Raw genomic sequence first — 72,089 nt, forward strand, 5'->3', positions numbered from 1 at the left:
AATTAACAGTTTAAAAACTCTTTATTATACTATAGCATAGATTATAAAGAAAAGCTTTTGATTATTGAACAATTGTTACATTAATCTGAAAAATAAACATATACAATCAGTCGTAAATCGACAGTAAAGCAACTTTGTATAGGCAAACAATAAAATTCCTTATTCCAGAACGGATGACACAAAGGGTTTTATCGCCAGCGTAAATTTTCAGATGCAGTATTAAGCATTAACCTTCAAACAACAGAATGTTTATAGTAAACAACATTATAATATTACGAAAAAAAGCTCTCGACAAAATATGGAAATTCCCATTATCGGACGCAAATTTAAACTGTTTTAGTTTAAGGAATGAAATGTTACATACATCCGTAAGATGCATCATACTTTTTGTAAGTTAATATTTTTTTTCTTTAATATTAGTTGCTATGAGTATTTTCTTTAGTTACTTCTGAATATATAACATGCTTATTTTGTAAGAATAGAATTATACTCTTTATAACTCAACTGTATATAGGCAAACAATAAAATTCCTTATTCCAGAATGGATGACACAAAGGGTTTTTATCGCCAGCGTAAATGTTCAGCTGCAGTAGCAAGCATTAACATTCAAACAACAGAATGTTTATAATAAACAACATTATAATACTACGAAAAAAGCTCTCGACAAAATATGGAAATTCCCATTATCAGACACAAATTTAAACTGTTTTAGTTTAAGGAATGAAATGTTATATACATCCGTAAGATAAATCACACTTTTTGTAAGTTAACATTTTTCTTCTTTAAACATTAGTTTCTATGAGTATTTTCTTTAATTACTTCTGAATATATAATATGCTTATGTTGTAAGAATAGAATTATACTCTTTATAACTCAACTGTATATAGGCAAACAATAAAATTCCTTATTCCAGAACGGATGACACAAAGGGTTTTATCGCCAGCGTAAGTGTTCAGCGGCAGTAGCAAGCATTAACATTCAAACAACAGGGTTATACATTTCTATGTCTACAACTAATAATACATCTCTATCATCTCTCTCATGGATTACTAGCTACGAGAAAAATTTATTTTTAAGTATCCAAAGTATATTATAAATGCTTTTAGAACTGCAAGCTGTTTAGTAACGTTCTAGAGGTGACTTTTTTGTTACTTTTAGAATTATTTGCGCTTGATGTTTGCTAAGAGCGTTTCCCACTTGATGAATTAACAACCATTTGTCGATAGGGAAAGCTTTTAGCCTGATGTGATCAGGAGTGGTGCAGACAACAGCAGGGCTTTTCCTTTAATTTGTTAGACGCGAAAAGTCTATTTGGTGGATGAATGTTAGGGCTATTGAGAGGGCTGAAATAAACCTTTTACCACTATATTATCTCGTGTCTACTTAATACAGTAACTTCTAGCAAACAAATGTTATAAAATTCCAAATATTTTATTCCAAATCTTAGTAAATGGAACATTTATTATCATTTGAGCTGTGTTATAAATTCCGTCTATCACTTTACTTCCTTCAAATTACCTGTATGTTATGGATTCTTCCAAAACAACTTTACTTCAAAAGGCATATTATTTTCAAAAAACTAAAATAAATAATTAAAAAATTGCCACGTAAAATCATTTAAAAAAGACTTGAAATTTTGTATGAAGCTTTATTCCTATACACGCAAATTGAGTTTGACGATAGTGCCTTACTCTCTATGGGATTTAACAAAGCATTAGCGAACATTTTTACATTTTATGCGATGGGAAAATCGTTGAAAAAAATAATAATTATTTTATTAAATGTCACACATGTAACAAGGCGACTTTGTTCGATTTGTAGATAATGCGTTCCTTATGTTTTGTGAGGCCCTACAGCACTCAACTGTGTTGGTTTATTTTTTATAAATAAAATAGAGTTAGACGATGATTCATGTTCCTTCGTGGATATGCGATATTGCATTGAGATCAAGTTGGATTTAGAGAAGTCATAGGAATGAAAAACACCGTTAAATTAAATACTGAATATTAAATTTTTTTTGCTATTGCGTTAAAGAGTTTAAAAAGAATTAATTTACACAATTTGCAGGTATGACTTTTACGGGACGAGAAACTTTTCAGTTAACCCCAATGGCAATAAGAAGTTAACATTGCTGTTGCGTGCCAAATTTCAACTAAACTATGCATGCTATTATGAATCGTTTTAGGATCAATTACGGTTGAACCAGCTTTGTATATAAATTTATTTATTTAGAATCAAAATCAAAAATCAAAATCAAAATCATTTATTTCTCATTAACATTAACATGTATCGAGAATTGTCAATATGTATAAAATAACTAAATACTAAAAATATTGCTATATCTGGTAAAACTACAAATTAAAAATATATTGAAAAACAGTACTAATGATAGTTTTACTTGTAAGGTTGGGTGGGGCACAAAAGAAGTTTTAGAAGTTTTATTGTTGCCATTAGGGTCACCAATCAGACGAATACAAACTTTTTAGCTTACGCTCAGCCAAATTCTATCGAATTACACGAAATATCGTCAAACTCAACGCTGCTTAGATAGAAGTAAGAGCATATTTTAGGTCAATAGACTAGGTCGTTCTCAAAATTTCATGAGGGACAGATGACAGACACGCAGGAATGAAATTTCCTAGCCCTTCGAGAGGATTTTTGCCAGCTTCGCTAACGCGCGAACCACACAATAAGACAGTTTATAACACTTTGCAGTATTTCTTTACTAAGACGTTTGGTAACACTTTTTATCGTTGCAAAATGGTTACTTTTAAACTAAATTTTAACATTTCAAGAATTTCTGTCTATTATTACTGTAAAGTATGAATGTTTGTGGGATAAAATTTCGTGTCAAATGATTATTGAGATCGTAAACTGATACTTACATTTATATATTTACAGAACTAGCTCATATCAGAAATGTATATCGAAAATTAAACAGGATTGTAATGCGAACTATAACAGGCAAAATGTATTAGTAGAGTGAAGGAATAACAATACTGGGGTTACTATAATTTAGGACAGTGAATCTAACTTTCATAAATACTGGTATATATCATGGTAATATACTACCGACATTCTTATAGAAGAGGTCAAGTCTGCCCCAGTTTTTATGTCGCCGCAAACGACCCGCTATTACTTGCAGATGTGGAGGTTACAAGAAGAGCCACAATGAGTTATAACACGTATGATTTCTATGTGAGTTCACAGGTAACTATTGAGCGTGGCGCGTTTCGATCGATTACGGCATTGTCCTTGATCACTGCAGTTTATAAGGAATTTAGCAGAACGCTGGCATAATTGATTACTATCGTGAATTTCATCCGAGGGATCGAGTACATTACTTATTCGTTAGGTTCTTTAGCTGTTATCTATGAAGGGGACAGGAAAACAATGATACATATTGCCATATAAACAAATCCATTTTCAAAATACAAGTTGGGGTAGTAATACAAATTAAAAGTGTCAAATTTAACGCTACTAGGTGCCTACTGAAACATCCCTTTCTTCCATTTTTCTTCGTTCGCTACTTGGGATGCAGTTTTTGTCATCAGGATGAGGGTTAAGGGACACTCAAATCAATTTCGGGTTTGATTGTGTAAAATATGCATCTTATGATTTCAAATTCGCCTGATTGCCTGATTCCTTACTTTTAGAGAGGCAAAGTATATGAAAAGTTTTGACAAAGATGACCACAGTGCTTCAATTTCTTTGTCAGGACAACAAAAGACAAACTACAAACACTCAAGTTAGACTTGGAGCGAGATGGTAGTAGGATACTGTCTGGTCTGTGCTGAATAGTATACACCAAACTGCACTGCTCCGTAAACTCTGCGGCGTATATTCAAGCTCATATCTATAGAATATTTTGTAACGTACACGACCACTTCAATCGTCTGATATTCAAGGAGATGCACACATACTTCTTCTGTATTGTATATAATATATTTCATCGGACAATAAATATTTTTTACTGTAAGTGCAGTTTCTACATTATTGTGGTTATATTTTAATAACAGTCCGTTATATGGAACTACTTTGTAAGATAAACCATTTATATAACCATTGTATTAAAATTTATAACATGTATGGAATTTTAATAATGGTTTATTTCTTACAGTACTTAGCAATCGTCTAAAGTACTTGCAATTAGTATAATAAAACCATGTTTATAACTAGAGTGCCCTATAACTCCAAAATAATAGACGGTTTATTTATTGTTCGTGATAGTTTATTCTATATTTTAGTGTTAATCTTTTAAATATTTTTTTTATAGCCTATTTAAGATTTTGGAAACAATTAACACAAATTAGTGTTATGCAACGTAATTACTAAAGGTACTTACATAAAAGTTATACGCGGAATTGGAACCATATAGACCCATATGAACCTGTTCGTGTGAAGAATAAAAACTTTGAATGTCATTTACTTTTAAAAGAAATATTTTAAACAGTTTTTTAACGACAATCTGTCATTCGTATAGGATTCCCACGCTAGTAATCTTGGGAGTAATCATTATTCATTTTATCATTGGTATTGTATATGACGGATTTGCCCTTAACTCCTAATCCTCCACAAACCAAAACCACTTATTCATCACTCACTTTTCATGGATAATTTGGGTAAAAGTTAATATATAATCCTTAGAATAACATTTTATAATATCCATGAGGCCACTTTTACAAATCAAGTGCTCGCTCTTCAGAAGGATTATAAAAGCCTAATATTAATTTTAAATAGTTACGATCATCTTTAGTCAATAGTGCACTCCTTATATTCCTTTTTCCTGCATTATAATAAAAATATAATGAATAAATTATTATTATATTTCTGTAATTCCAATGAATGAAATATAAGGAAAAAGACTTCAACATAGAACATTACTTTCAATTATCAAAGAAGAAATTATTTCATTTTCTATAAGGACAAAGGACAAAATTAAACATTTAAAAAATGTAAAATATTTTCTTTGCAGAAATACCTAATTACATTTCTTATTTTGTTGTTGCACAATTTTGAACGTTATTGATGAAACTTATTAATATATAACTCTTAAATTGTTACTTACATTATGTTAATATATTCATACTGTGCTTTATTAATTCATTGTAAACCGATAGGCTTACAGCAAGTCACAATTAAGGTTTAACTTAGGCTTAGTATCAATGACTCCCACAATCTCCAGACAAGGAGATTATGAAACACCTTTGTTTGTGCCATATAATAGCAGCAGACTCAAAGTACATTTATGTATTAATCCCTAGCCCTGATAGGCTTACAAGTCTCAGTGAAGATTTAACGTAAGCTCAGGATCAATGACTTCTACAATCTCAGACAATTAGATTATGTAACACCTTTGTATGTTCGAAATAATGGCAGCAGACTCAAAGTACATTTATGTCTTATTCTCTTGCCCTGATATGATTACAAGTCTCAGTGAAGATTTTACGTAAGCTCAGTATCAATGTCTCCCACAATCTCAGACAATTAGATTATGTAACACCTTTGTATGTGCCATATAATGGCAGCAGACTCAAAGTACATTTATCTATTAATCCCTAGCTCTGATAGGCTTACAAGTCTCAGTGAAGATTTAACGTAAGCTCAGTATCAATGACTTCCACAATCTCAGACAATTAGATTATGTAACACCTCTGTATGTTCGACATAATGGCAGCAGGCTGGAAGGAATTATGTATACACTTTTAAAGGGGGTTCTCTGAAAATATTTTTAATATTACATGAATTTTAAAGACAAAATTGTGGACTCACATAAGTTTACCTAAATAATATATTTACTTGAATCAGATAAAAAGTTATTCATTACCTCAGATCGTATGAAAATTAATCTATACTTTAATATTAACATCTACAGAAGTTGTGAGTTTTGGGGCCTAACACCGCACAGTTAATCAGACGCATAGTTTGTCCAGGCTTGCTCGTGTAATACAATGTGTACAATTTCTAAATATGCAATATCGTTTATTCTTAAAAAAAGGTACTGTAATTCTAAAATTTTTTTTCTCTCACATTTAATAACTTTCTAGTGAAATATGGCATGTTAAAATAAAAATTCTTTAATACAGAAAATAGGCTACATTATCTGATAAATAGAGAACATATACAGTGTCAAGCAGTTTTAACATTCCTGGAATTATTTCTTGGCCAAAGAAAAACAAAAATATTATATTTACACTTTCCAAAACTCATAAACTGTCTAAAGAGCATAAATTTGTTTTTATTTACCGTAACTTAACTATATTTAATTTGAAAACAGCTTATTGTATAAGGTGTAATTTGGTATATCCGATTATAAATAAAACGCATAGCCAAAGGAAAATTATGTTTTTTACTGGTTGTGGTACAAAAATGGCGGTTTCTGACAATTTAAACCAAACCGTGTACTAAACAATATCAACTGTCAGCACAGTTGTAAGCTACAATATTTTGCTGTTTTCAATTTTACCTGCCCTAATAAGCTTAATATTACTTTCAATTTTTTAACTGCGGTCATTAATACCTTACCTATTACAGGTTACCTATTATAGGTTTCTTTTGATTACAACATAAGAAAATAAAAATAATCTAATTCACAAAAAACGTAAATTGCATTTATATATTAGATTTTATATAAGGTACTATAACGGAGTACAAAATATGTTTTGTTAATAGCGCAAATTAAATAATATGAATTAATTTTATTCTTTAATTTTTCTGTCGTTATTCCTTACTCAAATATAATGGTGATCTATTATTACGTATTTAACTATTTATATGACAAACTCGAAGCTTCCTTACAGTAATGATAATTTTTTAACTGAGGCTCCTAACATATGATAAACAAACAGCAAAAATAGAATGTTTTATTGACAAACTCTCAAAATTATTACGAACATATTAAGGCAAGAAGTTGTCACTAACATAAAGTATTGGCGATATTAGACAAGTTTCTCTAGTTTACAATTACATTTTCTAAGTTCGTGCGTGCGTGCGTGTGTGTGTGTGTGTGTGTGTGTGTGTGTGTGTGTGTGTGTGTGTGTGTTTTCGTACAATATATTATTTCGTTACTTAATGCAGTAAAACGATTCATGAGTATTAAAAAACCAAATACTTAACAATTAAACTAAGAGCTTTCCCTCAGCAACCATTCCCATCTATTAGCACGGTACAGAGCCATTTGCCCACGGGGCCTTTAAAGAGCTTTTATAATAATTCTTTATTGAAATCCCACCGGGAGAATGTTTTAAGCAAGCCGGTTAACCTGCACTAACCCAATTAGTTTTTTTGTAATTCTAGGTGTTAAATGTGTCTAATAAATGTTTTTTGGATCACCCGCTGGACCTTTTTTCAAAACATCTACGCAGTTGTATAACTAACGGTTTAAAAAAACATTACAAAATAACGAATTTTGTACAGATTTTTAATAATAGATTTACGATTATAATGAACCTACTAAACAAGGTAGTAGCGCTACACCACGTGTAGTGTAACAGGCTTCACTGAGGTTGCATGTAAAATTGCTAATTTTTAGCTTATTCCATTTTCGAAATGTGCTGCCGACACTGACAGAAAAGACCTTTCTACACCCCGTGGCATACAAAAAAATAATAGTGTAACAAGACTAATTCTTAGGGTACAACTACGTTGAGCCAAATTTGATGCACCATTATAGGACTCATTCTTGTCTATGAAATGAAGCTCATATAAATTTTAATACTGCAGATGATCTTAAGCGAGATAACTTACAACATGAGACATCCACTTTTTTGTTCATCAAGTTAGTTTTCATAAGAGAGTGATTGAGTACTAAAAGTCCTGGTGGGCTGTATTACACAGTGTATTACACACTCAAGAGTGTGGGAAACTCAAATCTTGTCAACAAATTTTTACATTGAATTTTCATTCTATTATTTATTCCTTAACTTTAAGACCAAAAGTCATGTTGAAATCTCATATTACTGTACTCTGTTTGTTTACAAATTTATTTATTCTGCTTGTTTCTCGTTGCCATCGTCGTTATGCGTAACACTAACTTAAAAAAATATACACGCCAGTCAAATTACATGAGCAACATGCACTACCAAACTCACTGTTGGTAATGTATAAATAATCCTTCATGCAAAATTTAACTCCATTGATCAGTTTGTGTTAATGACATCGTGCGGACAGACAGGAAGATAGACATACAGACGAACAGACAACAGTTGTCTGTTACTAGCAATGAAATTGGTACAGCCCCACAATTAATAGGCTTCGCTAAAGCTCAGCCAATAAATTACGTTTATTATCATACCTTATTACTTGAAATTAGCCTGATGATACATATATTGTAATGTAAAAGCTATACGTTTTAACACCCATCAAGATTTATTTTTATTCTCCATTAAGCATTTGATAACAATTACACGTGTAACAATGTAGTAGATTTATAATTCGAGAATAATTAGTTTAGTAAAATAAAATGTTCAATGGTTGCTATCTCGAAATTGTTCAATTTTACTAATACCGTATTCAGAAATGAATTGTTTTAATCTATAAAGAGAACTCATTAAACTGCATCTCAAGGTGTTCGTAAGATTTCTTTTTAGGTTCCTTTGACCAAAGTATCGCGTTACCGAGCTCATTAGGTCACGACACGCTTCACTAACGAGACTTAATGAGGTTGAGAATATTCATTTTACTTTTATAATTTTACGAAGAAATTTAGTATTATTAAAGAGCGACATTCACTTTTCTTCCAATTTCCTACGTACTTACTTCACGATTTATACAAATGTAACAGTTTTAAATTCTATAAAAATTCTTTTTAACCTAATTAAATAACGTGAGATTAGCAAGAAAATATCACTTTAATTCTTACGTAATGTCCAAAATGTTTTAACCAATACTAATCACCTTCGTTACAATCTTTAACGAACGTTTGATCCTAAGCACATAAGTGTTGTAATATATATTTCAATTTAAGTCAATATTATATCTATGTTTAACACTTTATATTACTAAGGGTATCACAAAGGGACTAGGAGTATTTGTGTCCAATTACTGATTGGCCCTTTGGATTTCACAAACTCAACACCAGAAAGTTGTTTAGTCAGGATATGACTAATTTTGGCAAAAGTAATGACTTTTTCTTTGGAGAATGAATAAAAAGTTTAAATATACTACTAATTAAATTCACGTTACTTCGTTATAAATGTAACGTAACTCCAATGAAGATATATTTATTTTAGTTTGTATAGTTTACATTACATGAAGCTGTAACGAACGGCTCAAAAGATTGTACTATATTCTATTTTTAATACATTTTAAGACGGTTGTGTACAATAGGAAGGATACCTATGAAATGAGTTAACTGTAAACAATTAATGAATCCAAAGAAATGAGTCGTATAAAATAATTATATTTGGAAATAAATGAAATATGTTACGTTGGAAACAAAGTCCACAAAGTATTACTTAAACCGAGTACAAGCAATATCACAAAAAAGTCACGGTTTTTGATTTACCTAGCTGGAATTTTAAGCTATTATTTTCCTTGAACGTATTAAATTTATTAGTAAACAAAGAATAATAGCAAATAATCGTGTTAATGTACAAAAGAGACGATACAACGACTTGGTTTTTTCTTGAACACCAGTTTAAAATAAACACAAAAATAGGGTTGAAACTCCTTAACTGATAATTAAGTAATGAAATATAATTAGTCATGAAGAGACGTAAGTAGACAAAAGTCTTGAAAAAAATAATAAATCTTTTAGTTAATAATATCTAATAGAAACATTACTAAACATAAAATTTGAAGTAAAACTAACTTTTACCATAAATTAAATAACATAATATGTTGACGCATAAGCAAATATTGGAGGGATAGTGTCTAGATTCATAAACGTTAAAGTTACTTTTAGATCACTTCAGGCCCGATGGAAGTATAAAATCCTACAAAGTAATGTAAAAGTTGTAAAGGATTATTAAAGGATGCATACAGTACTTTAGGTGAACGTGTGGTTTTTTTGCAAAACTTAAAGGCTCAAAGGAGAGGCAGTAAGCCAATAGTTAGATACTTATATCCCTTGCAGGACACTGGCAGTTTGGAGTATCTTTCGAAAAGATTCTTTGAGATTAAGTGCTGTTTAGTATAAATCGCAATGAATGGAAGTATTATGCAGTTTTTGCAGCATTTTCTGTTAATAGAAAAAACAACATACTGTTTAGAGAAATACACAATAATGTTGAATCTAGTCTGAAAGTGATGATATTTCTAAGCATGTATTTAAAAATGCTGATAAATATATAACTTAATGTCAATCCGTGAAACATTATTGTTGTTGTGCTGCAAAACACTTTTGACTTTGGTTCGTGGACAATATTTTTTCATTCTTTTCGTTTCGCTTGTAGGAGCAGCATATTTTTCGCTGGAATTCAATGTTCAGTTGAAGGGGAATGTATGATTTGGGAATTTTAACTTTCCTCCAGTTTATCTTTCTTTTAGTGCAGCGTCCGAGATTGGTTGATCATACTTGGTTGACCTGGTCATCGGGCGGTGTGCTTGTTGTCAGATGAATAGTAATCCGCTATTTGAACAGAAATGTATTTTCTCTTATTGAAGGTCTATCCATCAGCAGCTGAAGAACCGTTTCTTGAAAGTCTGCACGTATCTCACAACAAGCCTATTTGATTTCGGCTGATGTGATGCTGTTTTAACATAAAGAATATTTTTAGCATTGCATTACTGCTCGAAAATTATAGAAATTAACTGTAGTCCATTATCACTCACTAAAACCTAATACTAGTGATAGATTTCCAGTAGTAATTTTTCTAGGGATATAAGTCCAATCACTTGGCCGTGGAATTAATTGCAACTAACCACGAGTATCCGCAGTAAAGCCCAACTTGACCATGATTCTTGTAATACTGCCAGATTCCCCCCGACAGGATGTCACACAGACATCAACGTGTTGTATTTGACACATCAGATACTCGCAGTGGAAAAAGTTATGGTTGTTTTACAGCTTCAATCCTTGTCTGCATCCCTAAATGTTCAATAATTATTAAATAATTCGTTTAAAAAGAAATTATTAACATCAGGTACAGAAACGTACTTTAGAATACAAGCCACCACTACACCACAACAACATTGACATAACTAGCATTATGCTAATCAAACAGCTAGAGTGTTAATAGTACAAATCAAACGGTTTGCTTGACCTGGTTGGACAACATGATAGGTTAGATGGAGTATATGCATTATTGAATACACATAAATACAGTGGTGCATTAATGGACTCCCTCTAATTGAAACCAAATTAACATATTTGCTCCATAGCTTAAAAACGCTGAATACGCTGCTTATAGTAATTTTCTTTCCAGTATCGCCTGGACATAATTTAATGGGTGAATATTTAGAAAGGGTACTCGTAATAATTCACATTGTATGTAACAGTTTGATACTATGATATTTTATATATTTTCTGGTCAGTTTTACTTAAAATAAAGTAATATAACCTATATAATGTTAGGCCTATTGCAAAGTGCACTGGTTTTATATTGTAGCACTTTTTTAAAGTTTTTACCTCTAAGAATAAAATAGCAAATATTCCCTATGTAAAAAGTTTCGAAATTTCAAGTCTATAGGTTATTTCATTTTCAAAATGTCAATTGGGCAAATAGACAGACAGAATAAATTGATTTTTAAACCAACACCAATTATCAGCTGATCAAGCTACATTTTTAATATATTTTTGACAGTTTTAAAAAAAATATGAAAACTGTTTTAAAAATATAAAATAGGACAATAAACTTTTACCGATCTATAACAATTTCTTCTGTACCTGAGATGCATGAATTTGAAATAAGTAACACTAATTATTTCAACGTAAAAATTAGTTTATCTTGTTAAGATTTCAGGACCTTAACTGGTTATACCAAAATAAATTGACTGTTTTATTCGCATATAATTTTTATAACCTATCCATTGTATTAATTCCAGGACCAAAATTATACCTTTCCTTTCCTCCTTTTGAAAGTTAAATAGAAAGATATCAAAATATGTAAAGTTTGCCTATTCCCGTTATAAAAACTATAAAATATAGGGAAATAACAGAGAATAGATCTTATTGCATTCGTAATGACCTCATAAAACAACGTATTTTTCGTGATCTAACAAAAGAGACGACAAATAAATGCCAATACAATAAGTAAAATCTCCGACAGAAATACAAAGTTTTTTAATTGAAAAGTTGCAACAACAGACAGACTGAGATACACTAAAGGAAGCTTATTGTTTATTGTTAAACTATTTTTAGCAGTAGAGTTTCTAGCTAATTAAAATGTTTTATGTTTCAACATGGCAGTATCAAAACCACTTTATTGGTAAAAGGAAAGTTAATATTAGTCCCGTTCAACTCTTGTTGCTCACATGTAAATAGTTCGGTGAAAGATATGAATAGATATATACGTTAATTCATTGTCTTAAGGAAAAGTACACAAAATTTTAACTCACCTTTGGTATTTATCTTTTACTATTTTGTTTAAAAATTCCATTAAAAAGTTTCCTATGTTTTTCCTTTATTGCTGTACTACGTTTCCATCAGTTAACAATTTGAATCGAATGAATTTCCTCATAAAATGATAAACCGTTCATTTCTTATCAACACACGTCAACTTGGATTGGTTCACAAATTTATAATTTTATGTATTAGGTATATTCATAATATAAGAGTATAATAAGCATGTTTTGTCTGGAAAGAAATAAAACAATTTTTGAAACATGTACGCATGTGCAAGGTTTTGATTAATGTAAATCTTTTAGCAAAGCGCTTTCTCTGACAATATATTCTGAGTTGGTAAAGAGCGGTGTTTCTACTTACGTTTGTGACATTTCAGTACTTAAGGGTTTAGAGTGTATGCAAATACAGCACATCTCAAGTTGCCTCTGGAAGTTCAATATTGAACTTCAGGTGTGTTTCTTTGTATGTTTCACATCTTCATATAAAGTATTACTGCATGATTTCAATTCATCTGCTCATACCCAGTTCAATTCATAGTTAACAACTATAATATTTAAAATTATTTCCACTTATATCACTATAAATTTTAACTATGGGTGAAAACATGACAGTGTTTTAAGTTAGTTTGTTGAAAACATATGTTTTGTCATTCTATTAGTTAGTTACAAAAGTAAGGCCTGACTAATTGGTACTAAACATTAGGAATAATATAAAAACTATTTTAAATTTATTGAATTTGTGAGGTCAGATTTTATAGCATAGTGCTTTTCTCTTAAAGTCCTGTAATTTAATATACTACTTGACCTTTGTTCTCGTATGACTTCTTTAAAATACTTATTGTGAGCAATCCACGATGTGATTAAAAATAAGATACTTATTATATTACCTATTTATTTAAGGTTTTTGCATGTGCGGTACAATAAATATGATGTCGCACGATCTGACCTGCATATCAGCTTTAATGGTGGTAATTCTGTAGTTTTAAATTTGTTGGAAAATTAGTTATACTAAGTTTTTATTACTAAAAGGACGCAATACTAATAATTCGCATAAACATAGCGTTATTCTATCTTTTATTACTTTTAAACCATTTGACACAACATTCTTCAAACATGACGAAACGTGTTATTTAAAAGATCTTGGGGAGCTGCTGAAGCTGATAGGTCTAGATGGAAAGGTTTGAATTATGATCAATGCAGATTGAAGGATACAGTTTTAATACAATAAATTAATCCGACCGTCCTTTACTCCAGTTAGATTTAAACCTATTTGTTATGTTTGTTAATCCATTAACAGATAGATAACATGGCATATAAATAATCATCTCGCATTATATCTCATGAAACCACGATTAAAATTGAGTGAGCACCACAGTAGCAAAAATAATTCTATTCAGGCAAGCTTTATTTTACAGAAAAATAAATTAAAGGCCGAGAATTGTTTTTTAACACTCTCTTTGTAAAGTTTTTTGCTGATATGGTTGCATGTCGTTCATATTTTAATGTTTAAATTTGATACACTAAAAGATCTCACATATGAAAATAGGGAATTACTTTATTTATATTGCAAACATTACATTATTTTTAGCATAAATAAAGTGTAATATTTTACTACTAAAATAACAAGCTTTTTCTTTGTTATATGGGCAGTTAGAGTTCCTTACTTAAGATATACGTCAAGGGTAGTGAAAACAAAGCTATGTTTTAAATAATGACAAAGCAAAATAAATACCTGTACTCACAACTCATATTTTAATTGAGTGCATTGCAACATATCATTAATTTAGAGTATCTTTACATATTCAACTATCGAAAGTACGAATAACTATAATGTAAAGCTCAAAATCTGAACAACAGTATATTGCGTAACTTTGTGTTGTATTGCATAATATATAATACAACACAAAGGGGTCCCTTAAAATTTAGCGCCGCAAACCAAAACTTGTGTTTAATTGGAGTAACATTCACTTTTTCAAATGAAAATTATTTTGTATTTTTAAGTTTTATATTTCAGCACAAATATTGAAGTACAGTAGATATAAAATAATTTAAAAATAAAATATAAATAATAGTCTTTCATATAATTTGTATTATTCTGTCATAATCTTTCCTCTCAAAGTCAAAACAAACACGTTTTTTTAGTGCGTTATTTATACACGCTCTTACCTTTACATATATTTAAATGCATAAATTATATTATTATTAAACTATAAAGAATGCAGATTCATTACACTATAAGGAAATACAAAATTTATACTGTTTCTCTTATAACCTAGATATTTTGACTGTTGCAGTCGTGTGTAGGGAACTCTTCTTGATATTAGATTTGAAAAAAAATCTGTTGCAGGTTAGTTTTTGTATTCAATAGTTTAGGTATCTCGAAATATTAATTTGGTGCCCCGATTCGATTGTGTTGGTGATTTACTACAGCTGGATTTTCAATAAAATTAAGTTCTTAACAACAGTCCGCTTATAAGTAATGATTTACTGTATAAATTATGAACGTCTTTATTATGTAAATTAACATTGGATCTCCCTTGAATGTCGTTATATATATATATATATATATATATATATATATATATATATATATATATATATATATATGTGTGTGTAACTTTGAAGAAGATTAAATGAAATTTAAATGAATACTCACAATATGGTAAATTACCTAAAACATTAGATGTTTATAATATCAGGAGAATTGATAAATACAATTTAACTACACAAGTAACACTATAGGTAATGTACTTAAACAACCAATCTTGAAATATACAAAAATACCGAATACGTCATCAAGGATTTTCCTCTCTAGTTGTGGAAAAATTCGTTTTTTGCAATGTTGGCTGTATCGCTATATATAGTGGAACACATGGTTTGCAAATTCTCATGAATTAACATGAAAAATTGAGTCTTAAATTTGCCACTGAAACTGAAACCTTATGTACCATGTTCTGTTACTGAGTGAACAACACAAAGTTGCTACTTCTCTGTTTCACAACTAAATAAATTTAATTCGACGTTGTAAATTAAATTAATTTGTGCCTTCAGTTTTAAGTGACTGCCAATTTAAATGAATAAATTTAAACATCTATGTTCACATAATAGTACATTTTGACAAAAAAGTATATATGAAACTAAGTGATTGTATTTTATTTTTAATTGTAAAAGTAAATTAATTTTAGTCTTATTTTACTATAAACATTTAGGCAAAGAACCCCTTCCTAACAATCAAACTGGGGGCCAACGGCATAAAGGTGTCTTCCGAAGCAACTTCTCCACCACCGGCTGGGTAGGCGGGCTTCTGGCTAGGACTGTTTGGCCGAGCTGTCACCCATCCAAGCAGCAGCCACGCTCGATGTTGCTTGAATTCGTTATCTCGCGATAAAAGCCATACTCGCTAGACTATGTCATTGAAAGACATTACAGTTATTTATTATGTTTTATTACGTTTTGTTTTAAACATGTATACATTAATTCTACTCCAACGAAAACAGCATAAAATATGTCTTTAAATCGTTGTATCATAATCATATTTTTTTATATTCCCCATGTATATTTCCTCTTTGAATTTTGTGTATGTATACCTTTGGGATGCGGCATTTTTGTTGATTCCAACTAGTTTTGGTACGGTGAAATTTTTTTATATATGCATTTGAGAACTTGATTAATGAGCCAGGTTTAATAAACTGCATAATAGTGCCAAATCAAGTTTTGCAAAATTTTACCACCTAATCCTAAACATTTACCAAATACAATAATTAACTATTTTATTCAGAATGTATGCCATTATTTAAACAAATGTTGTAATTCCATATTATTTAAAAACTCTAAACATGGTAGTCATAAAAAGTTCCAAAAGAGAAAGTTTATTGGTGTAAGTTTAGGTGTTCAGCTTACTAACTTTGTGAATATGTTTAGTCTAGGCTAACTGTGTGTAAGGTGACAAAACATGAGAAATTTAATATTCCAGGCTGGTCTAATTCTGACAGATTTTACAGTCCAGTTGAACCTACACTGTAGACAGCAAAAACCGCTAATTACAAATTGCCCACGCTTTTTTTATATGTCTAATTTACAACAGAGGATGACTTTAAAGTGGTTTTCGGAAATCCCTTAGTGTTATGGACTGTTCCTAATCTATAAGTATACCTTGCTAGGTCTAAATATTGCCCCCTGCCCGCTTTGTCTGGAAAAGGCTGGAGCAGAGTAAACCTTCCCATTTTTCCATGGTGAAATAAAGCCCACTATCCTTCCTCATGGGATATCTACAGCAGGCGTCCTTATAACCAACCTTATTGAATACACTTTCACTACGAATGCAATCTCAAGGGACTTATAGGACTAAGTACTATAAGTGGTGTCCAGAGTTTTTTGTCCAAAGCAAGCCAAGAACGTGATAAATACTGTAATCAAAACATTCACTTACATACGGTAAATTATTTGTTTTATGATAAAATTAATAAATTTTTTTTTAACACATCTGCATGATTTTTAAATATTTAAAAAAATACATTTTGTGAAGGTGCATGTCTATCCATGGGCATTTACTAATAGTCATTGAGGTCAATATCTAAGTAGTCCTAGCAAATTTTTTCTTACACCTCTCAGGGGTCTACAAAAGGCCTTTTCCAGCCGACCGCCTGCCTTTCCGAAGGAGATCTTGATAACTAAAATAAGAATGTGGACTTTAAATTTGGTACGCAATTTCAGTGAAGCCTGTTCCGTGACACGAGTTGTGAAGTACTAATACCTTGTGAATACTAAGAATAGGTTGGATTGGTAAAGATGATTTTTACCTTACATAATAACCCAAATAATGATGACAATCTTAATCTAGGTAGCGTCCAAAAAGCAAATAATGATTACACTAAATAGACAACATATATTATCAAAACTTATTCAGTGATTGTGATGGTGAGGTAAACTAACTAATGCATTTAATTTTGAGTGAAAATTTCATAATGTGCTAAGTATACTTATATCTTGGGTAATATTTTCCATTCTCTTTTGTATTATTGTTATAATTTATATGAGATTAAATGCAACATTTTATTTGGTTTAATGTCAAATTGTAATGTCATATCACCTATTCTCTCATAAGATCAATGTAAAGTGTTCGCTTTGATAATGAAGTTCTTTGTTTATAATTTATTATTGATGAAGTGAAGGGATAAGTTAATCTCGTTCACTTGAAGTCTTGACCTAAACTGGCATTAATGAAATTTTCCTGGGCATTTTGAGTGACTCACTCAGACAATGAAAATGATATACGTGAAGAGTACAGTAATACAAATGTGTTCTTATATGTTGTTAACTTAAAAAAAAACTGACAGAAAGTGGCAAAGATCGAGCACACAGTGTCAAATTTGCTATACGAATAGAATAAAAATATTGTTTAATTTTCAAAAATGCTTATTAAATAGAGTGATTCAATATAGCTTAAAACTTCATTGTATTTCTATTCCTGAGTCACGAGTAGGATTTCCTTTAAATTATCTGCCTGAAAGTAAATTACGATATGCTTAGTTTTAAAATCAATCAAAACTTTAAACCTTGGTAACTAAATAACGATAAAACAGAATGAACAATTAACGTGTAAAAAGCGCCCATTATCAACTAGAAAATACAGGCACAGGTGCCACTAGGGAAGTAATGGTAATACTCCACTTTGTTTTACTACTAGAATAAAACCCGAGGTTTAGTGATAAACCTCTTTTTATGGTAAATAGATTTTAATTAATCTAGTAGAAAATTCACTTCTTCAAGTTATATAATACAAATTGGCATTTAAGGCTAAAGATCTAATAACGTTAACTGAATATTTTCTGACATCTATTGGTTTAAATACAATATATATCATACGTCTTAAATACAGTATTTAGATGATATCGTAATAAAATTCACAGTGTTAACTTAACAGTAAAAATATACATAGAAATATACAATTTAATTCTAATAAAAAAATGCTTTATTGCCAGGAAATATGTAATATATTTTATGACCACTGTCAAGTTTAGTAAATATTTAGTCATTTATGTGCATTAAAACAATAAAAAATAAAAAGAAACAACCAATTAGGATTTGACACAATTTTTGTTTACTTACAATAAAAACTAAATTACCAATATGGATAGAATTTCCAGAATTCATACCGTAACTTGTCTGATTTTAAAACCTTGTGTTTAGCGTACACTACAAACATGAAAGTCTGTACTTTTTAAGTGCTTTGTATTATCCAGCGCTTGTGCAAATCTCCATATACAGTATTTATGAAGAACAAACGCCCTTCAAAAGTTGGACAGTAAATACTCGTGCATACCTCTTTACAAATAGTAGCATGTGAAATTTTATCCAAAAATTGATTTATCTTAACTTAACGTGAAATGTCATTACATGTCTTAGTAGGTAAGAAAGGGTAAACAACAATTTGCGTATTTGCAGCTGACAATTACTGCTACTGCTTGCAAGAGGAGTTATTAAGGAGATATTCTGGAATACGGAAGAGGGTTTAAAAACTGACAGCCACAACGATGACCAGTTTACATCATACGCATATGTAATTAAGGATCTCATCATTCATCAAGTCTTCTATTAAATACGTGATGATTATTTTTATTTTTCTGTGGTTAGCAATAATTTTCGTAAGTTTTTTTTCCAAGAAAACTCGGTGCTAAACAAGTAAATTGTGTTTGATCTTTACATAAATATGAGATTACTTAACAATTCCAGTACTTCATGAAATCGGTTCACGTAGAGGAGGTCAGAGCTGAAGGAAGTTTAAATAGATCAGCCAAAACGATATAATACCAAGGACTCAGTTGAAGAGTGTTCCTCAAACACTCTTGGCACATAAATCGGTTCAAAAGATGTTGCTTAAGTAAAGTTTACTTATAAAATAACTGGAAAGGTCATTGATTTCTTGCAATATTAAAAAAAAAAAAAAAAAAAAAAAAGCAGGGTATAGTGTAAGTATGGAAATTTCCAATGACCGATGATAGGACTACAGGGAGCGCTTGCTATAAGGAAAACTGGCTATAGCGTATCGCATTGAGACAGGTCAGGTTGGATATCTATGTGTACGAACTGCTTAACCTAAATAAATGAATTTAAAATTCCTATTAAAAATCTTCCGTACAAGTACTATATATCAATCCGCATATAAAGGCTGTTTGAATTAAAGCTAACCAAATACGGATTCTAGAATGATAACAAAATATTAATTCAATATACTAACATTTAATGTTGTACTATTATATGGATCATTGAATGTAGAAGCAACCATAAACCGGGTCAGAGTAAAGTTGTTAAATATGTTGATTTAAATTTGCGTAATTCATCTTCACATACAATGTTTAGTTCAAATAACAATGAATTATTCAGTAAATAGTAGTACGCAGTGCAGGTTTCTCAATTATTGTCCAGAAGAACAATAGAATTTATAGCAGTTTAGTAACACAATGACACTGACACATTACAAGTCTTTGTACTGGCGCTTCTACTCTATGTTTAATTATTTCCGTTCCGTTCTAATCTGATTGGAGCTTTGGATTGTAATTTAGAACTAAACTACTAATACTTTATGATTATTGTAGTAATATTACTTGAATATTAAAAAAAATACTTGCTTTGATTATAAGAAATACAAACTGTTTTACTTTTATATGTATGTAATATTTTCTCAGAAGAGGCCGATTTCCTCTTGAATGTCATGTTGCCCATACGGACAGATAAGTATAAATAATTGTTTCGGTTATTATAAATCATTTAAGACGTTTAAATTACTATATAGTTACAACACATTATAATATTTATAAAATCATTATATAACGGACAGTTCAAAACTCAAGTCAAAATCAAGGAACAGTTTCACCTACACATCACGACAGTATGAGTTAGGAACTGTCTATATACTGATTATATAATTGCAGTCAACAAGTTACGTTGACCTCTGTTTTGTAAAGTAAATACTTAAATTACATTTTAACTTCACAATCTGGATATGAGGCATGCTTAACTAAAAAAAACACTTTGGGATTTAGTATACTAGGTGTATATTGCTTTATAATGTAATGGTGGAATATTATAAACCAATATTGGATTGAAAAATGAAACGAATTACTATGGAAGGAGTAGCTTTTAAAAATATAATTATTTCCTTGACATAATTATAATTTTTATATAAAAAAATTTTATATTCGCGGAAAATTTGCGAATTATATAGACAAAACAATTATCAGTATCGGTTTAACTGATTATATCTTCCGTTTTGAGGTTTACGTATACAGTTGAAACTGTGAGACGTTGAACAGGGGAAATGAAACAATCTCACAAGCACTAAGAAAAGACTAACAAATAAATGATTATCCTTGAATAAATTATATAAATATACACAAAAGGATATTTAGTTAGAAAACACAACGAACATATAAACAAAAGAACCTGGAAAGCTACAAGTTTTCGGTATATCGCCAGTTACAACAACACTGAGACGGAAAACATTTTCTTGGCTTATTTGAAGCGATTATTCCGCGAGAAAAATAAGATTGTATCCACCCTATTGATTAAACCAAGCAATGTAGAAGCATACCCGCTACTCAAATATTTGTTTTGTCTGTTTATAAAAATACCATCCATGTACTACAAGAAGAAAGTTCTATATTCTTTGTAATATTTTATTCCAGTTTGATTTTAACAATAACACACAGATGAGATTTAATATAAATTACCTTTTTTCATATATGACATACACAGTATAAAGAATTACACGGTATGACATACACGATATGTAAATTTTACATTTCGTGTAAAGTTTACATTTATGATCTTATAATACTAAATTAATGCTAGTATGATAATATGATTATCGTTAATTTTCTAAATAAAATTATTTTCTGCAACAAATTGTTTTACTGATTTGGAATTCCCAGTAATTCTAATTAAAATTCCATTAACCGGAGAAGGAACATCAAAATTTATGACAGATAACATTGAATCTGATAATTTATTTGAATGTATTCTATATTAATTTTATATCATCTAAGCGTTGATTTTAAACTTCGATCTCCATATCCTTCGTTGAACAGTGGACTAAAATATGAGTTTTCCGAAATATAATAATTTCCAACATTTACATTACAATATTTTACGTCAGTTTTTATTGTAACTTCAAAGGAGATTGGCATAAAACTAATGTGACAAACCCATATATTAAAATATATTTATACTTTTTTCCAATTTAATCTGAATATTCTATATTGTGTGTAGCAGGAGGAGAGGAGTGAACGCAAAAACTGTTTTAAAACATTTAAAATAACACAACAGCAATAACGTTTTATTGTTTATGCTGAGATATTAAATATGATTTTATAGATGTTACCAGTAATTGTATCTACAGGCTGCTGATGTAAGTATTGCTACTTGTACTTTTAGTTTTTAACTGTTTGTGCAATTTAAAAATACAATTTGTTTTATATTTTAAAGTAAGTTCATCCTCAATTATTATTTTCAGCACGATAAAGAGTATCGTTTATTGTTCATTAGTCATCAACGCAAAAGGAACTCTGTAATTCTTTGTATTTACGTAATCGTGTTCCGTCTTACTCGTAAAAAAGAAACAAGTACTCAATAATCTTATATAAACTATGTTGAAAAAACTATTCTTATTTTATTTAGTAAAATCCTATAATTTATAATCCATTGTTTTACAGATACATTAGCATACAACTGCATTTAGATGCTAATGCTTTTAAACCAAAGTTATATTCAGTAGCACTAATCCGAGTCTTATTTTTACTTTTTTTATAGAGTAGTACTGCTATACACAAGGTGTTTTAAAAGTCTAGGTTCGGCTTAATATTTTACAAACCATAGCAGATAACATTTAATAACTTTGCACAGTGTCATATGGCTATGTAAACCTATTTTTCCTTGCTATTACCATGACATGCCAACCATGGGGGGACGGCCCACAGAGGAAAACATGGGAATCTTAAATGAAAGCAGGGTCGAGTGATATCTCATTTGAAAGAGCTTACTTAGTAGAGTTGAAAGCCGCCAAACACATCTCAAAAGGTTTATCCAATCAGGAATCGCGGGTTGTTTTACGTACACATTGTGAAGTACATTATGCGCTGCCATTTCTGAGTGGATCGTCGTATTCTGATGCGGTAGGGGGCGTTTCACTCTACTAACCGATGTATTTTCACTGACTTTTTTTAATTAGAAAATTATGTCATAAATTTATAACGCCATAAATAAAACTAAAAATTAATTCCTCTTCTTTATGTTTAAGAATTAACATAGTTACACAATAGTAACGCTAGTTCATTCAATATGTGAAAATACAATCTTAGAACAAAGTGCTTACTTATTAATAATTTGCAACTAACCTTTTATTTACAATAAATGTTCAAATTGTTCTCCCATTGCAGTTTGACAGTGAGCTAGCCGGTTGAAGTAGCCATTTATAACATTGCGTAGTATTTCAGGAGGTATTTCTGCCACTTCATGTAATATTCTTTGTCTTAATTCGTTTATGTCTGTCACGCCTCCTGCTCAGCTGGGGCGAAGGGGGTGTACTCAGGAACCAAACGCAGCTCAGATTACAGCAACTTTATTAACTTAAAGAACAACACTTCCGAACCCACGGACACCACGCGTCCACGACCATCACTAGGCTAAGCCCTACACTAGATCGGCCCTCAGGGAGCTCGGACGTCCGCTCGCGCCGGAGTCCTCTCACGTACACACCGCCTCGGGCGCTCACCTTGCTGACCTCCCCCTCCAGTACTTCCAGACGGCGGGAACATGGGCCCCGACGTCACACACCCCCAGCCAAATTAAGGGTGGTTGTTGGGGTGGATGCCCTCTAGGAGTTCGTCTTCTTCATTCTTCCAGGCCCTGGCAGCTGGTCCCTTGGTTGTGTTCAGCTGGGCGGCTGGGTCACGTGCACAAGTCACCATGGCGTCTACCCTCACGTTTCGCCGCGTATCGCTAACAGTGTGGCTAGCGGTCGGGGTTCTCCAACAGTCAATATTTGTCTTTAGATGTGGAGGAAACACATGGGGAACAACGACACTGCGGCAGCCACTTCTCAGGGACAGTCATTTACACTGGCACATAAAGTCTCTGGCGTTGGGACGGCTCGATCACACATAAAGTCTCTGGCGTTGGGACGGCTCGATCACACATAAAGTCTCTGGCGTTGGGACGGCCCGATCACGAGCCTCAGTCGTTCGCTCCCATCGGTACCGCTTCACTAATACATTTCCAGGGAAAGTTTATTAATTTTTAATGTTATTCCAGCAACAGGCAATGAATCGTTCCTCACAAAGGTTTGCCTTCTACAAAAACATGTTGTCCTACGAGAGCCTATCTACCTACTCTAGTTAGCAATGTTTGCTATTGGTGTAATCGCATTTATTTGACAGAAACATTAGTTTCATATAAACTTACTCTTAAATACCCGCGGTGGTGTCCATTCCCTTATATTATACATATATCCTTACGTGTAGGTATATTCGACATTTTATATTAAAATACATTAATCAACTTTACATGTCTTTATAACTACTTGAAGCGAGAAATTATAATTGTATATGAATAGATGAGTTCATGACACATTCCGGAACCATTCAGCTGTTCTGTGCGAGTCATACAAAACAAAATATATTAATCCTCTATATTGCCCTTTCTTATGATCTAATACAATGACGATATTCCAATTCAAACATGATAATATTATTATCAGAACTATTTACCAAATTACTAACTAGTACATTAATCCTTATTATCTACCCATACTATAACTTACTATTGCAAAAACATTTTTTTTTTTTTTTTTTTTTTTTTTTTTTTTTATAGATAATAACCTTACAAAGTGGATATTATTATAGGGACCCAAACTAAACAATTGTAATTATAAGTCCACGACAAGGCTATTCTAGATATTTGACATCTTCCTACTCATTAACATAGACAAGTGAAACAAACTATAGTAGGACATTATAAGCGTAACCATGTACTACAGGATACAGATATTTTACAGTGCAAGAGGTGGTACAAAGTTTTGTAACTGAAGTTGTGCACAGCGGCAGTGTCTACGTGACAAAAGTAGCTGTGGTCAGCAGTAGCCGTCCGGCCTCTCTGGTCAACTGACCTCTCGGGTCACCGGCCTGGCTCTGAGCTACTGGACTTCCCACCGGTGCTCTAAGACTTAGCATGAAATGACTTCGTTTTTCAACAAAGCTTTTATCTCTTAAATTTTATTCTTTACACACATCTAACTACCTTTCAACATAACTACCTCAACACCACACAAGAATATGTTAATAGCTGACTATACCCGAACATCTTATAAGTTACTTTGTATGCATTGACAAGCTAATACTTGATTATTTTTATTCCCCAATTTACAAACAAATTACAAAAGCAATTACTTATTTCTTAACATTGGTTAGCATAACCATATACAACATTTGGTTTCGTATACAGTGTTACAATCTTAGAAACTAACTTGTCAACGCTTAATTCATAATTACGTTAATGACAACTGGAAGAACAACATAAATTATTATTAACTGTTTTACATCAGTGTTATAATACAATAGGCAATTATATTTTACTAACAAATTATTATGTCATTGCGACGTACCAATCCTCTTAAACATTAAGTCTTAACCAAATCTAGGAATTCTAAAACTATTTCAAGGGTCCCCTGTATTTACAGAATAATTATGAGTTTACAATTTAATTATTATTAGTCAAAATCAACTTCTAATCATTCCACGTTGATATTGGCGTATGTATACGTACCGCTGAAAACAGAACATGTATTTCACCTAGTCAATCATAATAAACAGTTTTGAAATATAAACTCTTATATTAGCTAATACTCACATTCACTCACATTCACTCTGAGTGGCCACTCGGTTTTTTTTTTCATTCAAACTTTCACACTCCCCACATTTTCATTCACACACACTGGACTTACATGTTTACGAATTCATGATAACAATAATCTCCTGAAATAATATATTTTATACATTTTATTAATCATACACTATAACGTTCACAGTTATACAGTTTACCTCGAAGTTTACCTATGGTTACAACGATTACCTGGCATCCTTTATACCTGATCACGAACTTGGTCCCACCATTCAAGAGTGATTCTCAGCTCCTTTCCATCGACCTCCGTGATAGGTAAGTTCTTTGGCAAGCCATCGTCTCTGACGTCACGTTTGGCGGTCATCGCTATGCCGTCGCCTTTTCGTCTCGATACCTTGGATCTCCAGTTTACCCATAATCCCACGACGTACCGACAACCAATCAGAACCAATATTATTATAATGCCACAAAATAAATCCACAATAAATTGTTCCTGATTCGGGGAGAATATTTCATTTTCTGCTCTCACAAATGCTCCTATACCTAAGCCTACTAGATGGGGATTTCTCACAACAATTATGGTTAGTAAACAAAAATAAATGGAGTGCAGCACGGCTGACAGTGATGTATACATGTCCCTCTCCACTGACAAAACCTTAAGCGTCGGGCTCTCTAACTTTCTATGTTCTGAAAAAGATAAATTCCAGTGCGGCAGCTGACTAGGCCATTCGTTGTCTAAGCATTCGTCTAGTGTCTCGAAAGTGCTGGAAACATGATTAATTTTAGAGGTGATTTTCAAAGTTTTTAATTTTGACCACGAAGCTGGAAGTATGTGTGCCACAGCTAACTTATCCGCTTCCTGTCTACACGGATAGCTTTCTGAAACCAAAATGTGGGAGTCAGCGACTAAGCTACAATCACACGGCACTCTCACGTGTAGTGCACCCAGGCTCTTACGCTCTGTTATCTTAACTGTAGTGTTCGAAGTGTATCTGCACACAAACTCTAAATGCTCAACAATATGGGTTAGTACATAGGTGAAGTCGTCTATCTGGGTGATAAGTGGCACGTCACCTGAACACACATGAAAATACACATAGTGAGCTCAGCTCTTGTATGGTCGCACCCATAAATGTTTTTCTAGGGCAACGTGATCCGGACACAGCATCACCGGCGTATCTAGGGACATAGCATAGTGGATTAATATTCGGCTGACAGTGCTGCAAGGCTGCTCCCTGTATCACTACCATACTGTCTTCACTGTTAACCAAAAATGACGTTTCCTGCTTAATGGTACAAGTCTGGTTATTCCACGCAAAAGGTATTATTAAAGGGGTATACAATCTCCATTGGGACGTAAGTTTCTTGATTGGAATCTGCAAATTTATTAAGATTGAGTTACCAGAAATTACACAATCAGCTATTTCTAACTTAAGGTATTTAGACACTTCCTCCACTGGTATCGCTAGGTCATAGCTGTCCGCTTTTAATGCAACTGTCAATTTTGTTAAATCCTCTCTTAGCTTATCTACAGTTATTATAGAATTCGGGATCTTCCCCTCTCGACATTGACTCAATATCTCTAGGCGTGTAACAAGTTGTAACAATTGTAACTGACGTACTGTATGGTGCGCGCTCACCTGTAACAAACTAAAACTCTTGTGATCATTTCTCTGTTCGTTTGTGAATTCCTGCTTCTGAAATCGATCGATTAATTTGGTTATGTTAACGCCAACATCCACGACACGTGCGAAGGTCCTCTCTACTTCTGCACTGTAATTCTTCATACCTAAATTGACATTCTCTATTTCTGAAAAGGCTTCGGTTACTTGCTCACTTAAGCTATTTTCAAATTTTGACATTAAATATTGATTAGTGAATAAAGGTTTTAACTGTCGTTTAGTCGTTACTCCACAGCACCAATGGGCGAAATCTCCTATCACACTTAAACTCCTCTGGACTCTAGCAGACATACTATTAGACTTTACATATACATCGGATTTCCCACTGAGGCTCGAGTTCAGCCATTTCACTTGCTGTCCTATTCTTTTATCGGCCTGAAGAATCCATGCGAACAACATACATTGGGGATCATTTAATACTCTGTTACAAAAAACCATTATTCTGTGGCAGTGACAAATGAGCCATATCGACCTCTGGCAACACACTTTGATACACTAGAGGAACTGATGACTCATACATCACCATCTCGGGTATCTCTTTCCAGTACACCCCTGTAGTTACAGATATCGGCACCCGGGTGTCGCTGTGCATCCCGGTAACTGCGACTGCAAACAAAATACACTTACACGTAACTAGATACATCACCGCTGTCTGGTATTCCATAGCCGCTCACCTCGTTCCTGTCTCTGTCAGGACTTAGGTACACACACACAAGTAACACAATTAAACAAGAAATAAAATGTTAAACACTGTACGATAAATAGCAATTATTTGAAAATTATTAAATCAGTTCTGAGAATAAACGTACATGAATATATATAATGAACCACGATTATGGGACTCAGGTTGTCTTCAGTTCACTTATGTCCACGCGACACCGACACTAACCGAACGAATTGTCCTCAGCAAGGTCGTCACACTCTCCCCTTCCGTTCGAACTTTGATCTTGCTGACGGCACGTTCATAGTTCATTCACCGGCTATTTATTGTCGTGAAGCACACCGTCATGAGTTCCTCATTTCGTGCACTAATGTTAAGGTTTTACTACCACTCACTACAATTCACAATAAATTGGAAAGTCCAAAAATTGAACATGGTCCTACATTAATAATTATTAATCTACCTTTTACTAAATATTATTTACAACTACTTTTAGTCCATTTTTGTTTTTGTTTTTTTTTGTTTTGTTTACCATAACCCTCTCACAGTGTCCTAGGGTAGTACCGCTTCAGCCGACTAACGTGAATTGTGTCCTGGAACGGAGGCTTCTTTCCTTTGGTGACTAGTATCACGTAGTTCACGTCCGATAGCTTAGCCTCGACCTGGTATGGTCCATACCATCTGTGTAGCAGCTTAGTCGATCTACCCTTCTTGCGGATGGGAGTCCACACCATTACTTGTTCCCCTGGTTCAAATTCCACATGTCGATGGGTCCTATCAAACCTCTGTTTCTGCTTCTTCTGTGTACCGCTGACTATCTTCTGTACGTCTTCACGGCACTTCTGAACTCTCTCCAGCACTTCCTCGACTTGTGGGTCCTCTGACGCATGTTGGCGTAGGGACACGTCTATGGGGAGTCGTGCTTCTCGACCATACATAAGGAAAAAGGGTGTGTGTCGAGTGGTCTCTTGTACAGATGTGTTATAGCTAAAGCAAGTAAGGCTTACATACAAATCCCAGTCTCTCTGGTTAGTGCTGACATAATTCGACAGCATTTGGGCCAAAGTACCGTTAAAATGTTCTGTCAGTCCATTACACATGGGGTGGTAGGCAGTTGTAAATACTGGTCGTATTCCCAATCCTTTTAACAATTCTTTCACCAAGGAGGATGTGAAATTCGTCCCTCTATCTGACAATATCTTCTTTGGGCATCCGAACTTACAGATTATCCTGTTTACTAGGAACCTCGCTGTTGTTTCAGCAGTCGTGGTTCTCGTTGCCTCGGCCTCTGCCCACTTTGTGGCGTAGTCTACTGCTACGATTATATACACATTCCCTTTCGCTGACCTCGGAAACGGTCCCAAGAAGTCCACTCCTATGGTATCTAATGGCTGTCCCACGGGAATAGGTTGTAAGAGCCCTGCGGCTGCTCGTTTGGGTGTCTTGCGACTCTGGCAGTCCGGGCACGTTTTTACGTATCGTTCAACTTCCTTAACCATATTTGGCCAGTAGTATCTGCTTTTTATCTTGAAGAATGTTTTACTGAACCCCAGATGGCCGCCAGATAACGGACTGTCATGACATTCAAATAACACCTCATCTCTGATACTTTTTGGGATCACTAGTAACTTCTTGTGACCTACATGTGCGACATTCTTCTTATATAGTAACCCGTCTTCAACCATAAAGCTCTTAGCCAACCGTCGATCTGCGCTAGCTGCTCCGTCGGGGTCTTGAACTGCTTCTATTATCCTCTTGCAATCGGGATCTTCTCTCTGTAGACTGGTGAGATCTTTCAGGTTAATTGCTAACATTGGGATATCATTGGTCTTGTCCTGATCCTCCGGATCGTCTACCCCTCCGTGATTCCTTGATAGACAGTCTGGTACCACGTGCAATCTCCCTTGCTTGTGTTTAATCTTGTAGTCAAATTCCATAAGTTTGAGAGCCCAACGGCCCAGTCTGCCCGATAGGTCTCTGTTCTTGTCTAACCAACATAGCGCGTGGTGGTCCACCACTATAGTAAACTTTCGGCCCCACAAGAACTGCCTAAAATGTTGCGCCGCCCAGACCACAGCGATGCACTCTTTCTCAGTTGTAGTGTATTTCTTCTCGGCGTCCGATAACCTTCGCGAACCATACGCTACTGGAAGCACTGTCTCTCCATCCTTTTGCATAAGGGCTGCGCCTACTCCTTGGTCACTCGCATCAGTGTGCAACTCAATGGGCAACTCTGGGTCAAAATGTCTCAGAATTGGAGCTGATGTCAGGCGCTCCTTCAGATCTACAAAGGCTGCCTCCTGTTCAGGACCCCAATGGAATCTTACATCCTTCCTGGTAAGATGGACTAAAGGACCAACTACCTTAGAGAAATTCGGCACAAAAGATCTGTAATAATTACACATACCAATAAAGGATCGCAGAGCTCTTAGTCGTCTTGGAGCCTCAAAGTCTTTTACTACTTGTATCTTGTCAGGGTTGGGACTTATACCTTGGGCGTTTACCGTATGTCCTAAGATCTTGACTTCGCTATACCCGAACGAACATTTGGTTGGATTAAGAGTCATAGAGGCTGATCTAAGCCTTTCCAAGACCTGCCTTAATCTGCTCAGCATGTCATCATATGCTGGTGCCATGACCAATACGTCATCAAGGTAAACCAGACAGCTCCCCCATTTCAACCCTGCTAGTACCTGGTCCATACATCTCTGGAACACCGCTGGGCTAGTCTTGAGTCCAAAGGGGGTACATTCCCACTCCCAAAGGCCGTCTGCCGTTATAAAAGCAGTTTTGTGCTTATCCTCCTCCTTAATTGGTATTTGCCAATAACCAGAGTTCAGGTCGAGGGTGCAGAACCATTGACATCCGTTCAAGTATGTCAATATATCTCCAATTAATGGTAAGGGATACGCTAGATCTTGGATACATAGGTTCAATTTACGGTAATCTACACAGAACCTCCATGTGTCGTTCTTCTTCTTTACGAGTACAACTGGGGATGCGTAAGCGCTATTACTTTTCCGGATGACTCCTTTCGTTAGCATTTCATCCACCTGCTCCCTGATAATCTCTCGCTCACGATGCGACACCCTATAGGGAGGTTGATGCACTGGGGTATCGTCAGTGAGCGGAATGGCCAGTTCACACACGTTTGTTCGTCCTATTTGAGATTTCTTCCAGGCAAAGCGGTCTCTAAACTCTGTCAGCAGCTTAAGTAGGGCTTTTCTTTTCTCTGGGGATAATTGCGGATTAATATCTATGTTCGCCTCCTCAAGCTCGCTCTTTTCTTGTCTTGCTCCCTCGACTTCGCTGGTCGGTTCTTCTCGCAGTTCACAGATTTCATATACCTCCGCTAACACTTCGCCTCTTTGTAGGCACCTTTTATCATCTGCCAGATTCATCACCAATACTTGGTTAGGTGGCTCGGCGTGAGTCAATCCGTAGGGCAATAGAACAGATTTTTCTCTAAATATTCCTTCCTTTGGTTCCATAACTCCTAAAGTGGGCAACAAACCTTCGTACTTAATTTTCAGGAGTCTCTGACTTCTTGGAGGGAGTTCAGTAGAATCATCACATATTACTCTCGCCTGTATCTGTTGTCTTTCTTCAAACTGTATGTGCTTCAACCACGAGGGGTCTGGAGGTGGACGCAAATACTTGGCGTCTTTTTTCCGCGCTGAGGAAATCTACTGAGATTTTTCTTCCGTTGGCGATTATAAATTGGGCTCTTCTCCTCGAGAAATCTATTGTTGTACCAAACTTCAGGTGGAAATCGTTACCCAGGATACAACAGTCACCCACTCCTTTGGCCACAAACACTGGGAACAATATCACACAGTGGCTGATTTCTAAGATAATTTCTATTCTACCCAAAATCTGTACCGGCTCATCGGTGGCTGTCTTAACATTCATTCCTTGTACTGCTTTAATCCTGTCTCTCACGTTGGCTACCAGATTCTCATCAACACAACTCACACAGGCCCCAGTATCTAATATTATTGGCATTGTCCTCTGATTTAATTTTCCTTTTATTTCCAATACTCCCACGGTCCTAACAGTACTGGCCTCGGGACGAGGGAATTCCTTGGGTATAGCGTTGGTAAAATCCCCACGGCGATACTCATGGCGTGGATTACGGTTGTATCTCCTCCATGTGTCATGCCATTCTCGGCGCTCATGTTGTTGGCACAAGACGCTCATCCTCTGTTGTCGGGAGCTCATTCTAGCGGAACCACTCGCTCCCTGATTTAGTGGTTCCCTCTGTCGTTTCCCTGATTTCCTGAGCGACAGGCAACAGCATAATGACCGGGTCTATTGCACTGGTAGCATATCACTCGACCGTCACTAGTTCTTCCACGATTCGAGGTGGAGTAGGCTCCTCTTGCTCTCCCTCGGTTCCACCTTCCATACTGTTCACCATCTTGTGCTCTTCTTTCCCTCGGAACTTCGAACTGAACCCTTGGCTGTTGCTTATTGTTCTCAGTCATGCGGCCTCGTGTATCTCGATTCTTCTCCTGCTGTTCTAGAAGACGCATGCTTAACTTGGCAAATTCAGATGTTAAGTTTTCTAGTTTGCTTTCTAGCTCCTGTGTTCTTTCCGTCTTGGATGGCTGACTGGCGTTCCCTGTAGTTGTCGCCTTTGATGAGACTTCCCCCAGTAGGTGGTCTACCCGCTGTCCAGCCATGAAACGTGCGGTCTGGATCTTCCTTACGTTAGCCAGTAGGCTTTCTAGAGTGTCATTGGTCATCACCATCACTTTCTCCAATAGAGATGGCCTTAATCCTCTTAAAACATGTTTGATCTTAGTTCTCTCGTTCATTCCGGGGTCCACTTTTGAACATAAATTTAACACATCTTGTACATACGATTCTACGGGCTCCTCCTCCCCTTGCATCCGCATGCGCAGTCGGAACTCCATCTGTTCATCCCAAGCGATTGCTTGAAACGTATCCTTCATTCCATTCTTTACCCGCTCCCAGGTGATATTGGCTCCTAAAGATTGCTCTAGGTTCTCGTACCATTTCAGAGCTGCCCCTTCCAGGTAACAGGGGAGAATAACCAACATCTTATCCTCGTTCCAGCCATTGGCCTTTGCCACTCTCCCAAATTGGGCTAGATACTCCTCCACGTTGTCCTCCATTCCGCCCCTGAACTTTCCTGGAGTAATAACAGGCCCCCTGGCTTCAGCCATAGCTTCTACTTCCTCTTCACTGTCAGGACCACTACCAGGCAGGGGAATTAAATCGACTTCAGCTACGGTTCTTACTTCCTCAAGATGTCTTTGGGGTTGTCCTGGGTCTTCGGGAACCTCACTAACTGATGTCAGCCTTGACTGACTTCTTGTTTTTACACTAAACTTGATGTTTGGGGACGACATACGATTGCTCCACCATATCACGAATTAAGATTTAAATAAAAACCAAATCAGAACAAAATTAAATCAAAACAAAATCAAAATCACAATCACAATCCAAATAAAATCAACAATTTAAATATACATATTCCCCTGAACACAAGGGTTATTCAAAACACCACAACATATCAATGCCGCGACAGTCGTCGTACCAATTGGGTTTGACCTGGCCTACCCATGGACAAGCTCTCTTTTTTTTTTTTTTTTTTTTTTTTTAACTACTTTATAAAGACAAAAACTATTTCTCAAAATTATTCTATTCACCAATAAAAAGAAACAGCTTTGTTTACATCACGGGTAGGTTGCCTCCCTTACCGGTACCTTGGTTCGACGCACTGTGGCTGCTAAGTAGGCTACTCTTACAACAACTACAAAATTATGTTCGGCTTACAAGCTACGAGAAAACAAATAAAATTATTTACTCCAAATTACACTTTGCTTTCAAAAGGTAACTACAATTATTTGGATCAAAAACTAACTTTCTCTCTTGTTCTTTCAATCTACATTTCTTTTTCAACTTAATCAATTTACTTAAAAAAAAAACAATCCGAATTTTAAAAAGAAATATTCACTATTATATTATATTACTATTAAATATTATATTACTAACCTGGGATCGTTAATCCGTCTTTGGTTCTGGATCACCTCAGGATACCCGGCTGCCTCCACCAATTTGTCACGCCTCCTGCTCAGCTGGGGCGAAGGGGGTGTACTCAGGAACCAAACGCAGCTCAGATTACAGCAACTTTATTAACTTAAAGAACAACACTTCCGAACCCACGGACACCACGCGTCACGACCATCACTAGGCTAAGCCCTACACTAGATCGGCCCTCAGGGAGCTCGGACGTCCGCTCGCGCCGGAGTCCTCTCACGTACACACCGCCTCGGGCGCTCACCTTGCTGACCTCCCCCTCCAGTACTTCCAGACGGCGGGAACATGGGCCCCGACGTCACATGTCATAAGCTTTGGTTTGATAAACTTTATTTTTTAAATTTCATCAAAAGAAGTAATCTAAAGGTGACAGGTCTGGTGATCTAGCAGGCCATTCTATTTTTTCTCTCCGACCTATCCACCGTTCTGGAAACGTTTGGACCAAAAGATCACGTACGTTTACCGCATAATGAGAGGGCGCTCCATCTTGTTGGAACCAGAGAGAATCAAAATTTTATCCCAAATTTTGGATCGGTGTGGAATAATTCTGTCAACCAACAAGTTAGGGTAAGTATCTCCATTTAGATTTCCATCGATAATAAAAGGATCTATTACATTAGATCCTATCAGGCCTGACCAAACATTCACTTTTTGTGGATGTTGGGTGTCAGCTTCTCTCATCCAGTGAGGATTTGTATCTGACCAGTACCGACAGTTATGTCGGTTGAGATTTCCATTTAACAAAAACTTGCTTCTTCTGAAAAAAAAAACAATGTTGTTAACAAAATTCGGGTCTGTATCTAACTTTTGCATCATTGTATCGCAGTATTCGATACGTCTATCAAAATCGCCCTCGGATAGTTCATGTACAAGATGTACCTTGTAAGGGTGGTATTTGTTAGAATTTAACATTTTCCATACAGAATATGTACTAATGTTATACTCAGTAGCAAGATTCCTGGTAGTCGAATGTGGCTCTTCAATGACTGTTACAAGTACGTCGGTAGCCATGTCCTCATTAGTCGCTGTTTTAGGTCTGCCACTGCGACGAAGATCTTTCGAAGTTGCATTTTCTTCAAAACGGCGGACGGTGGTGACAACACCATTTTTTTAAAATAGGTGTTCTGTTCGGAAATCTTTCATGAAATAAATCTGCCACGGTTTGGTAAGAGTACTTGAGGTCACCATATCCCCTCATAATGAGTATATTAATTCTGTCAATGTCTGATAATTTCTCTTTCGGTACTAACTTGAAATTCAACAAATTTAAACCTGACACAACTAACACTGTACGCGCACTCACAGAATATCTGAAAGAACTGAGAACTGACAATGTGATTTCCCGTAACAGGAATTAATAGATATAGGACTTTGTCTGTTGTTGCTAACAACCTGAAATGATAAGGAGGGAAAACCCAGGTCATTTTGTCTAACATTAGAAAGTGACAGCAATCATGAGTGGAAACTTTTACAATAGTAAACATCCAAGTTCCTCTTAAATAAATTAGTTTAGTTTAAAAATGTAAAAGTGCATAATATCAATACTTAAGTTCTACCATTGTTCTTTGTTGGTGAAATAGTTAACTTAACCTAAATTTCCTAAATAAGTTGGATTAAAACGATAATTGTGCCAGACGACATACTGCGCAAATTTAGGTTATTCATTATGGGCCAAAGCGATGGTGTTAACTAATTTGTGTATTAGCCATACCGTCTAAGTACTGAAGTGTAAACAGTGCATCAGGAGGAAACTGTAACAGTAAACTTAAGTCATGCTTCTAATACGCACTGTCACTTATAAAATGCACTTTTATGTACGAGATTTTATGCCAAACATAAGATCCCTATATCTCACGTATATTATGTAACGAATACATATATATATATATTATTATAATTTGTATCCATCATTAAAGTAGGAAGTATCCAAAACCCGTGTTTTTATAGAAGCAAATGTTACATAAATAGGAAAACATTCTGTAATAATAAAATAACGCTTATACGAAATTGATATAGAGGCTACCCAATATAGATAGACAATTTTGTATTTCTCTTGCATGGTTAGTATTACATTATGTACACGAGACGACGACAAGCTCGTCACCATATGCATGTTCAGAGCCCTTGGGATTGAATGACATTATGTGATGCGGTATTTACAGCGACATACTCGTACTAGTTTAAACCTGAAAATAAAACATCTTTTTTAATAATGCTCTTTTTCTCGAAATAGTAATGTATTTTATATTAGAAAGGTAATTTGAACGCGTCTATAACTGTATAAAATTGAATATAAATTATTAGACTTTAGAAGTTTGCTACTTCTTCAATGTCAATTATCTTTATTATATTTACTATACTGACAAAACTTTTCAAATCTCCAAGGTATATGGCAGTTTTAATAATTTTTTTTACTTTTTACAATGTTTCCCCCTCTAATTAAGAAAGGTATACGAACTTCGTTTAGAACTAATTATTTTGGTTAAAAATATTTATTTTCATGTTTCATTTGTTTTCATTTGCATATAAAATTATAAAAACTTTAAATTGTTTATTTCTCTGTTTATTCATTGTGTATTTGTGTATTTTTTCATTGAAGTTATCATTGTTTCGCTTCCAAAAATAGCTTTATTTATTAATAATCTAAACGTAAACTCTTATACTAAAAACAATATATTAAACAAACACATAAATTAGTCCACATGAACATATAAAATCAAGTACATAACAAAGTCAAAACTCAGAGAACGTTCCAAATAAAACAGCAAATATTCAAATAAAATCAACTTAAAACAAAGAAATACAATGTTGAATGGAAGCGGAAATTTAGTTTCCGATTAAAAATATCCCGTCCGTCTTCTTCTTTCTTGCATTATTCTCGTATTTAAATTAACATTTAATATCCTCAGTATTTTAGAAACAATCCATGTACATGATTTCTTAAAGCATTTATCGTTAATCGTGATTATTAGTAAATTAACATCAATGTGTTGATGGAAATATTAATTTGAATATTTTTTTTAGATTTGCTAATACACAATACACATGATAAAATAAATATTTATATAAGACAGATACTAAATTCTAGATATTTAAATATACCGTGAAAAGATAGTATTTTAATTTTAATTACTACATTATTGTATGCCTGAAAATACGGATATAAGATTAATACTACACATAACTTCGTCAAACAGCAAAAACCGTAGTCATAACGCTGCTAACTTCTGGTAAGTCGAACATAATCTACCCCACTCCTCACCTGTAAGGTTTTGTAGTTTGGTTTAGTTTAAGATTAAGGTTGTGACATATTATGAGCAAGGGTTGCTGTGAGAGGATTTAATAATAGGTTAGATTGGCAGTACAAATACCCTCAAATGAACCAACACATATTTTATTTTGTGACAACATCTCATTAAATTGATTAAAATTTTTAATTAACAATTGATTGGGTCAACCGATATATTAAGCACAAATTTTAATACCTTAATACTTCGAAGACATATTTAATGTTAAATTACTCATTACAATTTATTTTAAATTTAATTCATTATAACATTTGCTAGTAATTTTGTAGTGTTTCAATAATTATGAGTTCATGGGACTAACGTGAGAAACTTTCTTTTAAATAGCTAAATATTTACATGAATTTACATTTTCGAAATTGTGAGCATTTAAATAGATATGGAATTTAAAATGATTAATGAACCCTAAAATATACTAAGTTCTTAAAATTACTTACATTTTATTTCAATTCACACTTATTACGCCTAGAGATATTTTTCCGCACACGAACACCAACACTAGCACTCCCGAACCTCGCTTTTCGACTTCCCGTCCTCGACTTCCTCTCTTCCTTGTTCTTCAGTGTTGATGTTGTTCTCCCGCCAGCTCTCCAATGGCCACGCCTATGCCAAATCTCTCCATCATAATTGGTGAGTACCAATTTTTCATATCAGCATGGCTGCCCCTTACATCGTCGCACGGTTTTTTTTTATATATATAAGCACTTCCGCTGCTAAACAAGCATTTCCTGTTTGTTCACCATCGGCGTCTGGGCGGATGTGCGTATCCACTTACATCCGGAGGATGTTTGTCTCGAATTGTAATACAAGACTTCCTTTCCAGCAACTATCTGTACATCGATTCTATGAATTTTATTTTACTAATAATTACATATGTCTTACACATAATCAGATGGATTATTTACGCTTGAAATTTTTATTGACCCCAGAAGTAGAAAATATAGTAGCGTTATGACTACTCTTTGAACTGTTCTGACAAAGGTATTAGTTAATATCAGTTTAAAAATTGCTATAGCAACTAATCTATGAAACAACTGGTAGAACTTTCCACTTAATTCAGTTTTTTTGCTAGAGTTTATGTTGCCTTTTTGCCTTGACTAAGAGTACATATACACATACACAGGTCTGGGAAGCTTACTTCTGCCCAAAGGACAACTAAGATAGGTTCTATAAGACTTTTTAAGTTTATAGTAAGAGTTAGTAATTTTGTGTTTGATATCTGTATTATAGCATTAACCAGGCAATTGCGTACTTAATATTTGGTCGAATGTACATTTAAAAAGTATATTTTTAATAAATATTTAAAACTTCGTACCTGGATATTTTCTTACTTTGTTATAAAAGATTATAATAAGTATCTTGAGATTACAAATATAATTTCAAGCCTGTAAATGTAAAACAACTGAATCTGATAATTAAACAAATAAAAACTATGGTTTTAATGTCGTAAAAATATTCTTTACACATGACAGTTTATTACATTTAACAGGCTATTTCAATTATTGTTTGGCAACTTTAGAGACCAACGGGGCCTAGCCCGGACGGGGTTTAGAAATAGAAATAGTTCTATATGATAACCCGGGACTGAAGGAATATCCATACAGTTTCACTTTTGAAAACAACACAAACGAAAACAAACAGAAACCATTAGATTTCAGTATAACAGTATACATCATGAATTTAAAATTTTAATCAATACAATTGGGTGTTACAGAGTACCTACTCTTCCAGTCTCTTACCGGAGACTAAAAGTATTGCGTAGAGTAATTTGTACTAGAGAAAACAAATAATACCTAACACGGCCCACGTAATCAAAGTCTTTATCTTAATACAAAGATAATCATGCACAAATCCAGATCTATTTAAATATGACAGGTGAAAGATTTGAAACAAAACAGTTGTTGATGGATGCACATATTGGGATAGCTCGACATGGACAACACGTTTGGATTCATTCTGAATAATGCAAACACCATCGTCAATACTCGCCTTATATGAAAGAAGAAGCCAATATGAGCTGGTGGATTACAAAAGCCAAACAAACTCCGTCGATGAACTTTTGAATAAATGTGAGATTTGTAAAAGATTTCTATCCCTCGGAAAAACCTTTCACATACGAGCTATATTTTGTGTGCAGAAGATCCAAACAGTTTATGTGGAACTTGACTAGATTGAATGCAGCTACAGCATTGATAAAATGGGGCATTTCTTCCTACTATGTGTATACATCAAGATTGGTTTGCCTTCATTATTTACCACTCCACAATTTTTAAAATTTAAACGAGCAAGAGATTTGTAAATTTATTTCCAAAAGTAATAACTATTAGTAAAACAAATGATACACTATAACGTACGCTCTAGTATAGCCTCAATTAGATATTACATAAAAAGAAAATATAAACAAGCAGTTAACGAGCACTGTTATAAACATTTTCGGAAAACGTTTTTACTGCGAAATTTGCACATATTAGGCTACTAAATTAATTTTACTCTGAAATTGAAAACAAGTAAACTATACAAGAGAAGTTATGTTAAGAACAATACGGAACAAGTCAATGTTTTCGCTCTTCAATATTGAATTGTTCATTTGAAACAATTTGCATGATTGCCAGTTCCAACTCGTCCCGTGTAACCAATGTCAGTCGATAAAATTTGGTTTTATATAAGGAATCTCTTCCCTTTCCAATATGAAATTGTCATTTGTATTTTTAAGGGGATAGGCAAGTTGTGGTATACTTGACTTGTTACAGCGTACTCAGTTGAATATCGAGAGCTTCGCTCTCTCTTCGACCCGTTTTAGACAGTGTATGAGAACAAACTCTTATACGATTTGTTTTCCTGTAAGTGGACAACTAAGCTAGGGGACATGAAAATACATGTATGAATGAAAACATAAACCATCACTATCATCACCGTTACAGCCAAAATTCTTAAAGTACCTTTACAGTGCTTTGTATATACATGTTCTACAATTGAACGCAAGGGTTCAGCTGAAGCTCTTCGGGCCGAAGAGGAACGTTTAGCAAAGAAACTAAGTTTAACCTATGTGCAGTGATGTTTTGATTGTATAAAAAGTCAATGCGTTACACAACTCCAGCTGGGATCATGTTAGATTTCTCCTGGTAGAATTTCAAATGGTTAAATCGTCAGATACAATACACGAACCAGTCAGATAGGGTACACGAATTGTAGGTAAAGTCGTCAGAATACTTGAACTTGATATCAAGTCGCCAGAGACAATACACAAATCGGGTGTGACGTCATCTGCAACAATAAAAGAACCGGAAACGAATTTGTAAGAGACAGTACAAGAACAGTAAGTCAAATCGACGGAGACAAAATGTAAACCGTATCGCTGATTTCTCCATTTGAGAAACTTTTTAGACCTTCTCTTGTCTTCTTCGATATGACGTTGCCATAGGCACCTAAAAACTTTAAATTTATAGGGTATTACTTTTTCCACAAGAATGCTATAAAGTAAACTCAAAAAGCTTGTAAAAATAAAAGAATCAATTTTAGAGAATCTATATATTGGTAAATATTTCAGTAAAATAACTTTAGTAATGTTATAAGTTTTTAACATAATTATTTAAAAGGAAATGATTAAATATTTGGTTTGCATAGTATTTTTCTTAAAATTGTTCCCCTCAACGTACAGAAATAACCATTGAGGTCGGGACACACATATCCGTACCGTGCCCGACACGTGAATCGGCCGAGTGTCGGTGCGGGCTCGGCTCTGTTACCGTGAGGCCACACATGTCCGTACGTAGTCCGAGCGCAACAATCTTACTGTTTACACAAGAGCTTGTTTCTATTGGATTTCAAAGTGACTTACTTAAAAAATATTCAGAAGATTGAGTATTACTTGAAATGAAGAATGTTAATTTTGTTGTTGTAATTGTTATCAATCGCTGTGGTGAATGAAACGTTGCAATGCTACAGTAAAGCTTAGTACAATCAGCTAATATGTAAAATTTGTAAATAACATTATCTTGTATATTAATTTAAACAAACTCTCCAATAATATAAAGTTTTTTTATTTTTGTGAGGCCTTTCGTACTCAATGAGTACATCTTCGGACTCACACAACTGAATAAAAGTAATAATAACAAAAGTAACATAAACAATTTTGTACTAAATAAAAACATATGTCATTAAAAATACAAAGAGGTAATATTCTATGACAGCACAGTATGTTATATGTATATATAAAAATAAAGTTTATATTTAGTTAGAAATCAAATAAAGTAACAGTGAATTTTGAAAAGGCCAGGGTCGTTGTTTACCAGATTAGTTTGTTTCTTTTTTTGTAAAAATTGTTTCATATGCATAATTTAGTACGAAAGGCCTCACACAAATAAAAATTATATTATTGGAGAGTTTGTTTAGATTAATATATAATTTCCAATAACAAAAGAGCTTTTCAAAATTCACAGTTACTTTATTTGATTTAACTAAATATAAACTTTATTTTTATATAACATATTACATTATTACATTACATTATTACATATTTTTATATTTTATATTACATATAACATACTGTGCTGTCATAGAATATTACCTCTTTGTATTTTTAATGACATATGTTTTTATTTAGTACAAAATTGTTTATGTTACTATTGTTATTATTACTTTTATTCAGTTGTGTGAGTCCGAAGATGTACTCATTGAGTACGAAAGGCCTCACAAAAATAAAAAAAACTTTATATTATTGGAGAGTTTGTTTAAATTAATATATCATTTCGAATAAGACAAGAGCTTCAAGAATGTAACATTATCTTGGTTATATTTTTTATCCCTATTATTCTTGTTCATTGTGTTTTCATTGTAGTGAATTTCGGTCAAATACACCATAAACATTATATTTGGTATTTTTTGTATAAGACCCAAGGAGCTTATAGTGTGAGGCAAGAGTTTGCCATGTTACAAGCCTTTTTATAATAATTTGTAAAAAAATAGTATATATTTGTAAAATATATACTAGAGAACATGTTTTTTTCTTGCATCAAAATCTTATTGCAAATAAATATTTTTATTTTTAACTTTATTGTAGTGAAAAGAATAAAAAATAAAAATGTCACAGAAACATTCTAAATATGATCCATACAAAATACCGGAATAAATTTATCTAGTAACTTCAATACATCCAAGATAATTATAATTTTGTGCAAATAACTACACCCTTGTTATTTCTTAATTAATGAAAACTTTTTATAGATTTTACATAATTCGAATTTAGTCGTTTAAAAATCACTACAACCAATACCTTTTTTATTTTGTATTTATTTTATAATTTTTTTATTTTGTTCAATATTTTTTTTTAATTTGTTGTAATTAGAGCATAATAAGAAAATATGACTAGTTTACTGTAAATGTAAAAAATTTATTTATTATATTAATACTGTTATCAATAAATATGATTTTGTACGCGAACGCAGGGTGTAAAGTTAGTAGGCTATACTAAATAATTCAATAAAATAGAACGTTTAGACTAATTGAATGGTTTTAAAAAGAAGAATGCAACAGTAACCAACATAGAGTTATATTTCAAAACTCTATTCAAATTTATGCTTGTTCAACTCCTCATTTTCCGTAATCTTCTTCGACACATGCTCATTATACTCTGCATTCCGATATTTTTCACTTGATTGATCATAACTTTGAATAATATGATAAATAAATAACAGGATAAATAATAGATAGATAAATAACAGGATAAATAATAGATCAATAAATAACAGGATAAATAATAGATAAATAAATAACAGGATAAATAATAGATAAATAAATAACAGGATAAATAACAGGAAACTTCCTTACTTCTTCGATAAGTGTTCTATATCCATGACTGATGCCGCTCGTAGACCGCACCGTGCCCGTCAAAATTCAAACTCCACATATTGGTGACGGTGCGGGCACGGTGCGGCCACGACGGTCTGGTGTCGGTGCGGACATGTGTGGACTTGCAAGTTGAATACTGCGCTGCAATTCTTTCACCGTATGACGGCCAACAATCGGCCGACTCACGTGTCGGGCACGGTGCGGGCATGTGTGTCCCGGCCTTTAAACGTAATATATGCTTTTCCAATAACCGTGATCAAATTTTGTTTCATGGTGATATTTTTAACAAAGTGTGATCTATATCACACTGATCTGTATGGAGATAAACTTTTATTTATGTATCGATAGACACAAGAAACGGACAAGACTACAAAATGAAGAGTTTTTAATCGTACTTTGATCCACAGGACGGCTTACTCCCTTTATACCTCCTGAAATGTCTATTGTTTTAATCGCGCGTTAAAACCCTCTCCGTTCTGTATTCATTGAAAACGCATCCTCAAACTCTCTATTTTGAATGATCATTTTCTAAAAGATTGTATTCTTTATTAACATTTACTTAATAATTAACACATTGATGGATTTTTAACAAGATCATTCAAAGTTTTTTTAATGGATTCCTATTTTCCTGCACCATTCTAAAATTTAGAAAACATTGTAACAAAATGTAAAAAGCAATTAAATGACGCTAAATTACGCAATGGGTCTGAAAACGTAAATCCTACATAAAACACTGATGCCTGAGTATGTTATCATAAATAGGATGTTATTCTTTTATAAATAATATACTGTAGTTAAATTTTGTTAATCTGAATTAGCAATTAAAATTTGGAAGTTACACCTGGATAAGAGATTTCATAAACTATTCATTAGAATTTTCAGATTTTAAAGCAGTATCAAAGTTTAGTAAATATTAAAACATATATGTTCTTAAAAACTGTTTAAATAATCGTAGTAAACGAATTACTGATTTACGAAGATATTTTGTAATGTTAATTTTCTATAAGCAGTTCAGTGCTAAAATTATATTCAGAATTTAATTATAATAAATATTTAATGATATCAGTATTCGATCTATTAGTCATTAATAATTTCATTTATATGCTCATTTTCTACGATTTAAATCAATCAGTTGCACAATCATGTGCTATATATTAGGGCAGAGCACTAAGTAGGCTGTGTTTGGAACTTTACTTAATCTCGTTAACGCTCCGAGCAGCGAAACACATTATGTTTATCTAAACTTATGAGTAGTCCGGAATGCTTCCCTGGGGTTGTTGGTTTTCTCTCATTAATATTTTGCTCATATAAATATTATAAGGTCAATCTACTCTTGACTTATTCCTCGAGCATTCAAAGAGTTATCAAGAGTAACAATATAACTATCACAACACTGTGGTTTTTATATAGTTTTTTTGTCTAATCAAGGTACTTTAACATGAAATGCATGAAATGTTTAATTATCTATATCCTCTTCATTTAATAATTAAGTTACTTGATTTTTAATAAACATTTTTATGTTATTTAATTTATTACTCTAAAATTCCACAATAACCATTATTCTCTATAAAGGTACTTTTAATCATGAATAATAATGAACATGCGTATGTTTATGCCATGACAAATCATAAATAAAAATTATTCACTGGCCAGTTCTTTTTGGAGATATCGGTTGGATAAACAGGCAGGTATGAAGTTGCATACAAGCATAAGATAAGTATGTTTATTTAGAAAAATTTTTTAGGCAAAACAAACATATGTTTGTAATTAAGTCTTCCAAGTGTAAATAAGAAAAATATTACGTACCATAACCAAAATCAGGAATATACAGAGGTTATAATTCTAATTTTAAGCCACTTTTCTTCAAAAGTTCTAATAATAACGCGAAATGCACAATCTCGTTTACGAGAGTTTCTGGTTTTCTTTTAGCTAAAACTAATTGTTATTTTTAATTTTAGTTGTGACACAAGTTAATAATTAGAAGCTTAAAAAGAATTAATTTTCATGGAAAAGTTATTTATTTATTTTAATCATAATTAACATTCTATCCTCTCATTATTAATCTCTCTTCGAATTACTTATCTGTAAAAATATGAGTGTTGGCCAAGTACAATATATTCAATTGTGAATATATTGCCAGAGTTGGGGAAATCTCGTGTTTTGCAGATGACACTTTTGGGACGTCGAACTGCGGCGCAAACAAAAACCTCTTGGTCATATCTCTTATTTCTTGACTATATCTAGCTTTTTAGACGATCGGTGATCATCGACACTTAGCGTTATATCTCATGCACAGTACTTTAGCTACAGCTTTAAAAAATTTATATTTGTAAGTATAGGTATCCAAATCCTTAAGCTCGATTAAACCTCGAAATTTATAAACGATAATAGAACGATAAGTTAGTTTTGGGATTTGTATTTGTTTGTATTTGTAAATGTATTTGGAGAACGTTTAATTTGAGTTAGTAGTAAAACGATCAATCTAAAAAGACGTAAACCCTTTACTACAACAATACGATTTTAACAAAGACATTTTGATATATCTTTTTAGGAATTCTAGCCAGACCTCAACGAAATTTTTGTTACAAAAACGCTAAAATATCCCACTGATGTATAAAATGTTGGAGATTTTTCTCTCATGGTATAGTCATATTAAACTAGGTAAATGATCATAATAAAGTTAGTAACCTATTAAAACAAAAAAGAAGTTACTTTTGTTCGCGAGACATTCAGCACTAAGTAGATATGTTTTCTCTTTATGTATCAATAGCAGCTGGCTGCTCTTTTATGTTCTCTTTACGTTTATTAAAGGAATAAAATATTTAATTACTATGAGTCTATTGCGGAATTTCAATTTTGTCTTGTCCCAATCGCATCAATCTGCATTTGTATTCTCTTCACATTTAGTCTAGGAAAAAGTGTAACTTTATTTTTTTTGCCAATTCCGTATATAAATGTAGTTTTTCCATTCTCGACTAGCAGCACATTCGTGATCTTTAACCAATTTTCTGTTGTCTTTTGAGCATTTACCTTTTTTAGTCATCTGAAAAATGTTACTTCATCACTTTTAAGCAATCAGTATATAACCAACCAAAATTAATCCGGGCTAGCTACAAATTCGTCACGAATTTACCTTTAGTCTATAAAAATGTAACTACACCGCTTTTAAGCCAATAAAATTTCATCGTAAATAAAGAAAATTATTTTTCAAACCATTTCATAACCCACGTTACATTTAAACATTAGGAAGTAATGGATTCAATCTGCAAGACAGGAGATTGAAAGCTTAACCCAATTCACTTATACATTACCTTATCCTATTCTAAGATTTTTCCTCTTTCTCCACAGTTTTTTTTTCAAATAAAGCCTTTATGTTTATTTCAGCTTAGGCTTTTCTACATAGCGATGACCTGTTTAATAGTGTAATAGGGTGTCCCAAAAGACCCACCCCCCTTCTAACTTTTGAACGGAATTAAACAAACCAATATCCTTTGGGGTGTAGTTATATAATGACAAATGATGATTTTTGCACTACATGAGAACTTAGCCCCTCAACCCAAAATGGGGTGTTGGAGGGTCAACTCAAAATTGTTAAATGCTAACCCTCATCAAATGGCACTTCATTTTAAAGGTCTTTATAAAAGAATAACAATGCCACAGACTAGAGGTCTCTGTCTCAATCCAGTACGAAACAACGGCTTGTCAAAGTTTTATTGAACGGTTACGCTAAAAAACACTATTTTTCTTACCTCATCTGTTCGGACTTATTCTTAATACTAAGTAGTGCTAAATTAAACTTAAACTAATTAAACTTACCGATGAAATCTTACCTCAACCTTTTTTAAGCTTAAAGTAAATGCTCAAAATGGCCCCCATTTATTTCTTAGCAAAAATCAATTTTACAACTGAAAAATTTTAAATTAAAATATTATACGAGTATTTGTGTATAACGTGTATAAAACAACAATATTTAACCAAAGTGATAGGACTTCGTATTTGAAAACGGCTAAAATTCAGTGACATGGATTAAAAAAACTATCAATCAAAAAATAAATTGAAATAAAGAAGGAAAGTATGTACTATTACGCCATTCCTACAAAACTAAGTACAGTAATGATTAACCCATTTTGTACGATGAAAATATTTGAACATGAAACCCAAGACATCAAAATGGTAAATTAAGGCCTACAAAATGTATATTTTCTTGATCAATAGAATAAATTAGAATGACTAGAATATTTTTAAATAACAGTTCGTATACAAATAATAATCGTACTACAATCAAAAATCATCGTTTTGAAACAATAAAGTACAACATTTTTTGTGATAAATATACTATACTTTTGGCATCCTGCTCTCCTTCCTAAAAATTCAAAAATATATTTTATCTCTGTTATATTGGCAGGACCTTGTGCGTACATTTAATGGACAATTTCACTAAAAGCAAAGACTCGGCAATAGCGTTAAAAGCTCACCCAAAGCTACCATTCCTATTTATTAGCAATTACACAGCCGGGAGCATTTCCAGGGATTTTATAATTGTTCTTTGTGAAACTCCCAATGGATATAACAGTACTCTTCTTTCTGCTTTTCGTATAGGTGTCTTTTTACACGTTTCTATTTAGCGGTACAATTTAATCGGTATTTGAATTTATTTTAGAACGATCCAGGTAAAAGTAAAGATAAATTGTATCAAAAGGATCTATTTTATAAAATTTTGTAAAAGCAATTTATTTGAACTATTTTATAATAATTATTATTCTTAAAGATTTATAATGATAAAGTCAGAGTAAAATCCAGCAATTGTATGTATTTGAACTCATTTAGGATCGAAAATTAGTATATAGAATCACACATTTATTAGAGTATACTATGGGGTGACAAAGGACCATATATACAACTACGATTTTCTTTTTTTATGTATATTAGACATTTATTGTACTTTGACGCCCAGCTTAACATTACTGATACATATAAGAATATATGTATATATATATATACATATATTCTTATTTATATATATATATATATATATATATATATATATATATATATATATATATATATATATATATATATATATATATATATATACATACTGACAGTTGGGGTATCTGACCATTTAGCTCAATAGAAATCAATCAGTGATGCTTAATTCTGGGTTAAGTATAGCAGGCCCATACAGGTTAGCAAGAAGGGTGTACTTTAATGAAACTAGTAACTTTTTTTAGTACGTAACCAGTAACGGTATAACCAAGAGAAATCTCATCCTGTACAATCCTGAACTTTTAACACGTTCCAAGGTGATGTCAATTCAACTTATAACAAACATTTCTTCACAAGTAAAGTTTTTGTATTTAATGTAGCTGCAATAATTTTTTTAACAATGAAAATTTTACTATACGCTTTAACTATCCAGATTGTTAACTAATACTCAATATGCTACCGTTGTGTGGTATAAGACCTGTATAAAAATTTACATTATGTCTAGTTAGAGTAAGCTTTAGTTTTATTATTTAGAACAAATTCGAAATCATTGAGCCGATTTGATGTACTTTGGCCCTATCATCCAATGGGGCGAGCGCTTCTCCAATTGGTGAACTCATCGCGTGGTTCCTGTCTCTCTGTCTGTCAGGGCGTCCCTTGGACACCCGAGCTGGCAGTGTACCGATCACTCAACAAAGAGCACTGTTTTACCTTTTGGCTGTGTGGCGGAATTGCTTTGGAAGTTCAATCAACTGCAGTTCGTTAATGTGCGTTAGGCAGATAGTGATTCTTTGTTAGGCCCAAAAAACTTGCATCCTAACCCCGATGCCAGTGACTTTATATCGATGTAGTGATAAGAGAGAGGTACCGTATGCGGCTCGTTTACCCATGGACACCGGACGACCCCCTGGAGGCCCTGTACGAGCTGGAGGTGCCGCCCCAGTGAGGATGGGATGAAGCTACAAGACCATGAGTGAGTTCCTCCTCATTAAATAACCTCTATTTACAATTACTAACTCCGTCCTTACATCTCCGGATATAAATTATTTTATTTTATTGTTACCACCTCGTTCGCGTCAACGTTATTCAACCCAAATAATACAAATATCTGATTCGATTACGTGCAAATAAAATTACTTTTGAGGGTGGTTTATAGGTTTTCATATTGGGTCGGATTTAATTATAGAAAGATACTAACACGTCCAGATCTTCATCCTGCTCTATAATAAACTTGATTTATATATACTTCTTCTAGTTGCAGTTTATGAGAATAAATTAAGCAAAGTGGTAACTGTAATTTTCTTCTAATTATTTTGATTGCTATGCCAATTTTGAAATTAAGTTTGCTGAATCTGCAATCGTTCTTAATATTTCCGAGATTTGCCATGATAATTTATTTGGTAATTTCTAAGAAGGGCGACGATGAGATGATAGGTAATGTATTGTTTTCAGGAATTCAGACTATTCCAGTTCGTAATTTGGTTGAGTGTTTTGCTTTTGGGCCACAGGGCATTTTTATTTGAGCCATACTTGGCATTTCATATATTACAATAATTAAGTGTTTTTTTGGTATTGAAATGATCGGTTAATTCCACGAATATGGAGTGGACTTCATTACTACACCATTAATTAATTCAAAACTATACTTAAGTACGAATTATTTTTATATGATCCGATAGTAATATAATGATATTATTTGCAGTTAAAGATATTTTTAAGTTTTTATACATGGAAGTTACTCCGTATTGTATGAATCATAAATGTGTTAGTTAACAATAATTGATAAGTAACTTTAATCAAACTCTAAGACAACAGAAATAGGTATTAGTCTATACATCGCTGACAGAATGCCATTTGCTACACGTGATACTCCTCGTACCTAACAAGTTGGAGTGATGTGCAAACAACGGAGCTTTATATGTCTGTGACAAAACGATTCCTTCGTATGTGTTTCCTGTCTTAGATACAAATATGATCAAAAGCTCAATTTAATATGTACCGTTATACTCGTACAAAATACGTATTCTCAATCATATACAAGTAATAATTGTATACATAAGAAATTATAATTTTACATAATCATAACTTACAATCCAACAAGGAAAAATAATTATTTTATAATTTAACAAATATTTAAGTATTTTAGCCAACACTGCGTTGAAACACAATTAAATATTTGAAATATTGTGGTGTCATAACGGAGAGATCTATCTTCAGTCAGCAGATGATAAAACAAAACTACCAATAACACACGCTTGCTTATAAAGACGAATTGAATGGAACGAAGCTGCTGGTTAGCTGCAATCACCTACTAACTGTACGGGACAGTGACCAGTATTATTTCATCATCACATACAGTATCTATGAAGCCACCATTTTTATAATTTCACGATCTTCTTTGTTAAAGTTATTAATCTTGTTAATTATTTTCATGATACCTCTTATCATTATTAGATAGTATTACAGAATTGTTCCAATTACATTTAGTTTATAAAATTCTATTCAACGCAGTATGTGTGATCCGCAATAATTTATGTGTCAGTCACTGTCAATAATACACATCTGCCTCTATAGGAGAAGTGAAGGAAACGGAAATGTGTCGGAATTGACTGAACCTTAACAAATATAACCAACTTTATATTCTGTTATTGACAGTTTTGGTTCAGCATTTCTTGAATGAAAAAGAACTTTTTTAGTTTTGGTTACTATAGTTAGTACCGTACGACGGTAACCTTTCTTAAGATAATTAATTCTCTTTTAACAAGGTTATTTCTTATATTTAAAACGTTAAGTAGCTCTTATTATGCATAGCATATCTAATGAAGTAAAACCTCAAACATCTAAATGTATAGCAAATTTAATTAGCCATTGTTAAAGTTTCACTCGTTTAAAGAATGCTCAGAGCGTTTCATTTAGGTCAAGAGAAATGGTTAACGAGAGAAAGCAAGCAATCAAAGACCACTATTGGGTGTTTAGGTAAAATTACTTCTTTTTTATAGCCAGTATGTTAAAATATTCATCTTTATTGTTTGATTTAAACTTCTTTGAATAATGTATTTATCAGTATATATAAAAATGGTTATATTTTTATCAAACTTATACGATAGACAAACTATTTTAGTACTACCAAGTTAGTTGGCTATGGATAAAACTATTTACCGTTGGTTTGTTTGGCATCACAAAATGTCTCAAAACATAAATTACATAATATTTTCACACTACATATTTTTAATTTTTAAGTCAAGCATAATTTAAGTTTATATAATTACATCAGGCCTCCACACAACAAGATTTTAAGAATAAAATTAGTAAATTCATGTTCGGTAGGTAAATAATTTTAATATTTTCATGAAACAATTGGGTTTTTCTTACCATTTTAATAATGTATATCAAAAACTGCTTTTATCTTATAATTAATTGTCCTTATAAATAAAGCCAGTAATTAATAATGTAATGCTAGATATTCCGTGATTGATATAATGTATCACATATATTGAATTTAGTTAGTCGATAAATAGTTAACGTATTCGTTTATTTTTATTTTTTAAACTCACTTTACTCAAACAAGACATCAATTCTTTCGTGATCCTCAAATTTTTCAAACTAGCAATACATACAAACTTTTTGAAACCTACATCTACGTTATAAATATAGTTACAATAAAGTGTTAAGTGTTTTTAAACCCACCAGAATAATGTCGAGCCATAACAAGCAGGATAAAGAAAACATTTTAAATTAATTTTTGTACATAAAAATCTAATAATATATTATTTTAAATAATCATACAATGTATAATTTTATACATTATATTTTTTTATGTATAAATATGGATTATGTAATTAAAGGTGATCTTGACTCTGTTTTATATTATAAAGGTACTAGGAACAAAATTAAAATAATTTAAACTTTGGCTAAAAACTTTACATAAAACACAAACAAACTGACATTTTATGCCTCTTTGCTTGATCAAATATTTAAAAGAACACTGATAAGCCTACTCGATTCTACATCATAGTTTCTTCCGTAAGACTGTTTGGTGTATGGTACACGGGTTATATAGGATGGTTCAGATAAACTAAAATGTGCATACTTTCAATAATGGGGTGTGGAAAATTTATTACTTGTTGTCTTTTTACAGGACGTTCCTTTTTAACACCATGAATTAAACCTAACTTATTCATACAAAGCAGCATGCAACAATTGGTTGAGTTGTTTCTATCATATCTTACTACTGCTTACTAATGAAGAGTTTTACTTTCGGACCACGACTCACGCGTCAGTTGGCTGACTTTGAAATTTAAGACAAAAAATAATTTAGCTTTACTGTGGTTGAAAAGAAAAACTCAAATCGTTTCACAGGAGATGACAAAAAATTCTTTTAAAAAAAGGTGCCAACATTGAACGTGGTAAAAAGCAATATAAACAAACGAGATAGTTCCTGGAATCCCAACTAAACTGATACCAGTATTGGCTTTATTTCATAACAGATTATGTGCTCACAGCTATCGAACACAATCTGACGTTTACATTGTCATTGTTATCTCACAATGCGTTTAATATTGAATTAACAAATATTGACTACATTTTAATTACATATTAAGCTCTAACCTTAGTTTATTATTATCCGTATGATGTTTAAAATACAATGTTACAATTATTTGAGCTTTAGAGAAACCTATCACTCTATGGGTGTAACATATTTCATTTCTGTATGCGTGTCCGTATGTATGTTTTTTTTTATTTGTTGGACTGTCTGAACGATATCTTGAGAAGGAAAATTCATTTCGTTTCTTTTGCACGCAACATATAGTTATAGTTCAATGATAATACAACTTGAGAGACAATTTGGTATGATAAATACGCTTGGAAATAAGTTCTTCGCGAACATATGAACAATTTTACAAGTATTAACATCCTACCAGATAAAGTATATATAAAGATTGTAAACAATAGTAGTGATTTGCATGTAAATTGGATGTACAATTTCTCACTGAAAAAGATTAACGAAAGACCAGGTCCTGGTTGCAAGCTAAACGCAACATGGCCACTCCGGTTCTATTGCACAGGTAATTATATATTGTCATACATTCATGACATTTTACTAAAGAGATCCAGCGATTAACTAATTGAATTATTTAGAACAGTTTTTATGAAAAAAATCTTTAGCTTTTTAGCTAACGCATTTACGATATAATTAATGATGGGACACTATGTAGGTTAGACTTAAAGAAGGCAGATCTTACGTACATATTTTATAAGTGTTTATGGTTAAGAAGCGAAATTGCTAATGCCTATTATTTTAGGATTTGCAGGTATATGAGCAATTTTGGTGTTAGTGAATTGTATTTTGGATGCCAATTTTGAACTAGCCATTTCACATGTGCGCGAATAGACACTAACTTCAGTTTTTTGGTGTAAGTGCTTACTTACAGCTATCGCATGATATTATAAACCGTATCTTACCCATCTACAGGGAATATTTCAAACACTCCGAGGTGAACACCTGGTTATAGCAATGAACGCTAACTCGAAATCAGAATTGTGGTTCAGTAATAGAACTGATGAGAGGGGTGCAGCTCTGGTAGGCCTTGCAGAAGCGCACGGTCTTGTGATGATTAGTCGGGAAGGTAATGTTTCTACCCAAATCAACTCGTTTTGGATTAAAATGGGCGTGGGAAAATAATTAAGGATGTAACTCTGGATTTGGCCAGTGTTACGAACAGAATAGTGACTGGAAAGTCCATGGCATGGATATTGATTGCGAATACCGATTTAATCACATGGTCTGTCTAATTAAATGTTTATAAACGTGCTAAAGATGATATAGGAGTCAGATTAAACTATGAAAGTCATAACCATTACTGAAATAATATATTATTGTTTAAACAATATCAAAGGATTCAATTATATCACGTCATAAGTGCTTTGGACTAAGTTTTGCAAGTACTTCGTTTTTTTGAAAATTGCGTGTGAAGGTGAGAGTAACATCTAGCTATTAGATCGAATTTTTGTGCAAAATATGACGTTAAATTAAAAGTTAAATATACATTTATAAACATTCAAACTTTTTTCGTAAAATACTGAATATACTCCAGAATCCATTTCTTTCTTCGTATGAAAAATTACATAGAGCGAACACAATATACAAAACTTAAAGGGTTTATTATAATTTATAAGTAATTTTCTAGGAATATTATTTATAATTGTATATGAATCTTAGTTGCAATGACTAGTTTTGTAAATACAGTTTTAATTGCTTTTTGCGATCGGACAACAGTAATATGATGTTTGTTAAAATCGGAGTGATCTACACATATATATATATATATATATATATATATATATATATATATATATATAGATATATATATATATATAGATATATATATACTAATGTATGTGTGTGTGTGTGTGTGTGTGTGTGTGTGTGTGTGTGTGTGTGTGTGTGTGTGTGTGTGTGTGTGTGTGTGTGTGTGTTTGTATATTGCTCCAAGAACCTTTTCTCAAAATAAATATCGTACGTCATTACAAAATCTCTTAGAGGACTTTCTGGCTTCATAAAACTATGGATATAATATACTTCATAAAACAACCATGTCGTTTCTTTAGGGTAAAGATAGTATACAAGTATATCATACCTCCCTCACCAATGTTTGCCAGTTAGTACAAGAGTAGGTATGACCCATGCCTTTCTCTTAGAATTAACTTTAAGACAAAACAGTTTGTTATATTTTATACATACCGATACATAAAGTCTGAAGACCTCGTGCCTGAAAACCATAATTAAAAAGCAGTGACTTTTTCAACCTACGTTCAGCGTGACAGATAATTTGATTAGTGTATAGACTGAATTATATTACCTGGTTTCAATGTATGATCAGAACAACATCTGAAATTGATAAGTTTATGATTAACTTTAAGACGAAAATATATCACATATTATTAGGTGCATAGAAGAATAGGCAATTGAAAATAAATTAAACTTTACAAATTAAAATTATTGATACATAATTGGTCAGCTATCGCCAACCTCTAACGTTGAATATATCTAATCAATTTCAACATGACGACATGCCAGCACATCTCCATATAAATTGAAACCACCAACTCTTCGTTAGTGATAATGATGAGTTTTGACATCGGTATCACCCTACTCCCCAAGCGTACATATATTGTGTCAGTCATAAATTTCCATAAACGACAATAGTTTTACTTTAGTAATTATTTCTCGTATGAACAATTAAATAAGGAAGGATGAGCTGTGATTCAAATCCAGTACGCAGAAGATATTTTAATACATGCGTTAACAATATGTCTGTGCATCTTGTGGTTCCTATTAAAATCAGGGTTTAAGGTTATGTATATTCAAAGTTATTACATAATCGAACCTCCTTGAATTTCTTTGGAAACTTATTTAATCAGTCAATTTACTCGTATCTTTGACCTTTAATAATTTTCCTTCTTTCATTAGAGCAAATGTTTAAATATTCATAAAGCCGTGGATTATTTTACTATATAAAACCTTAAAATATCTCTATAGTTTAAGTCACTAAGGAAATTAAAATTGTTTTTACTGATATCTAGTAGTCCGGTAGAACTAAAACACAGGAATTGAATTCTTACTGCTCGCTGTACATATTTGCTTCACTTCCACAGCCGTAATTAAGGGATGTACACAATAATGTTTAATGGGTAATAGTCAGCCCCTCTTATGAATATACAAACAAGAGTTGGAAGAACATGTGACTCATAATACTAAGTTTAGAAACTCGATCCCTTCAAGTTAGCACTATTGAACGGTTGATCATGTTCTACTAAACTCATTGAGTAATTTTCTAGTGAAACTTGACTCAGTAGACCTTGCCCGCGATATATTACGGACATGTATTCTGTTTGCGGTTATATAAAAATATTTTTATTGCTTGATTCTTAAGTTACAGCTCTATAACATTTATGTCAGAAACTTTAAAATATATGTGTTATAATACAGGAATTGTAGGCATTTAAAATAAAAGTTTGGAAACACAAGCCTACACAAAATGGTTAAAGGTTACGATATGAATGTTCGTTGTAGGTATAAAAACATTATTAAATGAAATGACTTGCATTTATAAAAAAATCTTTTAATTGATTTGTAGTAGTTCGTATACTCATTGTAAATAAAATATATCCTCATTCAGTAGATTTATTTCCTCAAGCTTACTTTTAAAACTTCTTAACTTGGCTATTTTAAATGGCTATAATTTCTCGCAGGGTTCGAATGAATTATCTTTCTATGTTTTCTATCTACAGAGATAAAGCATCGTAACTACTAATAACATTAAAATAATTAACATAACTAAGCACCAATAAGACTAACTCAAATTTAATGCTCGTTGCACAGCACAATGCCTTGCCATTTATAATATTTTCGATAGCACTATATTTTCCCAACAATTTATAATATAAAGAGTATTTGATAGCCTAATTTTTTGAACTAGACATTATATAAATCCTAAATAATAAATTATGTTAGAATTAAAATAGGCTTTATATTTAGTAATATTAAATTAATATTACTATAGTAGACAACACAACAAGTGTTCGCAGAGTACTAATAGTATTTATCTATTTTATATAGTTATATACTACAAAATTTTCAATATTCTCGCCCCTTAATCAAATAACAAGGTTTATCAACCAATTTGGATAACATAACACATGCAAATTTATGCAGATCTTCAAACTTTTACAAGATTTAAACATCAGTGTGGACTTGACGAAGTTTCAAATCCATCGAGAATTGCAACGGTGTGCTGTTGATGATAATTTAATTATTCTTGATTGGTTAGTCGAACTTTAAATTGAATTTTCGTAGCTTTCAATTAAATAATCCGATTAGCTGTTACGTTACACCTGGTGGAATTTCTGCTACTTTAAGCAGATTATTGGTACTATCCAATTTCAAACACATGCTTTAATGTATTTATATAGTAATTTAATAATTACGACATTAATCTAATTTTCTAATGTGGATTCCTCATATCCTACTTTATTTAAAAGAATCTACTTGGCTGAACGTTAGTGAAGCTATCCATCGAAGGGCAGGACACGTTTAATTTATGCCTGGCTGTCTGTGCGTACGATATTTCGAACACAATTTAAATTATAGACTTCAAATTATGCTTATAACCTTATCGAAGCATGTTACCTCCAGATTGATTAAAATTGTTGTTATTACATATATATTAATAATATAATATAATATATATATTATTTTTATAATATTTCTGTGACGTTTATCTGTTTATTTATTAAATCTATCAGAATTCTAGTTAGTAGATTATGCATGTCCACTGCTTTTTGTCCTTTGAGTTGTTCATTGCATTGCAGACCAGTTTACATAGATTTTAGTTGTATGAAGGTTATTTTATCTTTAACATCTTCTGTGCTTTTTGTTGTTATTCATTTGTTACGTATCTAGGTTAATTGTATTACTTGGTTGGTTAATTTCGTTACTAACAAAAAACACCTTATATGTTTTTATATATAATATAATGTAAATTTGCTATGCCGTTGAAAATAAATAAAATAAGGCCTGTTACGCAATACGTAGTATGAAGTACTCTTGCCTTGCAGTAAGTGACGTTTATATAAATAACGTTTTGTTAAAAAAATATAAAATTTAAAACAAATTAATTGTGATAAAATACACACTAAAAATTGTAACCATTTCAAAATTTTTTCTATGCATATATAATACAAATTTTATAAGCTATTTCAGTATTCTGGCAATAAAGTACAGTGTATGAATGGCAGAATGTGGAGTTCGTTATGGAAAATATGGTTTCATGAGACGGACGCAGAGCTGCCAGAGAATTCAATGAATATTAAATACCAACGGCGAATATGGGAGAGTGAAGCTCTATTGGCCTAAAGCAGAAAGTGATTAGTCGTTCAGACGAAATGCCATGGCGAGGATAATCTTCACTAATCAACCTTTACAAACAGTAATAAAGATTTTAAAGTGTAGTGAAAATGTATACTTTAGCGGGCACAATGGTCAAAACGCAAAAAACATGTGAAATAAATACTTGAAATATTTGCGAATAATCATGCATAAACCATCATTCAATATAATCCTTTACTTGATTTAAATTTTAACACTATGAAATCGTTAAATATTTTGTTGATTTTGTCTTTTGGAATGCTCTCAAATTAATATTCAGATTAAACTAATGAACATAGTTTTAAATAAAACTGATGGTCTGTTAAATTTAGAACTTAACTGGTGATATAAAAATTGGTGATTAAACTGTGGATAGTAGGATACGTTTCTTTGTTTAAAGTTTATTCAGAGGCCAAACTTGTTCAAAATCTTTTTTTAATCTACCAGTTCCAGTATCGTTTGAAAAGTGCATCTATAATAACAAAATAAACGAATTTCCAAAAATATTTTTGATTATCAGCAATTTTTTCTGCCCTGACGACTAACATTTACTGTTATCCTCTGGTCAGTTTTCAGTCGATGGTATGTGTGTGTGTGTGTGAATATTTATTCTTTTTATTTGGTTTCAATAATGTGAGTTTTACTTTTATTAAGAGTTTGTTTTACAGATAGTGTTCAGAGAGCCGACGAAACGTATAATTATAATTTGGCGCCTGGCTTATGTTTAAGTTAAAATTACATATATCATGGCCCAGGCAGAATACATTAGAAATGAAGACTAAATGGGAAGGAGGTGAAAATTTTCTCAACTTATTCAATAAGATTTAAATCGGTATCGTGCGTGTCAAAAATCACCATTTTAATATTATTTTCAGTCTATATCAAAAGCTTATATGTTATGTATAGTCTGTGTAAATACGGTACTGCAATCTGAGGAAGAAGTTTGTGATTATGACAAAGTAGACTCTACCAAATCGCCCAAGGACGTCGGTTTTATTGAAATCTGAATATCTTGTTCCACAGTTTACTAGATGATCTTTCTTGGTTCGACATATTCCGTAGTACCTTGAAAAATAATCTTCATGAAACTGAAATATATGATCATGAATTCTTTTGTATGTTAATAAAGAGTTATATAAAATCTTGTTTTATCTTCGATACATTTAAAATTTCATTTTTTCCTTGTATGAGATACAGTATTCCACTCTCATCCGTGCCGGTGTGATGTGTGATTGTGTTTATCGAACTCTCTGACTTGTGCTCTGGACTTGCATTCTCTGCAGTTACAACGCATGGACTAGACTTGCAAACAACTTTTAGGCACGTTTGAACCCTTTTCTTTCCCTTCTTTTCTTCTTTCTGTTCTTTATTTGTGTATGTAGTTTTACCTACCCCACCTGACGAAGAGGATAGATTCAAATCCTCGAAACGTTGTGTTATACAATTTTTAACAGATAATACAATTTATTACGATAGTTTTTTAATGCAAGTATTTAGCATATTGTAAAAAAGGTTGCTAAAGTTGGGACATAAGTAATGAAGCGGATTCTTTATAACATTTTTATGTTAGATACTTACTAGTAAATTGTAGATAAGGTTTATAAATTCAATAAACACACACTCAGCACGCAAGGCGTATACATGGTCATCTGTTTCGCGTTAATAAACATGCAAACTGAAGTCACTAACCACGCATAAAACTACTTCTACCGTGATTCTAAATATCCATAGATAATCCAATCATTATAATAATCAAAACATCTAGAGTAAACAAATATATTTACTAACGTAATCTGCCTCTATGTTTACAGTATTTATAACAGTTGGTGACTATTAAAACGCCATTAAAGAGAATTAACAATTAAAATTGTACGCCACCTATTTTCAACCACAAAATACAAACTCAGGAGCAACGTAGAAAGTAATTGTAATGCTGCACTTAAGTTTTACTACTCCAATAAAACCAGAGATGTATTAGTGAAAGTTCCCTTTATACCAGACAGTATAACTAAACAATTAGAGGAATTGTTTCCAAACACGATTAGTAGCAGAACACAAACTTTGATGGGTGAAGTTAACACAGTGTATTTTGTATTAATATTCCATTTCACCCTCCGCTTGTTCAGACAGTCTCAGATTACAGACACTGAACAAGCGAATATTGCATCGGAGTATTAGTACACAGAGCGGTAGACAATTTTAGATCAAATATTAAATTCTATATAAAGTGACTATTGCCTTTCGTGTTAAAATAGCACTTTTTATAAGTCGAACCATAATAATACATTTAAAAACTATTTTTAGGGATGGCTTTTTTAACTTTCGGACCTTTAGTTGTATATAAATATTAAAATGTCTAAACTAACGACAGTCATCAATCGTAAAAGGCAAATGAATGTGTTTGCGAAGAAATTCAAAGAACCAAATTCATATAAAACATTGTAAAAATATATGTATGTATGCGGAGGTTTATTGTTAAAAATCATTTATTATGTTGTCTAAAATTATTTGAATCTAAAAATATAAAAAAACTGTATAAGAAAATAATATTTTATAATCCATACACTTACACTTCACATGTTGGGAAAACAATATGGATAGTATTTTATAGAGTATTACTATATAAGTTTCTAACTTGTAATACACGTTTAAGGTAAATAATATTATATTTATAATAAAAGATCCCTCGTAATAACGTATAATTTTAAAATTCAATTTATATGGTATAAATTTTGATAAAACCAATAACAAAATACTATGGTAATAAATTGTGATAATATTTAACCACACTGAATCCTAGTATAATGCAGTTTATAGTTCTTCATAATGCATATTAGCCAATATAATCCAAAATTTAAAAAAAACTTTTAATGTTGGAATGAAAATTTTCGAATTTATATAATCCAGTACGGTTGGTCATACTTACGTGTGTTCATGCAGGTCATATTATTCACACGTGTTGCCGTCAACTATAAAAATCCTCGGATATATTAAATAAACCATTTAATATACTCCCAATATGTATAAGAATTGAAAACTTTTCCATTTTTGGAATTATATACTCAGTTCCATTGTTTGTAAACTTATCAGACATGAGATGGATAATCACGACGATCTTAACCTTTAACCGCTATCACGTATTTACCACAATATTTGTTATCACTGATTACTGCACCAATTTATGTCACGTCCAAGATGTATAAAGATATAATTAAAAACATGGTAAAACTATATTAAGATATTAATATTGTATTAATATTAAAAACAACATTTGGTTAGTGTGCTTTGGAAAGCTATTTATTTTATGAAAAAAGATCAACGTTTTTCGAACGCAGAGGAAACTACTTTTAAAGGTCAACGTAACCAAAAAGACGTTCAGGTGATACTAATAATAAGACTATAAATGCAGATAAATTTGCTTTTTTATGAAGCAAGTTTTACAGGATATGTTTGAATGTAGCTCAATGTAATAAAAATTAAAAACCACACGATATCCACTGCATTATTTATTAAGTCTTACGCACCAAAAAAGAAGGTGTCAGAAGTAATGAAAATTGGTTTAATACAGTAAACTACCCTCCGGTATGTATATAAGATATCAGGTGTCTCTTTCTAAAACAACGCCAGTTTAAGCATTTGATTTTATGGATATCCAGGCGTGGCCTATCATTGTGATGTATGTGACCACTGGCTCTAAAAGCTTGCACCTACAATAAATCTATGAAAGCAAAAAATCGTGTATTGACAATTTGTAAAAGCGTAAAAGCTTTTATAAAGAAATTTGCTCTCTGTAAAAGTTAATTGGAAAAGACCATTGAACAATTACAAGAAAGTTTGCTAGTTAAACCTTTACTGCTACGTAAAACCGCTGATATTATTGTAAAAAGTAAGGGAAAACTGTATAGCTCGCTTTGGTAACTGCAATAATGGATCAATAAGTTTGATATCTAAAACATAAAAGTTAATTTGAAAACGCACCTTAAGAACTCCATTTAATATGCTAAAAATGAGAATGTTTAAAAGTATTACAAGGAATGCTACTAGAATGCAATTATTCTTTCACTTTAAAGGCAGGTCTACAAATATATTTCGCAACTTTGGGTTATTAATATTTTATGATTAGCTAACTTTTAATCCATCCACGTATTGTTCGTTTTCATTGCAAATCTTGGTGGTGCATTTAAGAGAACAAAACACTTTACAAGTAGAACATTTTTAGTATTTTTATCAACATGTGTCCTTTAAATAACTTCTCAAAACTCATGTGAAATGTAATAATAGAGCAAACCTGTCTTATGAAAGCATAAAATATATTTTATGTCCCAAAGTTGCAGACCATATGTACCGATAGCATTAATCGAAAAAATTCCACAATTCGTTAACATACAAATAAAGATAAAATACAGTATAAATAAAAAGATAAATTAAAAGAAATTTCTTATAAAATAAGTGTGAGAATGTTTTATCAACAACTCTAAAGGATGTTAAATTGTGTGATTAATACTTATTATTTTATAAACATGTTTGATAGTTTTATTTATAAACTTACTGTATTCGCTCAGTATCTGTAGAACTCACAATTCTTTGCTGTCAGTTTTAAAGTACTTTTACATACTTTTACATTTTAAAGTACTTGACCCACCTGTCTCCTAAACTATTTCAGTTTAGAACAAAAAAGTTTTGGAGACTTTAGATATAAATATTTTCAGGAAATGCAAGTCTCATTATGTTTTTGGCTGCTGATTCAGACTAAAGTAAAATATGTCCGTATGAAAATCCTCGTGTAATTTAAGTTTTCTTTTGACATTTTATACATTAAGTAATACAATACAATATACTATGTGTATAAGTGTATTCCTATGTTGCGTCAATCAAATAGTCGTAATTTTGAACAAAAATATAAAGACTAATCCAACTAGAATAAACGAAAGTCTATAAATATGACTTAAATTAGAGCTATGGTTGAACAAATACAAAAGGCTCACTCGCAAAATAACTAACTAAACAGTTACGTATAATTTCTAAATGTGAGAAGTACCAAATAATATAATCAAGTCTAACCTATAGTGAAATATTAATACAATTAAATTTAAAATTTGTAATTTAGATCTAGTAAATAAAGTAACTGTGACAAGTTAATTAAATAATAGACGCACTGCAGGTCTGTAAATCATTGTCCAGAAGAACAGTAAAATGTATAGCAGTTTAGTAAACACAATCACACTGACACATTACACCCCTTTGTACTGGCGCTTCTACTCTGTGTTTAATTCTCCCCATGCCGTCCTTATCTGTTTGGAGCTTTGGAGTGTAATTTAATTTACAAACATTTATCATCCATTATCTCACACAAAGCTTATCTTACTTAAATATCTGGAAAAGTCTAATCCACGTTTAGATAATAAGAATTGTTTTCATTATTACGTGCGTTAGTAAAAAAACGTATGTAATTAAGTATAATAAGCACGTTTCGTATAAATTTCAAGTATGTACCAAAGCCTACATAAAAATTTCCAGCCACTTCATAAATCTATTACCGAAATTTCGTAAATAATTAGGCAATATACATACAAATTAAGCATGTAATCGTTTGGGTAAAACTATTCTTACAAAGATACATCGTAAAATATTTTATTTGCTTGTCACCCGCTATTTTGGTTACATTAAATGAATTAAGCGTCTAGACGAGCTGATTGAGATTAAAAGCTGTATGTACTCACATATCCATATATTTAATCTATATATATAAAAATGAATGTTTGTATGTTTGTCCTTTATGGAATCGTGAACTATTGGACCGATCATGATGAAAATTTGTACGTATATGTATTTTTCCACGGAGAAGGTTTATAAGCTATGCCCATCCCTTTCCCGATTCAGGATTCCGCCCCACTGGTTACAGAAATACCCATAAGAAATGCATTGCAGCAAACATATGTTAACGTCTTTTCAAATTTTTAATCAGCTGTTCTTTGTAAACATATATTACACTTATAGTTTTAAAGCATAGAGTAAGCTTAAGAGAAACGACAAAATTTTGTTTAAACTGTTTTTTGCAATCACTGTTAAACATAGACTTTACTATCCAGATAATACAATTCAAATTTGACGTAAAAATTCACCTTTAAACTGCAATATTTATTTAATATAAACCATGCTCATGCTTGATCAGAAGAGTAATGCAGATATCATAATTACTATCTTACGTTGGCTACAAATATAAAGAATGTTATAAAATCAACCTTAGTTGTTTTTTTTGACAGAAGTATGGTTCTCAAAACTTTGTGTGTACATATTCTCTCGATCGAGACAACAAAGCAAGCTCAATCGTGGCATCGGAGATATAACTAATTTAATCTAAAATTTATTATAGTAAAAAAAAAAATTTACTAAGTAATATAAGGACTTCGGTTCTTAAGATTTGCGTGCGAAGCCGTGGGTAACAGCTAGATAGAGGCAGGAATATGGTACATACCTTCATAATACGCCCAAGAGGCTCACGATGGAACGACTATCAATTATCTCAGCAATGTTTAGAATGTGATAGAAAAAGAATAAGTGAATATAGTGTACTGTTTTCAACGGGAAATTGCGTGCGAAGCCGCGGGCAACTTTTGCAAAAAATTATTGAAATGCGCAGCAAAGCGCGCCGGGCCCGCTAGTTTTGGAATAAAGTGAACCCATAAATTGCTCTGTTAAGCTTCACCATTTGATTGCCAGCTCAAAATAAATAAAAAAATGTTATATTGATTCGAATTTTACCTTGCCATATTTCAATGTCTTTAAATTTTTTTTGTCTGTCATTTTTTAATGTTACTAAATTAAGTAAATTTATCCTTGCAATTAGTTAAGATATAAAATGGAAAGTTTGCACAACTTTCGGGAAAATTTTTCGTCTAGGAAAATCCGATTGGTTGCTGAATGTTCCTTTTTAAATCCAGCACTACAACTTTACAAGTAGGTATAACAAAAGCAACGTCCGTAATTAAAAATTATTACTAGTTATACAATACATTGCATATACCGTACAATATATATATATTCATTATAAGAAAGTATTTAATAGGTGGTGGTGTGATCAAAGAAAAAAACATAAACTGAATACATAATCTTAAATTATACAAATTAATAGGTATAAAAATCGTAATTTATAATGACATAAAATATGGAATAAAAGCAGTGTTATTAAATAAATTCTTAATAGTAAAAACACCGGAATGAGACCCAGCAAATCACTCACTCACAGAGTACACAGCTTCCAGAGATCTTGTACATATAACGATGGTATAATATTACAAAGTGATTGAATATTTGTTTTTTAAATTGATATCCCAATTTCTTAGTGCACCGCTAACCTCTACGTCATATATCAAATCCTTGAGCCAAGAATTGCATTATCGATTATCAAGAATTCAAGCTATTAGAGAATTGTTATTAATAGTAAGTCATAAAACCAAACTTAATTTATCTGTAATCGGAATTAAAAGACCCAAACTTACCTTATCGAATTTATTACAAAACTATATAATTGGGAACGTTTAATTACTCAAAGAACGGTTTGTTTTACGTACGTTGAGTGTTTGCTTACTTTGCAAGTTCAGTGTCAAATACAGACCACAGTAAAGTACAAATTGTGTAGCAGTTCAGCCAAAATTAGAAATTTATAAAAGCATTGAATGTTTTGGCTAAATATTGCAGGGAATTTGAATATTCGTGAATGCATTCTTGTTTTAAAATACAAACAGTAGAATGTGTGACGTATTCAAAGAGGCAGTTGCTATATACTTGTACGTATGCAAATAATTATTAATGTATGCAAAACTTTTTACGGGTATCCTATAAATTTAAGCCAATTTAAAAAATTTAGTTTCAGAAGGTGAAATAGTGCATTCATTTCGAGAATCGTACATTCGCAAGATTTTATTTTTATTCTAATAACCTTTTTTCTTGAGATACACCACGACTATTCAAAGCTTCACTGATGAATTCTATGATATGTCAAGGTCAACTACCTGAAAAAAACAAAAGTCGACACTCCTGTCTTGTAAATTTATTTATTTAAGCTTCATATACTGTAAATAAATAGGTATAATATTTCGGTATCAAGACTGTGTCATAGAAATTAAATAAACAGAATAACACTACTATGATTAATATAGAGCAGATTGTCACAAGTCAGAATGTATATTTTAGAGCAAGAAAGGGAGATCTCATGCAACAGTTCTTTAGTAAAATATAGATGAACGGTAGCAAAGTAGTCTTCAAACTGAGCTCAGCTCACTAGCCTCAGTGTATAACCCGTGATCAATATTGACGCAGTCTGTAAAGTTGGTCAATCACTAATGGCTCCGTCGCGTCGCTTATTACTGACTGGTATCGTTAGTTTACGTTATTTTTACATATGGATTGTTAAACTTAATTATCTTCCACTACATTTTGATAGTAGGTTGCTTTGGACAGTTTCACAACTCAATAACTAAGTCATTTTAATGGAAAAACAAATTTAATAATTATTTTTATACTAGTCAACGTTAATGATGCATTTATCTGTACAATAACATTGAGTTATACAATGTTGATTTTAATATTTATGACGTTATAATGATATTTTAATTTTCATTAAAATTATAGAAAATGATTATTTCACTGGAGAGATAATGTCAGATCGTCTATATGACAATGTTTCTAAAATTCGAAATGGCAATCGTTTATACCGTATAAAATATACTAATTAAATAAATTTGTAAGAAATTCGTGCAGTGGTAGACATTTTTCTAAATATAAGTGATATTGCCCGCATTCAAAATTATTCTGGAATAAATATTGGACAGAAATGAATCCCTAGGTAGAAAACTGTATTTACTGCAATGTCTGTAAAACTTTGTGAAGGTTATTCCAACTTCAATATCAGTATCTTTAATTATATTTACCCAAGGATTAAAGCGTTGTTTTTTACTCGGCAATCTATCGACAAGATAATAAAACATTATACTAAAAAGTGTAAAACATTATTATAGTATTGGATCACCCTACCAATGAAGATAATTATGTAAATCATATCTGCTTATTTATACATATATTCGTTTCTTTATACATATTTTATTATATATTTATAAACTATTTACATTTTTCGTTTTATTGTACATTGCAATTTTTATTGCTTCGCCACTAAACATAACTATATTTTATAATAATTTAATTGAAAATACCTTTACTAAAGTAAAAAACAGAAACATAACATTCTAGTAAAGATTCAGCTAAACAACATACGTCAAGGAACTTAACGATTTTAAGGGCCGGTGGTTTGTACATTAATTTAACAAACAAGTAAAGGAAAGTTATGAGTAAAATTTATATCCAAAAACTACCGTAAATTAGTTTCACAACCGATTTGAACCCACCACACGAATAAATATGTTTAAACCATATCATTAGAAATCTGTATAATATGAACGAAAAATAATTACTTTCAATGGATATATTATAATGTTTATAGAAAAAAAATCATAAAAAGTCATAAACAGCAAACCGTTTTACTTTCTATTTCAACTGTTTCAATAAGTCGAACTTAATGGACAGTTCCAAACAAAACATGAAATATTCAAACAATTCAGCAACTTAAACAAAGTTTGATTAAATATCTCGTCCGTCTTCATCTTTCTTGTTTTATTCTGGCATTTAAATTAACATTAAATATCCTCAATATTTTATGAGCATATGTTTACTCCTTTTTATTCGGTCTGGTTTAAATATAGGAATTTCAATATCCAACTAACCTAAATCTATGTAAAAGTAAGTTTACACATAATCTTTATTGTATTGCTTTTTAAAGCTTACACTCTTTAGAATTGTTGATTGTAGAGTCTAACCATTCAAAAAAGTTTAAACAAATATATTTATGGCCATTGTAATTTACTCCGGTCCTCACATGTTTTGTTTCATAGTAGATTTTAAATTGTATTGTGGCCAAGAAAAAAATGTATATATAAATAATACACACGTACAAATACAAATCTGAGAAGCCTACTTCTGTCAAAATACAACTAAGATAACTTTGATTTATAGTAAAGGTTAGATAGTAACTTTGAATTTTATATGTGAAACTTAAATTTGCTAAAAAAAGGGTTAAATGTATATTTTTTTACTGACACTTTTAGTATTTATATCTAGAATATTCTTACTCTGGGCTTAACAGCGGTTGCAGAAAAGGTTAAAGTAATATGTGTTGTTACTATCAAGCTTACTCCAGGCTTGCAAGACTATAAATGTAAACAATATGTAAATAATGCTTAAATTAATGAAACATGTGGTTGTGATGTCACTAAGCAATGCTATCACTGAACAGTTGATTACTCGTAAAAGGCTCTTTAAATTAATATAAATTTTTACTGTAATAATACTTTAGAGACCTAGATGGGATTTTTTGCAATTTTCGATTCAAAGTGGCGTAGCCCAGATTGGTTTTAAAAATATTAATAGGTTTATAGGTTACCCTAGACCCTACGGATGTGCATGTAAAATTTCAGTAGCATATAACCGGTCCAGTACTTATTGGGTGATTGAGTAATATGCACACGAACACTCATACAGGCACTATTAGATTGTTATATTAAATTTATACAATACAATACAATAAGGGAAATTTAGGTACCCCATAAGGCTGTGCCTGTGTTTGGGGATACTATATACAAAAAGGGTAAAAAATAAAAATTGCGGAAACGAGCAAGAATGAAATTATGAAAATGAGTTATTGTAGTTATGTAGCAAATAATGTACTATTAGGTATGTTTTTCAAAATTTAAATTTATTATAACTATTGTGCTGTATTAAATAAAAAGGATTTTATGCATGACTTAAAATATTAAAATGTTAGGGTTTATACATGTAACATTAAATATTATATTATAAATATTATTTTTATAATGCTCTACTAAACCGTGTCTATTTAAATAGTTTTTATGACTTAGCAGATAAGAACTAACCATACACTAATTTATTATCTTAAACATATACTCAATATCATTTTGACCTATCAACCATACTCTAATTTTTTTTAGAAAATATATTTAATGTTCCTACTATTTTTGACAAAATTCTGGCAATAAATTATATGTCCTCGGAGCTATAAAAAGAAAAAAAAAAAAATTTGTAAAATTTGTTTTTTGAGGCTTTGGTACACAAAAATTATTTGCATTTCTTAATCTCATTTCTGCTTTATTTAAATTTTTCAGGGCATTACCACTTCACATATAAAAAAATTTTTAATACTTTATAAATGTACATATAACGAAGGGGTAATATTGTTCATGCTTACAAAATAAGGGATTAAGAATGTTTCCCTAAAATTAGCTTTGGTCATTAGTCTTATAAAAATCTTTTGTATTGTTATTAATGTTCCTAAATTTGTGATATACGTTCCGCCCGAGCAGGAGAGAGCTTAATCAAGCCTACTATGAATTAAAGAAAAAGTAAACCGTGCGAAGTATGTACTGATGGGCATAATTGTCTAATAAAATTATAAATACGAAGTTAATTCATCAATTTTCCCTTCAAAATTGCTAATATGTGGTTTCCAATTTAGTTCCCTATCTAATACAATTCCCAGACACTTAATAGTATCCAACCCCCCTAATTTTTGAAACAAAAATCATCACAAAACGTTGGTACCTCTAAGCAGTTTAGACATCTGTACACTAACGGATTTTTGAGTTGTTTTTTCTCTCCCCTTAGGCTAAAATGTATATAATTTGTTTTCTCTGGACTGAGCACACCATCTTATTTACTTGGAACCACCAACCTCAACAATATCAGATCGAAATTGATATTGCTGCACTACATCAACACGACTATTTTCAATATAACACAAGGCAGTGTCGTCAGCAAATGAATGTAACATATCCTTTGAAACTTAGCATTACAAAGATCATTTATGTAAATCAAAAACATAAACGGGCCCAAAACCGATCCCTGTTGGGACTGCCGTGCTCACTTCCCCCAAAATCACTCAAAAGTCCATTTATTCTAACCTCTGTTTTTCTCGATTTTAAATAGCTGCAAAACCAGTCATACACGACACCTCTAATTCCACAATTATACATTTTATTTAATAATATTTCATGATTTACCGTATCGAATGCTTTCTTTATATCCAAAAATATCCCACATAACTTTTTTATTATCATTTCATCCCATGCTCTACCTTTGCTCATAAAATGTAACAAAGCAGATTCCGTACAACACCCATTTCTGAACCCAAATTGGTTTTTACTTAAAAACTCAGTTTTTTGAAAGATATTTAATCAGTCCTCTGCTAAACTACCTTTCAAATATTTTGGAGAAGGTCGAGAGAAGGGACACAGGCCTATGGTTGCTGCACTTAGTACTAGGCGCCTTTTTTATGTAAAGGCACCACAACTGCTTCCTTCAAATTGATTTGGGAAATTCCACTTGTTAAACTTAAATTTATTAAAAATAAAAGAACATTTTTGAAATTTTTGAAAATACGTTTTTAATTAGGTTAGTACTAAAACCATCAATTCCAGGAGATTTATTATTTTTTAACGAATTTACAATCTTTTTTCCAGCTCATACATTGAAACGGGTTCAAAGAACATAGACGATTACTCTATTTTTTCCTTAAAAAAAAATGTACGATATTTTGAGGAAAGGTATCAATATAGTTTTCCTCTAAAGAAATCAAATCTCTAACAACCCCCAAAAAATATGAAATTAAACTCATTGGCTATAATAAAAGGATCTCGTTCAATACCATTATTTATTTCCAGCGCATATGTTTCTCTCCCTTTAGCCCCTTGCCCGGTAACTTCAATTTACAGCTTTCCACGTCGCTTTACTGTCACCTTTGCAATTTTGGAACAATTCTCTGTAATAATTTTGTTTTGTTTGATTTATATCAAACTGCAGAATATTTCTGTACCGTAATACAATTTTTTTCTTAATTTTTAATTGCTTTGATTCCGTTTAGCTATTTTTAAATAAATATTTTTTCAGTTTAAATCCTCTTAATTAGTTTTGTATGTCACCCAACGTTTTAAATCTTTTTCATTCCCTTATTTATGTGTGTTGTTTTAATATAACATTGTTCGACATACATTTTTAAAAACGTTTACAAATGTGTCATAAGCAAGAGACGCGTCAATGCAGTTGTAAACAGCTGTCCAATCCGCATTTTTCAAGCCGGCCGTGCAACAGCTGATAGTCAATGCGATATGCCACGGCCGCTTCGGTGGCAGTGGACGCGGACCCCTGCACGCGCACCCACACACAGGCTGTGGTCGGTTATACCCGCTTCCACAACGCTCCCCAAGACACACAATCTGCTCTTATCCAATATTCGTGTATAGACGTGATCTAAGCATGTGCTTGAAACGACGTGCAAGTCATCCGCACTACGGACTGTTCTTGTGGGTTCATTTATAACAGATTCAAACCCATAACTTGACAATAAAATTTTATAATTATCTGTATTCAAATCAACTTTTAAAATATCAATATTAATGTCTCCAATTATAAAAAAATTGGAATTTATTCTTTTATTACAATAACGGTCAAGGTATTGTTCAAATTCATTGAGAAAATTTACTACACTCGATTCATGCAATCTATACACTGCCAATACAGAAAAATGTTGTTTATAAGCCAAAAAGGAAAACTTTAGAATGTCCGCAGACAATATTTTTTTCCGAAGAAACACTTACACCTTCAATAGTTTCAACTCTAATATAAATCATTAACTCCACCAGCCCTGTAATGTTCGTTATATAATTGCCAATCATAGTAAAATTAGGTAAAACTGTATAAAACTTTTTCAGTTCAAAAATCCAAATTTCAGTTAAAATAATAATATCTGGTAAGGGTTTGCATGAAAATATTTCTAATATGAATAAGTCGAAATTTTTCCTCATGCTTCATATATTGTGATGGAAAATTACTAGATTGTTTAGCTTTTTCATCCAAAATGTTGTTTGGGTACGATGTTTTTCAATTATAATGACAGTGAATATAAACGTAACATAAAAATGCAAGAATAAAACATATTCATATACATAAAATTGTTTAGAAAATTAATTGCGAGTTATAATACGTTATTGCCGTTCCTAATAACAGTAAAAATACCAAATTGTAAAATTAAGACTTAATTATTAATTGAATAACATAATTCAATCAGAGTATGAAACCTAATAAAATTAAATCTC

This window comes from Homalodisca vitripennis, chromosome 1 (genome assembly GCF_021130785.1).
Source record: "Homalodisca vitripennis isolate AUS2020 chromosome 1, UT_GWSS_2.1, whole genome shotgun sequence".
NCBI classification, from domain to species: Eukaryota; Metazoa; Arthropoda; class Insecta; order Hemiptera; family Cicadellidae; genus Homalodisca; species Homalodisca vitripennis.